At 43.6% G+C, this 71,038-nt stretch overlaps 2 protein-coding genes across 6 annotated transcripts; one reads left to right on the forward strand and one right to left on the reverse strand.

Annotated features, from left to right (window-relative positions):
* The first annotated feature begins 5,579 nt into the window (after window positions 1-5,579).
* Ube2n (ubiquitin conjugating enzyme E2 N) lies at window positions 5,580-38,176 on the forward strand. 4 transcript variants are annotated; one of them, XM_085843109.1, is made up of 4 exons: window positions 5,580-6,137; window positions 33,724-33,970; window positions 34,164-34,304; window positions 34,800-38,176. In XM_085843109.1, exons 1-4 carry the CDS (start codon window positions 5,898-5,900, stop codon window positions 34,838-34,840), a joined length of 669 nt encoding a protein of 222 aa, XP_085699235.1. In that variant the 5' UTR covers window positions 5,580-5,897; the 3' UTR covers window positions 34,841-38,176. The 4 variants fall into 4 exon arrangements, with proteins under 4 accessions (XP_085699235.1, XP_085699237.1, XP_085699236.1 ...); XM_085843111.1 differs by having other exon boundaries at window positions 5,585-5,927; XM_085843110.1 differs by lacking the exon at window positions 5,580-6,137 and adding an exon at window positions 6,363-6,464.
* Window positions 38,177-39,567: 1,391 nt separating this feature from the next.
* On the reverse strand, window positions 39,568-56,582 carry Nudt4 (nudix hydrolase 4). 2 transcript variants are annotated; one of them, XM_085843113.1, is made up of 5 exons: window positions 56,312-56,582; window positions 45,025-45,135; window positions 44,001-44,045; window positions 42,327-42,411; window positions 39,568-42,029 (listed from the first exon to the last, which is right to left on the reverse strand). In XM_085843113.1, the coding sequence occupies exons 1-5, from the start codon at window positions 56,405-56,407 to the stop codon at window positions 41,827-41,829; spliced, it is 540 nt and encodes a 179-aa protein (XP_085699239.1). In that variant the 5' UTR covers window positions 56,408-56,582; the 3' UTR covers window positions 39,568-41,826. The 2 variants fall into 2 exon arrangements, with proteins under 2 accessions (XP_085699239.1, XP_021030149.2); XM_021174490.3 differs by having other exon boundaries at window positions 42,327-42,414.
* Window positions 56,583-71,038: the final 14,456 nt, after the last annotated feature.

Here is a 71,038-nt window from a genome sequence, read left to right on the forward strand (position 1 = left end):
CCGATCCTCTCCCCTTTGGGTACTGGTTCTAATGCTTTGTTTTATTTCAGCTCCCAAAAGCCATACTTCCAAACCCGAGGGTCCCTGCCCCCAACTGGCTTAGATTGATAATAAAAAATTGCCAGACAGCCATACAGAGAGAGGTGAAGAGAGATGGAGAATCTTCATGACAGTGAAACAGAAAGATGAAATTTAAAGGCCCACCAGCATGTAAGAATCCGGAGCCTAGTCCTCCTAGAGCCACTTCCCCTATTGGGTCTGGGATAGCAGAGATGAAGTATAGATCTTTAAAAATGTTAACTCAGGAATACTGGAGGCGAGTGTTTGCTAGCCTCTGGGAGATTTAGAAGTGCGCAGCCATTGAGCTAGTCCAGGCATATCAAAATTAGCATACGTGTGTCTTTCATTCTCTGCTCCAGAGAGCTTTTGGACCTGAGCAGCATTTGTGACCCGCCAGGAGCCAAAGCCTCCTCCTCTCCCCTTTTACCTCAGAGAAGGGAGAGGTCCCCCCTTGTCAGCTATTAAAAACAAGGACATCATGAAATTTGCAGGCAAATGGATGGAGCTAGAAACTATCATCTTGAGTGAGGTAACCCAGACCCAAAAGGACATGCATGGTGTGCACTCACTTGTGAGTGGACGTTAGCTCTTCTCTTCTATGATTGTTGGAGATTTCGACCCAGGTCTCCTTGCTTCCACAGCAGGTGCACTCACACACTGAGCCATCTGCCCAGACCCTCTGTCTAAGAAAGGTCTTTGACCAGTGTGCACCTTCGAGGAGAACACTGAGATTCCAGCTTCTTGTCATCTTTAATTGCTTTTCCAGCTGCACAGTAAATGGTTTTCTCTGTCACATGTTCCCTCCATGATGCTATTTCTCCAGAGGTCCCCAAACAGCAGAACAACAATCCATGGACTGAACCTTCCCCCTTTCCTCCCCTGCTTTTGGTTTTTTTGAGACAGGATCCTATGATGTACACACTGACCACGCAGTCCAAGTTCGCCTGGGATTCCTTCTGTCTCAGCTTCCTGTTTTGGAGTTAATATGAATACCACCACATCTGGCAACCTTTTCCCACTTTAAATTACATCAGACATTTTGTAATAGAACCTGAAAACTAACACAAGAGTCCAAAGTTCCCCTTTTATTCTGTGTTCTCTATGTGAGAACTCCTTTTCCCTGAAGGAATGAGTGTGTTCCATTGGTTTTATAATTGTCACATTCATTCCTATTTTGTGGATATAAATAGTATTACTTATTTTTATTTGATTTTTTTGACACAGGGTCTTATGCATCTGAAGCTGGCCTCCAAATCATTATGTAGCTGAGGATGGTTTTGAACTTCTTTAAAAATATCATTAATATCAAAATATCATTAACTTAGCTAATGTATTTTGTGTAAAGTATTTAATTGAGGGGCTTGCTTACAGCTACAGGGGGCTAGTCCATTTCTATTATGGCAGAAAGCATGGCAACTGTTGCTAAGGTATGGTGCTGGAGTAGTCAAGGCCATGCCTCCTAGTCCTTCCTAAGCAGTTCCACCAACTGGACAACAAACATTCAAGCATATAAGCCTACAGGTGTTAGCATTTAGTCTAGGCTCCGCCCCAGTTACCTGGCAACATCCAGGTGTGCCTGACTCAGTATAAAAGGGGCTGCTTGCCCCCTCCACTCTCTCTTGTCTTCTTGCTTCTGCTTTATCCTCTCACCCCTTACCCTCTCTCCCCCCACTGTTCTCCCCCCTTTCCCTCCATGTGCTCATGGTTGGGCTCAACTCCTCTTCTCTCTCTCTCTCTCTCTCTCTCTCTGTCTCTCTCTCTCTTTCTCTGTCTCTACTACCCTCTCAACTACCCTCCCCATGCCCTGAATAAACTCTATTCTATACTATACTGTCGTGTGGCTGGTCCTTCAGGGGAAGGGATGCCTCAGCATGGGCCCACAGAGGCACCCCTTACCCCACACCTGACCACACCTCCACCAAACATATTCCCTCTCTCCTTATCTTTTTATAAAACACAACAACAAGCCCGGCATGGTGGCGCACGCCTTTAATCCCAGCACTCGGGAGGCAGAGGCAGAGGCAGGTGGATTTCTGAGTTCGAGGCCAGCCTGGTCTACAGAGTGAGTTCCAGGATCAGCCAGGGCGACACAGAGAAACCCTGTCTCGAAAAACCAAAGAAAAAAAACAAACACAAACAAAAAAAAACCACAACAGGGGCTACTCTCATTCAAAACACCCGTGTGTGTGTGTGTGTGTGTGTGTGTGTGTGTGTTTTACAAACAGCATGAAGGTCAGAAAAGAACTTTTTGTTTTTGCTTCAGTTTTTTGTTTGTTTTGAGACTGCAGGCACCAGCACACTCTACTAATATATTTTTTTAACTCTGTTTTGAATATAGTAAATAGGGTTCTAGACTAGCTTTTCTGTATTTGTATGTTTCTGTGGGTGCATGTGGAGGCCAGAGGCCAGCTCAGGACATAGTTCCCCCAGGTACTGTTAATTTTTCTTTCCCCATTTGCCTGGGACCCTCTAACTGCCCAGCACTACTTGTAATCCCAGAGCCAGCCATTCCAGATTTCTGGTTACTTGAAATGCTCCTTTTCAAGTTCTCATTACTACTCCTTAGTCTTCATTTCTAATCTAAAAGGAGCTGGGTGGTGGTGGTGGTGGCTGGAGCAGTGGCTCAGTAGTTAAGAGCTTTGGCTGCTCTTCCAGAGGACCTGGGTTTGGTTCTCAGTACCCACAGGTAGCTCACAAGTGTTTGTAACTCCAATCCCAGGGGATCTTATGTGATCTAACTTCTGTGAGCACTGGGCTTTCACTGTGATGCACATACATAAATAAACCACACACACACACACACAAATAAAACAACAGGAGAGCTGGAAACAGTACCTCCCTCATATGCATATCAGTTATTTCATGTGATCTTTTATTATCACACCCAGCACAAAACCATTTCTCAGCCCGGCGTGGTGGCGCACGCTTTTAATCCCAGCACTCGGGAGGCAGAGGCAGGCGGATTTCTGAGTTCGAGGCCAGCCTGGTCTACAAAGTGAGTTCCAGAACAGCCAGGGCTACACAGAGAAACCCTGTCTCGAAAAACCAAAAAAAAAAAAAAAAAAAAAAACCATTTCTCATATCTTTATTAGGATTTCTGCAATCACATTTTTCCTTAATGTATTTTCCCTCCCTTCTCATACCACAGGGCTGGTTCGCAGGCTGTTTCATATCCCATAGACTCTAACTCATCTTGGAGAATATCGCTTTTTCAGCTTGTGGGTTGCGGTTGCGGTGCCTTTGGGGATGGTCAAACGATCCTTTCACAGGGGTTGCCTAAAACCATTGGAAAACACAGGTATTTACACTACAATCCATAGCAGTAGCAAAATTCCAGCTATGAAGTAGCAACAAAAATCATTTTATGCTGGCAGTGCTGGGAGCCATTGTTAGGTAATGTTAGTTCAAACCTGGGACAAAAGGCTGAGGTGCCTATTTAACATATCAAAGCAGACCTAGCCTGGCATCCCAAAGCCCCTACCTGTTTACCTACAGGGCTCTCCTGGCCAGCTAGCATACCCAGCATCCTACCCTAAACTTCTCCATCCTGGCGGCTGGGCTGCCCTCCCCTGTATAATCCAACCGTTTTGGTTACATGGCCTTTTACTCTTCTGTGGGCTTCCGGGCTGCTGCACCTGGTTCTCCTGTCTCCTTTCCCCTCCCCCTCTCCTCATGTAGCCCAACTCAAGTCTGGTCATGTCCACTCTGGACTCTCCCAGACCTCAGTCGGTTATGCTCTCCCTTTTACCTATAGTAACCTTTCTCACCCACCGTACCTAGGACCAGTGATGTTCCTTCCCCTTTTCCTTTTTTTCATTCAGGTGAGGCTCGTGGTTTGACAGACGTGCCTGGGAAAGGAGCTGAACTATTTTGCTAAGTCTATCTAAACAGCAGTCTCGTGAACAGAGCTATGGAGATATGGCTCTGCAGTAATGGGTACTTGTTGCTCTGGCAGAGGACTCACTAGGTGGCTCACAACCTTCCTTAGCTCCAATTCCAGTGGATCTGACTCCTGAAGGCACCAGCCATAGGTTAGTGTTATCAACTTGATAAGATCTAGAAACACCTCTGGGCCCGTCTGTGGAGATTGTCTTAATTGATGGATACCCATCTTACTTCTAAACAGTATAAATGAAGAAAGCTGAACACTAACATGTAAGGTTCATTGCTCTCTGTTTTTCTTTTTCTTTTTTTTTCCGAGACAGGGTTTCTCTGTGTAGCCCTGGTTGTCCTGGAACTCACTCTGTAGACCAGGCTGCCCTCGAACTCAGAAATCCGCCTCCCTCTGCCTCCCAACTCTGTTTCTGATTATGAATTTGATGTGACCAGCTGGGATTGTCTCCCTGTGATGCAACTTGGGGCTAAAATTAACCCTTTTCCTTTAAGTTGCTTTTGGAGGGTGTTTTACCACAGCAACACGAAAAGAAATGGAAACACCCAGCGATCCTTGTGAGACACCTCCACTTTTAGGGCCCTCATTCTATGAGTAATCCAACGCCTTTGGGGATTACTGAGTTTTCTATCCCCTTGAGAAGGCTAGGCTCACTCCTTGACTTCAAATTGGCAATTCAGAAGATGAGGCCTAAATCCCTGTTTCTAAGAACTAGGCAAGTCCAGGCCTCAGAAGCTGCCCCACCACCTGGCCTGAAGCAAGGACAGTGGGTCAGCAGTAGTTTCCAGACTTCCTCAGCAACAAGTTTTTAGCCACTCATGCCCCACCACACCCCCTAACGTGCTTTAAATCTGAACTGTGAGCTCACTTCCAGGTCTCCATCTTGGAATGAGAGACACCAGCAAGCTGGACTTCTGCAGAATAAAGCCCTCTCTGCGTTTACATACCATTTGGGTCTGGGGTATCATTCTTCAGAGAATCATGCATGGACCCTTACACTCTAATCAGATCCTTCTTCTAGTTAGCACGATTGCCAGGCTCAACCCTAAGTGGTGGCACAAGCCTAGCTCTACTCAGGGGGCAGAGGCAAGAGAATCACGAGTTCCAAGCCAGCTCGGTCGGTGCGTACAGAATAGAGAGCACCAGGCCAGGCTTGGTTACACAGGGAGCCCTTTCTCAGGAAACCCAACAACCACAAAGATTAAAACTCCTGCAGGATCCAGGCGTTTAGAGGCTGTGCCTTTTGCCTCCTCCCTTGTTCCAAACTCTCTTTTGGGGAGCGCCAGAGAGGCCCCCTTTTTTATGTGAAATTTAAACGTTTAGAAATTTTTTTTTGTCGCGGGGGGGAGGGGTGGTCCTTGGCAAGCAGCGAGATTCCCAGTTAGAAGCTTTGGCATTGACTTCCGGCCTGTTCGCCACCGAGGAGGAGGAGGAGCGCGCGACTCGCCCGCCCGGTCCGCAGGGAACCGCTGCAGCGCCAGCCCGCCACGCGCACTGCGGGCACGCTGAATGAACAAACGGAAGGAATGAATGAATGGGCTGCGTCGGGGGCCGGGCCTTTGTTACGTCGCCCCCCGACGCAGGCGTGGTCGCACGTACAGCGCTCGCTCCTGGACGCCGGCCGCCCAGTGTTGCCGATTCTGCCACGGGCCAAGAAGCTCGGCGCCGCCTCCCCCCAGGTCCCTGCCCCGCCGCGGAGCGTCACTTCCGCCACCCCCGGCTGGGGTTGGGGCGGGGAGCGCGGGGGAGGGGGTCACCAGGTCGGAGGGAAGGCCGTCGGAAGCCCGCGTCCTAGCAGGGACTACATTTCCCGAGGGGCCTCGGCGGAGGCAGCGACAGGCGGGCGCGGCGACGTTCCCCGGAAGTGGAGCCCGGGACTTCCACTCGTGCGTGAGGCGAGCGGAGCCGGAGACAAGAGCAGAGGCCGAACTCGGGATCTGACAAGATGGCCGGGCTGCCCCGCAGGATCATCAAGGTAACCGCCCAGGCAGGCTTCGGGCCCCTGGCTCTGCTCTCCGGCGCGCGGGGCCGCGCGGCTGTCCGCTTCCCTCGGCAGCCTCCGAGAGGCCTCTCCGAGGCATCGCGGAGAAGGGTCCGGCCTCGGCGGCGAGGAAGTCGGGCGCTGAGGAGGGGGCGCCGGGGAGACTTCCGGCCGCCTCTGAACGCCGGACAAGCGGGATGCCCGGTGAGGCCGCGGCCGGGGAGGCCTTGGCTGCTGCCCGGGAGAGGGCGGGGCTGCGGGCTTCGGGCTCTGGCGCGGGACCGGTGCGGGCCTCGGCGGCTTCTGTTCCCCGCGGGGCGGGAATCGCGGCGTGGCCTGGACTCTGGGCGCGGGTGGTGGCCCGGGGCCGGCCGCTCTGCCCCGGAGCTCCCTTCTCTTCCTCCGCACGGGCTCGGGGCTGCGGCAGTCCCGGGTGCGGAATGAATGGACCGACCCCGAGAGCCGGGCGGGGCCGCGGGCCGGGAGAGGCGGCTCCGGGAGGGCCACGGGGTTCTGCGGGCGACGGTACAGGTTGGTCCTGGCTGCCCCGCACCACCTAGCGACGTCCGGGGCTGGCCGCCCGGTTGCCCTGGCTTCCGCGTTCGCTTCCCCGTGTTTCTGCTGGGTAGCACTGCGAAGTGATTGTACCCCGGCTGGCTAACTCTTTGGTGACTGTTCTCTTTTCCGAGGCAAGGGCCTGCAAGGGCCTCGGTTATGGGGATGATCTGTGAAATAGTTTGCCTCTCAGCTTTTGTGCGCCTTATTTGAGCGACCCTGGGGCTCTTTAGGGATACTGAATTTTGATAAATACATAAGGAACCACGGGGATATCTTGATTTCTAAAGTCTTTACATAACACCATTAAGTCTTCATAGTGTTATAACCCAAGAAAACTAAATTTTTAACATTTTTTGGCATGTTTTTTTTTTTTTAATGTAGGAAGTTGGTTAAAAAAATCTTGCACTGCTCAGTATGCCAGCTAAGTGCCCAAATTGAAGCTTCACTTTGCTTGCTGTAATCTACTGAACATGTATTTATAGCATTGTTCCACTCTTCCAAAGTTTTAGGGGAGATTTGTACAAAGTAAATGGAGGGCCTCTTTGAAGGGCGTGAGACACTGTAGTTCATCAGGCAGTCACAAATGTCTGTGAAGCTGGGGTGTCATTGACAGAAAGGTGCTTGAATTAGAAAAACAAGCCCTTTCATAGGATAAAAACTCTTACAAAGGAAGAATACATTTTCCATGAGCACTGGAATCTTCTTTTTAAATTTGTTTTTATTTATTTGTTTGTTTTTCTCTGTGTAGCCCTGGCTGTCCTGGAACTCACTTTGTAGACCAGGCTGGCCTGGAACTCAGAAATCCGCCTGCCTCTGCCTCCCAAGTGCTGGGACTAAAAGCGTGCATGCGCCACCACTGCCCGGCCAGCACTGGAATCCTAAAACAAATGTTTATTGCTGTGTTATGAATCTCAGAATCTTTCCAAGTAGGTTTTTGAGCATTGGAAGATCCCGAACGTAGTTTAGTTCTGATATATGCATATAGCCACTAGTGATCATGGAAACCAAGATTCCATTTGATAAATGGCTGCTTCGCATCACAGGTCATCAAGTGTTTATCTGTTACTTTGGTTATTGACTAGACATAGCAGAGATTGATAACGAATACAGTTCTGTAAAATGCTCAGTAAACTGAACAGTTGATATTGATACTCTGCAGAATATGAAGGCCTTGAATGAGAAAATAAACTCTGGAATATATTTGTTATAAGCTTACGGAAATGGTTTAAAGCAGAAAATTCAAGTGCTCTTACTTCAATTCATTTGGCACCCAATGCTTAAGTATACATTTCCTTTTGCTTATTTAAAACAAGATAGTGGTAAACCCATGCTGTAATATATAATCTTCACTTTATAGTACTTTATTATACTTATTTAATACTAATTGACTTTAATACTTTTAGCTTTAAGGGACTATTTTTTTCAAACCACTAGGGCAGATTAAGAGATTAGGGTTTTGGTTTTTTGGTTTTTGGTATTCATTTTTTGTATTACCAGTTAAAAAAAAATTTCTTTTTCTAGTTTTGGGGATTGAGTCAAAAATAAGAGCTTTTGCCAGGCAGTGGTGGCACACACTTTTATAGTCCCAGCACTTGGAAGGCAGAGACAGGCAGATTTCTGAGTTTGAGGCCAGCCTAGTCTACAAGAGTGAGTTCCAGGACAGCCAGGGCTATACAGAGAAACCCTGTCTTGAAAAAAAAAACAAAAAAAAACAAAAAAAAAGAAAAGAAAAGAAGAGCTTTTATATGTGCTATTCAACAGAGTAACACCCCAAGCAGAAAACATATTTACATTAAAACTTATTTTGAAAAGTAACTTTAGGTCTGGAGATGTAGTTTGGTAGTGTTTGCCTAGTGTGCCTGAAGCCTTGCTGAGTCCATCCTCAACACTGCACGTAAACCAGCCACAGTGGTTGTTTATGTACGTATTTATTGTTTTTTGAGACTGTTTCTCTGTTGCCTTGGCTGCGGTGGAGCTCACTCTGTAGACCTAGCTGGCCTGGAACTCAGAAACTACCTGTCTTTGCTTCTCAGGGATTAAAGGTTTACCTTACCACACCCATCTCAGTCATATAATCCCAGTGTGATAGAGGCAAGAGGGTTTAGAAGTTAAGCATCCAAGGCTGTTTAGTTGAGGCCAGCATGGGAATGTGAGACCTTGTTTCAAATAGGTTCCGGCTAAGCAGGGGGTCTGTGTTACTAGAACAGTGGGTCGAGGTAGCTTGGGTCACAGAGACATACTCTCTCTTATTGGTAGCCTTTGGCTTTCAAAGGATGAACTTTACTGTTGATTATATTAATATTAGGGTTTTTTTGTTGTTGTTGTTGTTTGTTTGTTTTAATGAGACAAGACCTCACTGTGTAACTCAGTTGTCTATGCATCTGCCTCTGAGTTTGGGTGTATTCCACCATACTTGGCAGTATTTTGCAAATACTACATAGTTTGAGTTGGATGGTTTGGTTTGGGCATTTATTAAAATGGTGCTTCCTGCCTCATGGTCCTGTTGGCATTAGCCTATTTGTGAGCAGTAGGTAATGTTATATTTTAAAGATACAGATCATGTTACTGTACTGCTAAAAACTACAGTGGTTATCCATCACATAATAAAATTTACAACATTTTGACAGCCCACCCCAAAGCCCTACACATTTGGAATCAGCTCATCTTTTATATTTGATGTTATTTTCCTATAGTTACAAGTGTTGGCTTTGCTGTCCCTTGGACAATGAATGGTTAAGCTTATTCCAGTCATGGGGCTTCACTGGTATTTTGTTGTATTGCTCACTTTGCTATTGTATTCTTTTCTCACAAGTCCTGGCCTTCTAGAGGTCTACCTTAATTTTAATTGCCTTGTGTCTGTGTCCCCATAATTCCCTCCTTTTCATTGTATAGCACTTAACACTGATTAAAGATGGAATATGGCTTTGGGTGATCCTGGCATCGCTCATTAAGGCCAAGAGAATCTTTGGTACATATACAATAGACACTGAAATATTAATTGACATGAGATTTATTTAGAAGAAGTCCTCCCCCCCCCCCCCCCCCCCCCACACACACACACACAGGGTTTCTCTGTGTAGCCCTGGCTGTCCTGGAACTCTCTTTGTAGACCAGGCTGGCCTCGAACTCAGAAATCCGCCTGCCTCTGCCTCCCAAGTTCTGAGACTAAAGGTGTGTGTCACCACAACCCCGCTGGAAGAAGTTTTACAGGAGCTGTGATTTTATATTATAATTTGGCGTTGTTGCTGTGTTTAGTAGCATTCATTTGAACCAGCACTGTGTGAAAAGAAATACTTCTTTCTTTGGACTCAGGATTTTATGTAAACCAGACTGACATCACACTTCATTTGTAGCTGAGAATGGCCTTGGTCTTTCTGCCTCCAAGTGTGCCATGGGACCTAGCTTTCTGTGGTGCTAAGGATTGAACCCAGGACTTTCATTGCTAGGCAAGGACTCTGCCAGCTGCTCTGTCTCCAGCCGTGAAACATCCTTCTTGTTTTCCTCCTCTAAGATCATCAAACAACACAGACTAGGACCAAACTGGTCAAAGGCTCTAAAGGGGACATATAGAAGGTAAAGGGCACACATGTGCCGTCAGCATACCATTTCTCCACTACAAACAACCAGTGTTTTATTGTGTGTACTTTCAGAAAGACAAGACCACAGGACTTGTTCGTGTGTGTTCTGCTTCTTCCCCTACTCATGCAAATAATTGCTATCCTCTCCACCCACCTGGTCAGCAGTCAACAGCTTACCTTCAGGATGATTCACTTTGTAGAGCTGCCTTGTAGGATTTTAACTAATTGCTTATTGATAGCTTTTAAATTGTGCAGATTGTGTTATCCAATAGTAACAGTTTTGATAGATTTGTTTATATGGCAATTTTTGTGTGTGTGCTGGTGACACTGAGGTGTTTTTAGCTATTACCCCACCCCCATCCTTTGCTGCCCTCCTATAAGTTTTTGCTAAGTACCCCAGACTGGCTTCAAACTAAGACCTCACTTCTGTCTCCTGAATGCTAGGATGACAGGGTATGACCCACCACATTCGACATTTGAATTTTTCTTAGTTTAAAGCTAACAAAGGCTACGCAAAAGTAGCCCCAAGTGAGAGATTTCTTTTATCCATTTTTATCATAAAGAAGAAGTGGTTTGGGAACAGTTTACTTATTTCAGTTTTATGTTACATTGATATAATACTCATTTTTAGCAGGGTGTGGTGGTGCATGTCTTTGAACCCAGTACTTAGGAGGCAAAGGCCTGGGGACCTTTTCACTTTGAGCCCACCTTGGATTATAGAGCAAGTTCCAAGATAGACACAGAGAACCCCTGTCTTAAAATACACACAGCCTCCCCCATTTTTTTAAGCATCCACTTGCTTGATCACTTGTGCACATATGGGCTGTGGCATGCTTGGGGAGTTCTCTTTGTACGTGAGTGTTGGGGTAGAGCTAAGATTGCCGGGTTCATGTTTACTCACTGAGCTATCTCTGATCCTATTTGATTGTTTTGAGACTAGGGTGGTCTTGGACTTGACAGCTTGTGTTAGCTTCCAGTGCGGTGGGATCACAGGCATACCAACAAACTCAAAGTGTCATTCTCTTGTGTTTTTAAAATTAGTCACGGACAATAAAGTAGTCTGATAAAATAGTAGCTGACTTACTCAAGGAGATAGTTGACTTACTTGATTAAAATCTAGCAAGCTAAGGGGGAGTGATGTAGCTTACCCAATAGAATGTTTGTCTAGAGTTTTTAAAAGCCCTGGGTTTGGTGGCCCATGGGCTATATAGTTTAAGTACTTGTGAAGTAGATGCAGGAAAATCTTGAACTTCAAGGTTATCCTTTTCTGTTGAGTTCCATCCAGCCTGGAATGCATTTTAAAACCAACCAAACAGCCAACCTACTGACTTAGCTTGGACATCCTTTTTACCAATTTTCCTTTCCTATATGGTGAGGGTTTCTGCTTCTCTCCCCTTTCCTCTTCTTTATCTTTTATTTCTTTTTGAGTCAGGGCCTTGCTGTGCAAGATGGGTTCTTGCTTGTGTTCCTCCTGTTCTGTTTCAGCCTCCTAAATGCTGAGATTATGGAAGTGTGTCCTCTCAGCCACATTCTTAATTCTTTTCTGCTCTGCAACTACGTAGTTTAGGCTTGCTCTGCACATTTTAAGCATGAGCTCCTGCTAAGCTATAGCCAGCCCATAAAGTACTTTGAAGTGTTGACTCTAGCATCTAATTCTAATTGTTCATACATCTTGCTTTAAAAAGAAAATTGGCTGTTCATATCTGCAAGGTCTTTAATTTCAGTACCATCATTTGTCTCTCTGGTTGGTTAATTTTAGATAAATCAATTTGTATTTTCAAAGTATTTACCGATTTAGGAATTATAACTATTGTAGCTAAGAAAACAAACACGTCACTAATCTAGTAAGACTCTCCAGGATGAGTATCATTCTTCCATAACTGATTTGTCTGCCTTTCTGTCTTCTACTCAAAAGCTGCGCTATGCAGAGGGAATAGTCAGTATAAAGTGTAGAATAAAGTGGAGAGAAAGTACTGAAATATTAAGTCCAGTAACTGTGATGTTAACACCTTAAAAGTTTTAGGGTTGTTGAAAATCATAACTGTTAGTTGCTGTGTTCAGAGAGTTGGCAGTAAGAACTGTTGACTAGCCAGAAATGGTGGCATGTCACTGCAGTCTTCTCTCAGGAGGTTGAAGCAGGAGGATAGTTGAGTTTGAGTGTCACCTGCACTACATAAGGGGTATATGGAAAAGTGGCTCAAAAAAGAAAATTAGACTTTAGTGGTGGTGGCCTATGCCTTTAAACCCAGCAGATCTCTTGTGTTCCGAGGCCAGTCTGGTCTACGGATAAAGCCAGGGCTACTCAGAGAAGCCCTGTCTCAAAAACAAAACAAACATAAACAGACTCTTGATAAAAACAACTTAAAGGAAGAAAGGACTTTTTATTTTAAAAGTAGTTTATTTGTATGCGTATTTTGCCTGCACGTGTGTCTGTGTACCCGGTACGCACCTGGTGTTCTGAGAAGCTGGAAAGGGCCTCACATCCTCTGGATCTGAAGTTGAGCACTGTTGTGAGCTGTTGTGTGGGTGCTGAGAACTGAACCCAGGTCCTCTGAAAGAGTAGCCAGTAATTTTACTCACTGAAATATTTCTCCAGCTGAAGAAAGGGTTTATAGTTCATGAGTATGGTCCATCCTGGTGAGGAAGTTCTAAAGGCAGTTTGAGGCGGCTGGTTAAGTTGTATCTGCACAGGAAGCTGAGAACAGTGAATGTCCATGTTTAGTTAACATTCTCCTTTTTCATACAGTTCAGAAACCAAACCCAGGAATGGAATGGGGTTGCCCTCCTTTAGGATAGGTCTTCCCACCTTAATTAAACAAATCAAGGTAATGCCTTACTTATGGAGGTGCTCGTGTTCTAACTTAATTCAGATAACCCCTCATAGGTATACCTAGAGGTTTGTCTTCTAGGTGATACCAGATACTGTCAGAATGGTCATCAGTATCTAATTGTAATGCTCAGGCTGTCCTGGGGAACTTAATATGTAGTCTGCAGCCCTCTAGTGTAGGCCTCTTAGATAATGATATTCTAGGCATACAAGGCACCATGCTAAGTTTTACGGCAATGATTCTTTTTTCTTTTAACATTTATGTATGTGAGTACATTGTTGCTGTCTTCATACACACCAGAAGAGAGCATCAGAATCCATACAGAAGGTTGTTAGCCACCATGTGGTTGCTGAGAATTGAACTCAGGACCTTGGGAAGAGCAGCCAGTGCTCTTAACCATTGAGCCATCTCTCCAGCCCTGGCAGTGAGTCTTTAAATGAGGTTTTGGTCATACAGTTTTTGTCATACAGCCCTTTTTTTGTTTTCTTTTTTTAATTCTCTATAATAATAATTTACAACGAGCTAGACTCTGTTCTAAGCATGTTGCATGCATTAATTCCAGTAGCAGTCCTGTTGGTGGATTATCCCCTTTTTATAGGTCAGCCATCCTGCGAAGGGACCCAGTGCTTTGTGGAGCAGTGATTTGAACCCAAGTGGTTTGGTTCCCTGGGCTAAGAACTACACGTAGCAATGCCTGCATTTTTATGTCTTGTGGACCAATGGATTAAAAATGTGTCCAAATTGCAGGATCTAGGTGCTTTAGAGAGAGGGTGGGAGAGTGTTTAGTCTGTATGTGTACCATGTTTGTTCCTGGTCTCTGGAGGCCAGACGAGGATGCTATATTCCCTGGGACTAGAGTTAAGGACAGTTATAAGTTGCCATGTAGGTGCTGAGCACCAGGCTTTGTTTTCTTGGTTTTTATCAGAACTCTTTACTGTTTAACCACAGGTTTTTGTCTAATGTAGTATTGAAGTTTGTTGTAGGTTTGGTCAAGGTCCCTGAATTCAGAGAACTTTGTGGTATTAAGAATGGACTAGAAAGCAGTTACCACTACCACACCACTAGCTATTTCCTGTATTCCCTTTGTCTCTCTTCTTCCCTTGCCCTATGAAGTCTTGCTGTGTGGACAGCATTCTCAAACAAGCAGTCCTTGCCTCAGCACTTCTGGATGCTAGCTAGGATGTGATACTATCTATGTCCATGCTTACTAGGAAGAGACATAAGACATTCAAGGTGTGTCATCACATCATAATGAAACCATGTTAATGTTAACTATAAAAAAACCCTAAAAGTAGATTCTGACTTTTTTTTGCACCCATTATGTTTTCAACCGAGAGAAGGTGTTTATTTGTACCTGACTCCTGTTTCGAGAGAATAAGAAAACCTACCTTCCTCATGCAGCTTTCTTTCTTTCTTTTGCCTGCAAATATAAATTATTATATATGTGTGTATATAATATATATTACATGCTATGTATATTATATACATATATATAATTTATATAACTGCAAATATATAATTTGGGCATTGAATTAGGGGAAAATATTGATTAATTTATTTTTCCAGTTGGAAACTGGTTTACAGTGGTAAAACTTAACTTTTTTTTTTTTGGTTTTTTGAGTCAGGGTTTCTCTGTATACTCCTGGCTATCCTGGAACTCACTTTGTAGACCAGGCTGGCCTCTAACTCAGAAATCCGCCTGCCTCTGCCTTCCAAGTGCTGGGATTAAAGGCGTGCGCCACTGCTGCCCGGCAAAACTTAACTTTTAACGTTGGCAGCTTGTTTCTGTTTTGTTGTTTTTTTCTTTGTTTTGTTATGCTGGAATTGCAGCTAGGACCCTATGTATGTATTCTATTGTTGAATTATGTATCACCACGCCACTTGAGACAAGGTCTGAAGTAAAATTGCCCAGGCTGCCCTTGAATTTGAGCTATTCTTCAGCATCCAGCCAACCTGCTCTACCAGGTCCAGCTGGTTTTTTGTTATTTTGATTTTTAAGATTGGATCTCATGTGTTCCAGATTAGCCTAGAACTTACTGTGGAGATGACCTTATATTTCTGATCTTCCTGCCTTTAATTTTCAAATTGAAATCCCATTCAGATTTTAATTTGAAAAGTTCTTTCCTTTTAGAAGTTTGTCAATCCAGTTATTGTACCAAGTGTTAAACACTAAAAGTAGTAATAGAAGAAAGTCTTTCTTCCTTTTTTTTTGCTAGTCCAGTCTCTAATGCTGCCTTCTCACTGAGTATTGAAGGAATAACTAATTTATTCATTTGTTTTTTCTTTTCTTTTTTTTTTTGTTTTGTTTTGTTTTTCGAGACAGGGTTTCTCTGTGTAGCCCTGGCTGTCCTGGAACTCACTTTGTAGATCAGGCTGACCTCAAACTCAGAAATCCGCCTGCCTCTGCCTCCCGAGTGCTGCCATTAAAAGTGTGCGCCACCATGCCCGGCTTCATTTGTTTAATTTTAAGGTATACTTTATTAACAAAGTTCAGTACTTTGAAAATTTGAAATTTAGTGATTTTTAATATATTCAGAGCCATGTTACCAACACCACCAATTCCAGAAGAAACGTTTTCTTTTCTCTCTTTCTCTCTTTCTCTCTTTCTTTCTTTCTTTCTTTCTTTCTTTCTTTCTTTCTTTCTTTCTTTCTTTCTTTCTTTCATTTTAAGATTTATTTATTTTATTTATATGAGTATACTGTTGTTGTCTTCAGACACACCAGAAGAGGGCATCAGATCCCATTACAGATGGTTGTGAGCCACCATGTGGTTGCTGGGAATTGAACTCAGGACCTCTGGAAGAGCAGTCAGTGCTCTTAACCACTGAGCCATCTCACCAGCCCAAGAAACGTTTTCTTAAACCATGAAAGAATCCTCTACAAACGTGTATTGCTGTAGGGCATCTTTGTAGCTCAGTTGTTAAAGTGTTTGCCTAGCCTGCACAAGGCCATGGATTCAACAGTACCTCATATCCTTGGTGTGACGGTGTATTCATATAGTGTCAGCACTGAAGAAATTCCAGGCGTGTGACTGCCTGAACAAAACACAGAACAAACTGTGTTTTAGGCTTAGCATTTCATTGTTTTTGTCTCCACTTACAAGTCTTTTACATTTCATCCAACTTAGTTTAACACAGAAAGAGTTAAGTTTTCTGGCCTGCTCTCTTGAGATGTGTATGAGCACTGCTAGTGATTCTTCACCAGTATCCACTTAGTGGTCTGAGAGCCATTCCTCTTCCTCCAGATTGTTTTTTTTTTTTTTTTTTTTTTTTTTTTTTGGGGGGGGGTGCTTTTGTCTTCTTCTGGATTTATTTTTAAAACAATCTGTGAATTGTCATCTTTTCACAACAAAATGTGTAAAGATAATCTTGAAGGGTCTAGGGGTCTCTTGTGGGTAGAATTGGGTTCCAACTCCATCTGCTACATAAAACCTGGTGAGATGGCTCAGTGAGCAAAAATGCTTGCTGCCTAGCCTGACAACCTGAGTTCATTCTGGGACCACTATTGTAAAGAGAGAACAGACTTGTGCAAGTTGTCTTCTGACCTCCACACCCATGTACAATGCACACACATGCATACACAGAAAGCAAATTAGCCTTCCCCTTCATCTTATTTCATTGACAGTTCCTTTCTGTGCTTTCTTCCCTATGCAGTTTCTATGTTATTGATCACTGGTGGATTTTCCTGCTCCCAAGTTAAATCATGCCTGGGTTGTCTAGTGAGAAGTGATGATTAACTTGCTTCTCATATTGGATACATTGCAAGTTAGATGAATGTTGGGTGATACTCAATAGGAAAAGAATCCTCGAACAAGTTTTCTGTTTCCTTTGACTGTTTCTTTGCTTAGAGTTTAGCAGTTGTAGGAGGTTAACTAAGAGGCGTTGACTTCATAGTGGACACTGATTTTTTTTCAAGTGTAGACGTTTTTAAAGGCAGAAAAGTGGCTGACATGGCTCTGCCTAAAGATAGGAGTAAGACATTCTTGTAAGGTTTTAGTATTTGGCTTGGCTTCAGTCCTGCAGATTTGTAGGCTGTTGGTTAAGCTTAGAAGGACTGCATACTCTAGTATAACTTTAATCATTTCATATTAGATAGAAATAAAACCAAGCCGGGCAGTGGTGGTGCACGCACGCTTTTAGTCCCAGCACTTGGGAGGCAGAGGCAGGCGGATTTCTGAGTTCCAGGCCAGCCAGGGCTACACAGAGAAACCCTGTCTCCAAAAACGGAAAAAAAAAAAAAGAAAGAAAAGAAAAGAAAAAAGAAAACAAATGAAAAGAAATAAATCTAACATGATCCATAGTCTACCATTGTAGTTGTTTTTGTCTGTTTCTATAAGTTTTTTTTAAAAGTTTTATTTATTTTATATATGTAAGTACACTGTAGCTGAACAGATGGTCTCATCCCGCTTGCTCTGGTCAACTCCGCTTGCTCAGGCCCAAAGATTTATTATAGATTACACTGTAGCTGACTTCAGACACAACAGAAGAGGGCGTCAGATCTCATTGCGGGTGGTTGTGAGCCACCATGTGGTTGCTGGGATTTGAACTCAGGACCTTCGAAAGAGCAGTCAGTGCTCTTACCCACTGAGCCATCTCGCCAGTCCTGTAAGATGTTTTTAGAGAAGGTTCTGAGGATTAAATAGTTTATGTGAAGATACAAATTAGTTTCAAGGATTAATCTTCACATGAGCCTCTTTACATACATATTCTTGCTAAAACTATCTAGCTTTCTTGTATTGTTTTATTTCTTATTTAGTTTTGAGACAAGATCTCGCTATGTAGCCATGGCTGCCCTGGAACTCAAAGTGATCTTTCTGTCTCTGTATCCTGAGTGCTAGGATTAAAGGTATGAACTACCATGCCCAACCTTATCTAAGCTTTTACAAAAGTGTTTGTTTGTTTTTGTTTTTTGTTTTTTGCTTTTTGTTTTTTCTTCGAGACAGGGTTTCTCTGTATAGCCCTGGCTGTCCTGGAACTCACTTTGTAGACCAGGCTGGCCTCGAACTCAGAAATCCGCCTGCCTCTGCCTCCCGAGTGCTGGGATTAAAGGCGTGCATCATCACGCCCGGCTACAAAAGTTTTTTATTGGCCTTAAATATGTGTCAAGTGCATATGAGAATGTGCACCCGAATGCAGCTGCTTGTGGAGCCCAGAGGTGTTGGATCCCCTTGAAGCTGAAACAGTCACCAGCTCTTTCCAGTAAATTTAACAATTCATTGCCTGAAATCCCAGAGCTTTAAGGTTTGGCTGTTTCCCAAGTAGTTTAGCTAGGATCTTGAGGATTCTTTTTGTGGTTTTAGGTTACATGCTGTTAATGTAGGTGTTTTGTTCAGTCCTTTCAACAGAAGAGTCCACTTCCTCCAAACATGCAGTGCAGCAACTGACCATAAGCCACCCACTGACTCTTGGTGTGCTTTCTTCCTGCTTTCCTCTCAGGCTGCTCCATTGCTCAAGTCTGAACAGAATACTTGTTCAAACAGTGGGGCTGGCTATGTCCCCAGATTAAACATGTCTTTTACCAAAGTAAGACTCATTTCCTTTTTCAGTAAGCTCAGCATGTATGTATATAATCTCTTTTAAGTTAACTTTTTATAATGTGTAAGGTTTTTTGTTTTCCAGGGTTTTTTGTTTGTTTAAACCAGAGTAGCCCAGATTCTTTTCAAACTTTAAAATTCTTGCCTCCACTTCTCAGGTTTTTGAGAGGGAAATGCCACCATAACTAGCTATTTGAGTGATTTTTGTTTGAGACAGGGTCTCAGCCCATACCATGCTTGAATTGGAGGCTGAAAGGCTGGCTTTCAAATTCTGATCCTCCTGTCTCAAACTTCCAAGTGCTAGAGTAAGAGCTATATGCCACCAGTCCCAGAAGAGTGCTAAGAAATGTATACAATTGTGAAAACATATTCCTTCACTGAAGCCTAACACTTAGAATTGCACTGTTTTAAAGTGTGCTGCACCGCAGAGTGAATACCTTGCCTTAGTGCTAACATTACGGGTATAGTGTCTTTTCTTAGGGGTTTTACTGTGCTCACGATTTCTGGAGGTATACTTGAATGTTTCTTAGATAAGTTCTAAACAGTCGATTTGTTAAAAGATGAGGGCATTTTTGCAATCCCACTGGCCTTAACATTAAATGTTAGTGTTGCTTTTTTTCTTATTTTAAAATTCTACATATTGTCAATTCCCATGGTAATAAGGCCATGTCATTTTCAGAATAGGATTACTTACAAGGTTCTTCTTCTGTTTTTCTACTTGATTTTATCTAGCTTTGTAGAATTAGTATTAAGATACACATTTTATATGTATATTAATAGTATTTAATATGTATTAAATAGTATTAGATACAAAACTCAACAGAAAAGTAACTCATTGAAAGATGTCTTCCATCTCTTGTTTCAGGACATCAGTCACCCGAAAACCTTGTAGAATGCTTGCCTGGCATGCACAAGATCTTGGGTTTGAGTGCCAGCACTGTTTATAGTTTATATTTATATAGTTTATGATGTTAATATATAACACTATATGTTAGTTTATAGTTGTATAAATCAGTTATTTTAAGGTTTTTTTTTAATGATTGTTGTGACCCAAACTGGTAACATGAGGTGAATTCACATTTATACTTTTAATTTTTTACATTTATTTTATTTATTGATGTTGTGTATGTATCTGTATGAAGATACACATGCCATAGTTTGCATATGGATAGCAGAAAACAGTTTTTGAGAGTCAGTTCTCTCCTACCCGGTGGGTTCAGGAGATTGAAGATAGGTCCTCACGTTTAGTAGCAAGCACCTTTTATCCATTGAGCAATCTTACTGGCCCCTAATTTTAAATAAATCATTAATTGTTATGTGAATATGAGTGTAGGCATCTGTGTGCAATCGTATGCATGAGGAAGTCAGAGTTGGTGCTTTTCTGCCTCTGAGTTTTAGGGATCCAGCGGTGCTTTTGCCTGCTGAGCCATCTCACCAGCCCCCCCTCCCCCATTCATCTTTTTAAAATAATTTCAGAGAATATTTTTAGGTTATCCACATGAAGTGATTTGACTTGATACTTAATTGTGTGTGTGGTGTACCCTGTGTACTTGTGGGTGGGTTTTAGGGGTAGTTAAGGTTGGTGGGCAGCCTTTGCTTTTACCAATTAAACCATTTCACTTGCCCCACCCTTACCTCCTTACGGGAGTCAAGATTTCACTTGGTTGCTCTGGCTGGCTTCCTTCGCATCCTCCTCCTGTCTTAGCTTCCTGGGTAGTTGGAATAGAGCAGATAGCACTGTGTTCCAAGTTTTGTTTCTTAAGCTGTTTAATTTCTAATTCTATTACTTAATATTTATTTTGTGGGCATGAATGCTTTGGATGCATGTGTATGCACCACATGAATATGGGATCCTTTGGGGCTAGAAGAGGGGTATTGGGATCCCCCTAGGAACTAGAATTAAAGACAGTTGTGATCTGCCATGTGAATACTGGGAACCAAACCTGGGTCCTCTACAAGAGAACCTGAGTTATCTCTCCAATCCTTCAAATTCCTTTAAAAAACAACAACAACGCCCTACCTCCCACCACCACCACCCCCCCAAAAAAAAGAAATTGCATGTCTTACCAAAAAATCGAGCAGCTCTACTTCCTTTTCTTTTGTTTGTTGTTAGAAGCACAGATGTTAGGGACATCTGTAGGCACTGCATTGTGTTGTGGCTGTTGCATTTGAGATCTGAATTCAGCTGAAAGGAACACTGCTTGCTTTTGGTAGCACACAGGCTGAAACTCCAACAGTACAGAGATACTTACAGTTGAGTTGTCCCAACTCTGCTGTCCCTGTAAAAGTGTGATCACTAGCTTCTAGGGTGCGATTATTTGCAGTGCAATTTGTGAACAGTGATGAAGCCAACAATGCAGCTGTCGGTAACAAGTGTGTACCTTACACAGTTTTAGGGCTGCTTTTTGGTTTTTTGTTTTGTTTTTGTTTGTTTGGTTTTTGGTTTTGGTTGTTTGAGACAGGGTTTCTCTATATAACAGCCCTGGCTGTCTTGGAGGAACTTGATACGACCTAAAGGCATTCGCCATCACGCCCAACTTCGTTTTATTTAGGGCTTTTGTCTGTATAAGATAACATTCTTGAATGTGACTTGGGATTTTGGTTGCTAGGAGTATAACTAATTTCATGTATATTAATTTCATATTTTATGAACAAGTTAAAACCAAAAACCTGGATATTGGGTATGGTGATACATGCCTGTAATTCACTCTACTGAAGCAGGGTCAAGATTTAGAGGTCAGCCTGGGCAAAACAGCTATGCCTTCCCTCAAAAACCAAACAGCAACCACAAACACCAAAACTAGATTTCATTGGTAACAAATTTCTTCCTTGTTTAGAGAATGTACTAGGACACAATGTGTGTGTGTATGTATATGTGTGTGTGTGTATATATAATATATATATATATATGTGTGTGTGTGTGTGTGTGTGTATATATATATATATATATATATATATATATATATATATATATATGACTATCCCCTAGGCCAAAAGATTATCGAACAGTACTTACAATTACAAGTCTCAGAGATACTCAGGGGAAACTTCTAGTAACAATAAGATTTAACTTATTCTAATAAAGTGCCTGTAAGTTTAGTGCCAGAGTTTTTGGTGTTCAGGGCAGGCCTCAATTTTAAGCATATCATATAATTTTTTTTCCTTTGTAAGGTAAAACTCTCCAGGCTACATAGCTGATTTTCAGCTCTGTAGTATGAATTTAATACTATCTTAAAATGATTTTAAACTATGTAGAAAGCCCTTGATAAGATATTATAATTGTCTTATTTTTTTTCTTCCCCACTTAGTTTCACAGGAATCCACCCCATTCTCAGTCTGTTAATTTCCTGTCCTGCCCTGGGTTTCCATTGCTGTGCTGAGCATCACAACCAAAAGTAACTGGAGGAGGAAAGGGCTTAGGGCTTGTCTTACACGTTGGCCTGATGGAGGCCAAGGCGGGAACTGAGCAGAGACCTCGAAGGAACAGTCTTCATGGGTTTTTCCCATTACTTGCTCTGCTTACTTTCTCACACAACCCAGGACCACCTGCCTGGGGTGGTATTTAATCCCTCTCCCAAAGTGAGCTGGGCTTTCACACCAGTAATTAATCAGAGGCAATCGGATGGAGGCATTTTCTCAATTGAGGTTCCTCTTCTCAGATAATTCATTTGTGTCAAGTTGACACAAAACTAGCCAGCATGTCCCCTTTTCACTTCTCTAATTTTAGAGACTATATAGTTACCAAGCAACCAAGGCAGCTTTAGGTAATTCGAGCAGGAACAGCATCTATTAGGCATCTCAATCTTCAAGAGAGCCAAGAGCTAGCTAGTCAGAGGTTTAGAGTTGGACAGTGGTGATTTCACTGCATTGTTGTATTTGGTACACTCCGTGCGATGTGTGCAGTCTTGGTTACTCGTGTCCAGTACAGGATGCTGCTGTTCCACTCTTGTTCCCTTGGCGCTAACTACTGATATTCTTTCTAGAATGGACTCTTCTAATTGTTTATTCTGGCACACAGGGTTTTTGTTTTTGTTTGTTTGTTTTAAACAGAGTTTTGCATAGCCTGGGTTAGCTTAAATTTGATGTGTAGCTGAGGATAACTTTGAATTCCTGATCCTTTTGCTTCTGACACTCAAGTATTTGATATAAATGCCTGTATCAAAAATTGAGGAATTAATATTGAGGTGGCAAGGAGAGATCCATAAAAGTTTGTAGGTGGGTGTGTTTATGTGTGTCTAGGGGTGTGTGCTGATTACCAAATCAAGGGTGTTTACTTGTGAAGCAGCCAAAGGAATGATGGGTGGAACAGTGGATATCTACAAGTCTGATTTTGCTATTACTTTACTGTGCAGTGTGCAGTCTTACACTCTGGCTATCATTTAGTTACCTCACATTTCCATAGTTTTCTATGGCTCCAGCTCCAACATAATAGGAAGAATAAGGAAAGGAAATATGTGTGTGAACAAAGGAAAATATGGGAAATTTTTTTAATCAAAATTCAAATTCAGTTTCACTAATGCATTACATGGGATGTTAAGTTTACCATATAAAACTAACATCTAACAAGCAGCTCCTCTGATGAAGCCAGACCCCTTTTTCTTCCACTATTAAGTTACTATTCTAGGATATAAAATATGCAAGCTAAAAAAACCTCACCAATGACAGAGCACATGGGCTGGACCTACCCCTCCGCCTCCCCCGCCCCCATTTGTAACAGAAGTGCAGCTTGGTCTTCATGCAGATCCCTCAACAACTGGAACAGGTTTGTCCCTGAGTCAGTTGTGTGGCTCTCGTTCCTCTCACCGGGAAACCTCACTGGAAGCAGATGACTCTAGTTCTGTAGAGACTTAATGTTCTGGGACAAGGGTGGGTGGTCATACCCAGAAAGGGCGTCCCCTTTTCAGAGGAGAAGGGGAGGGGGAGGACCTGGGAGGAGAGGGGGTCTGATATTGAATGTTAAGTGAACAGATAAATAATTTTTAAAAGCCAGCTTGTCAAATTTATTAGTGTTTTAGAAGCTTGGCCTAACAAGAGTCCCAGTGGAGTGTTATTAAATTAGATCCTTTTCTTTTAGTGAGCAGTGAAAATTCCTTTTTGAAATAACAAGCACAGAATACTCAATAGCAGGAGTGAAGTAGTTTGTGACCTTGCAAGTGTGGGTGCCCTGATTGAAAGCAGAGAACTTTTATGACCCTAAACAGAAGTCTCTCCCTCCTTCTCTTCATTGGCTGAGTAATGGAGGATTACAGTCTTTTAAAAAAAGATTTATTTTTATCTTATGAGTGTTTGGTTTGTGCGCCACAATTACAGATGGTTGTTAGCTGCCATGTGGGAGGTTGGGAATAGAACCTGGGTTCTCTGGAAGAGCAAGAAGTGGGTGCTGTGCTCCTAGTTGTTGAGCCATCTCTCCAGACCCAGGGTTACTCCCTTATATACATTGTCACTTTCCCAACAAGTACACCTGCATTGGTTTAGCATCATTTACATCTCGTTGGCTAAAAAACATTGCAGAAATGTTATTTAGGCAGTGGTGGTGCACATGTTTAATCCCAGTGCTTGGGAGGCAGAGGCAGAGGCAGGTGGATCTCTTGAGTTTAAGGCCAGCCTGGTCTTCCACAGAAATCTCAACTAAGCTAGTACTTTTCCACTAAGGCCGAAACTTTGTAAGCAAGCACTTATGGCTGACAAGGCAGTTAACATTCAAACAGGGTCGCTCCCAACACAGGGCTACACAGAAACCTTGTCTTGAAATGTTGTGGGAAATACTGAAAAAGAATGGCAAGTTCCCATGCTACACCCAGCTACTCTCTGCCAAGGTGGTCTGTGCACTAGTGGGCAATGGCCGACCTGTTCTTATCTTGTGGAGACTCTCTGACTCAGCTCCAAAATCTCTCCACCCAACTCACTAAGTTCCCACTGGCTGGTTGTTACCACACCAGCCCCATGCTTCAAAACTCCCATGGCCTTCTGTGGTACATATCAGGCATACCCACGCTTTGCCGTACCTTTCTCTCTGGAACCCAGTTGAACCGCTGTGTGAAGGGAAACACCACACAAACTTAGTTCAAAAACAATGATAACTCAATTCCTGGGTGCAACAACTAGAATCCTAATCTTGTAAGCCATATTAAGTCTAAATCCCCCAGTGGTGAATCCTGACAGATCTGCCATTGAAACTGGAAGACACTAGTAGCTACATCTTGTAGTTGGATGGAGGAAGAGACGAAGCAGGAGAGAGTTAGGGGCTTTTTGGGTGGGGATAGGAGAGGACAAGCATGGGGCTGGCGGGGTAGCAACCGGGCAGTGGGAACTGAGTGAAGCTGGGTGGAGAGAGTCTGGAGCTCTGGGTCAGAGAGTCTCCAGGAGTTAAGAACATTGCCCGCTAGAGCCGGCCAGCCCGCTGGAAGAGAGAGAAGCTGGATGTAGCTCTGGAACTTGCGTTTTTTTTTTTTTTTTTTTAATATTTCCTGAAACATCGAAAAACAAAAACAGCAGAAAAAAAAATGTTGACCTTGTCCTGTTTGCCTGCAGTTTAGGCAGCTTGGCAGTTAATTATTTTAACTCTAAATGTCTAGGTTCAGTGGGGATAGCTAGAGTATAAGATTAACAGCCCAGGTCTGTTCATCTGTAGCTGGGCCTAAGCTTCTGTTTTGAAAAAAAAAAAAGAGTATTGTATTTTGTTTCTTAAACTTTCATTAGGCTTCTGGGCTACCAGCACTGGTAAAATTATTCCTGTGACACAGTTTATTAAAAGTAGAAAGAATGCAAATTACTGAGGTCTTCTTTGTTTTTTGACACAGGATTTCTCTGCATGGTTATACTAGAACTCACTGTACTCTCCAGGCTGGCCTAGAGAAATCCAACTGCCTCTCTCTCCTTAGCACTGGGATTAAAGGCGTGTGTATCCAGCTAAAGTCTTATTGTTTTATGTTTTGAGTTTGTGATATAATAAAAATAATTTCAGCTGGGTGTGGTAGTGCTTACTTTACTCTCAGCACTGGGGAGGCAGAAGCCAGTGTGGTCTTTATCTAGGGCTACACAGTTAGACCCTATTTCCAAAAATAAAAAATAAAAGGAATGTTACCTCACTCACCCAATTAGGAAGAGAAAATGAAAATCGTCATATAGCTGCCTTGAATTTAATTTCCAAGCTGGATATATCTGAAGGACAGTTTTACCATCAAGAGTTTTGTGAGTGTTTTATGAATGAGCAGGGGATGCATCTTTAACTGTGCTGTTAGTATTTGGAAGCCTTTCAGAAAACATAAAAAGATGGAGGTTTACAGTACTTATTTGCTATAAAGCTTAATATATCTTTAGAAATCAATCAGCAAGAGTCCTAATCTGGTCATAGGTTGTTAGAACTTCTGTGAAGACCGTGATACTCAAGTCTGAAATGAACCTTTCAGAGACTGACAAATCTAATTCAGGGAGTAGTGATATATTTTATATGGGTGCTGGAGAGACACTCTCAGGTCTTCACACTTGTGCAGCAATATAGTTACACTTAGCCTCCAAACTGAGCAAAAATCAACCTACCCTTCCTAGAGAAGGGACGGAAGGAAGATAGGGAGAGAAAAGTGTTTTACTTTCCACTCTCTGAAATCAGAGCATGACAGTTCACACCTGTAATCGCAAAGCTGAAAGGAAGGAGGATTGCCTGTGACTCTGAGATCAGTGTGGACACAATGTTGAGTTATAGGAAAGAGTGACCCGGTCTTTTGTTTTGTTTTGTTTTCGAGACAGGGTTTCTCTGTATAGCCCAGGCTGTCCTGGAACTCACTTTGTAGACCAGGCTGTCCTCGAACTCAGAAATCCGTCTGCCTCTGCCTCCCAAGTGCTGGGATTAAAGGTGTGTGCCACCACACCCGGCGAGAGTGACCCAGTCTTATGGGCACTCAAGGAAGCATTGGCAGAGGCAGGTGGATCTCCAAATTCCATGCTAGCCAGGTTTACATAGTTCTATAGGTCCTCCATAGGGTGAGACCAGGCCTCAAAAAACCAAAAAGTCAATACTTCATTATATAGTATAAAGCGATGGGTTCATGGAATATCAAAGATGGGCAAGTGGTTTGCTGTTCTTAAATTATAGATAATTCCAAGTCAGTATGATTAATATAGCAGATTTCAACCAAAGATTCTTTTCCTATCTTTTGTGTTAATGAAACTATACCTTCTCAGTAAAAATGGAGGAAAAGTGAGATTATTGCTTAAATGTACTTCTTTCATGAACTGGTGATTACTAAGGTCTAAAAATAGTCCTCTCTTAACTAAGGTCTAAAAATAGTCCTCTCTTAACTCCTGTGCTCTTTATTGCCCTATCAGACCAGTTGGACCTTTATAGTTCACTGTCAATTAATTGCCTGTCTGTACCATAGAGATTAAGAAACCAGGTGGACTAGAGCCCAACGCCTGTATTCAGTCTTGGCTCTGCTGTTTCCTAGCTTCGTTCTTTTCTAACTGGTTACCTTTTCTTCCTCGTTTATTAAATGAGTATGAGGATTGAGTGATATCACTTTTTTGCCTTGCATTTGAAGTCTGGATCAGAATGGGCCCCTTTAAGGACATTTACATTAATGCCAACCTTAGCTTAGAAAAGTGACATATGGTACTTTGAAGAGAAGAAAAAAAGACTTCACCTATTGGAGTGAAATAACGAACTTTTTTTAAAGAGTATTTTATGTTTTTGTTTAATCTGTTGATGTCTTATGTCCACTAGAGGGTGGTGTTCACGGAAAGAGTTAAAGTGGTTTCTTGGTGATTAACCAGTATTTCATCATGTTGTTAGTTGCCTTGCTTTCCCCCCCCCCCCCCCCCCCCCCCCAGCCATCATTTTTTGACTGCATCAGACAGCAACTCTGATCTAAAGGGACTGGCAGAGAGCCTTCATGACGTATACCAGTTAGTGATTCCATAGCTTCCTATATTACTTAGAGATTATTTTTGAGTGGAAAACAAGACAGTTTAAAGTTGCTCTACAAAAATTTACCCACATATATGAAGTTCATTTGTTCTTAATGACCTGTCAGTAATAAACTTACCTTGTTTTTTTTTACTCTGTAGGTGCTAGCTTCTAGTGGCTATGGAGCAGTTGAAATGTGGCTAGTTTGAATTGATACATGTGCTTAGTGTAGATTAAAACCTGGACTTGTGAAGGCTCAGTGTGAAAAAAGATTAAAATAATCTGTTAGCCATTATATATTGATAACATGTTCAGATAACTTTTTTTTTTTTTTTTGGTTTTTCGAGACAGGGTTTCTCTGTGTACCCCTGGCTGTCCTGGACCTCACTTTGTAGACCAGGCTGGCCTCAAACTCAGAAATCCGCCTGCCTCTGCCTCCCGAGTGCTGGGATTATCAGATAACATTTTTAACATATTGGGTTAAATGAAAAATATTATGAAATAATTTACCATTTTCACAAAAATTACTATTCTAAGGAAAGAGAGGGAGAGGAAGAGGGAGAATAAAACTATGTTAACTTAGTTGGTAGAGGCATGTTTAAAAATACTATTTCTGCCATTTGTCATGGTACACAATTTTAATTCCAGCACTTGTCCTGGAACTCACTCTGTAAACCAGGCTGGTCTCAAATTTAAGAGTTCTGCCTTCTTTTTAGGGCATTAAAGGTGTGACTGCAGTTTCAAATATGTCTTAAATAAGTATTGCAGTTTCTCTACTTACACAATTTGAAGCTTCACAGGCAGATTTTTCTTTTTCTTTTTTTTTTTTTTTTTAAGATTTATTTATTATATGTAAGTACACTGTAGCTCCAGAAGAGGGAGTCAGATCTCGTTATGGATGGTTGTGAGCCACCACGTGGTTGCTGGGATTTGAACTCCGGACCTTCGGAAGAGCAGTCGGGTGCTTTTACCCACTGAGCCATCTCACCAGCCCCCTCTTTTTTTTCTTTTTTAAAGATTTATTTATTTATTATATGTAAGTACACTGTAGCTGACTCCAGACACCCCAGAAAGAGGGCATCAGATCTCATTACGGATGGTTGTGAGCCACCATGTGGTTGCTGGGATTTGAACTCAGGACCTCTGGAAGAGCAGTCAGTGCTCTTAACTGCTGAGCCATCTCTTCAGCCCCCAGATTTCTTTTTCTTGAACAACTTTATTTATAGGTTAAATTTTCTTGTTTTAGCTGGGCAGTGGTGATACATGCTTTTAATCCCAGCACTCAGGGAGCAGAGGCAGGCAGGCAGATCTCTGTAAATTCAAGGCCAGCATGGTCTACAGAGTGAGTACTAGGGCAGCCAGGACTTTTAAGTACACAGCTTAATTTTTTGTTGGTTTTTTTTTTTGTTTGTTTGTTTGGTTGGTTTTTGGTTTTTGGTTTTTGAGACAGGGTTTCTCTGTATAGCCCTGGCTGTCCTGGCTGGCCAGGCTGGCCTTGAACTCAGAAATCCGCCTGCCTCTGCCTCCCAAGTGCTGGGATTAAAGGCGTGCGCCACTACCGGCCAGCAGGACACAGTTTGCTTGTTTGTTTTTTAAAAAACCAACCAACCAAACAAACCCTAAAAGTTGCTGAAATTAAGACCTTTCCCTGCCAGTGCTTTCTCTCCCCCTCTACATTTCTAGTTTGGAACAAAGATAGTTCTGGATTATAGGCTAGTGCTACCATGCCGAGTTAGGTTAGGTGGTGCTAGGGACCAAAGGTTTCCTACAAGTCATAAAGACAATCTCAGCTCCACTCTGTAGCATAGCCTTTACCTTTTCATTAAAGGGAAACATGCTTTTTATCTTTTTTAAAGGATTTATTTATCATTTTGCATGCACTAGAGTCCCACAAAGTCTAGAAGAGGGAGTTGGATCCCCTGGAAATAGAGATAAGAGATGGTTGTGAGACACCTAGTATGGGTGCTGGTAGTCAAAGCAATGCAAGGAGACTCTCTAACCCCGAGGGAAACATCTTATTGTTTCTCTTTAGCAGTCATCACTTTAGTGCTATCACTAACCCTAAGCAAAATGTGGATTATTTGAACACACGTTGTCAGTCTGAGAGCCGAGACTGGTGACTAATGGACCAGTAGAGTATTTTTGTTGGATATGCTGGACATCCAGGTGTGCGGCAGTGTGAAATTTTATCATGCTATAGCTAGATGGAAAGATCATGGTGGGGGGGAGGTCTTGCTGAAGGGATGAAAAGTGCATAAAACTTAAATCAAGCCCGCCAGTGGTAGTGCACATCTTTAATCCCAGCACTTGGGGGAAAGAGGCAGGCGGATTTCTGAGTTCGAGGCCAGCCTGGTCTACAGAGTGAGTTCCAGGACAGCCAGGAACATATACAGAGAAACCCTGTCTCAAAAAACAAAAAACTTAAACCAGGAGTGGTGGTGCCTGCCTTTGATCCTAGTACTCTAGTGACAGGACAATCTCTTGCATTTGAGGCCAGCCTGGTCTACATAATGAATTCCAGGAGTTACACGTTGAGACCCTAACTAAAACAAAACAAAGCAAAGCCCCAACAAACAAAAGCCTTATAAATCAATTACTTATGAAAGTTACCATTTACTCTTTTAGCAATTATTACTTGTTTTATATATGAAAGAGAGGGTGGGAGGAGAGAGAACACCCACACCTTAGCACCTGTGTGGAGGAGGTCAGAGGGCTTTGATGATAGAACTCAGGCTGTCAGGGTTGTGTGCCAAGTTGTACCTGCCATACTGTCTCACTGGCCCATCAACTAATATTTCTTTTTCTTTTTAAATATTTATTTATTTATTATATGTAAGTACAGTGTAGCTGTCTTCAGACACTCCAAAAGATGGCATCAGGTTTCGTTACGGATGGTTGTGAGCCACTATGTGGTTGCTGGGATCTGAACTCAGGATCTTCGGAAGAGCAGTCGGCGCTCTTAACCGTTGAGCCATCTCACCAGCCCCTCAACAAATATTTCTTGATTGGGGTTGACCAAGGATAACTGCAGCTTTGGGAAGACAAATTGTGTGCAAGGGGAAAGTACCACAACTATGAAATATAAAAAAGCGGCTCGCTCAGAAAGTTAAACAAGTGAAGCAATAGGAACTTCATCTTTGTCACTTAAAGAAACCACACTGCACTTACTGTCCTTACGACGAAGCACTGTAAGACCTGAAGGTTCCTCATGGTTAACCTTATGTTTGGTAGGAGGGAGGGAGAGAGATTATATCCACTAGTGTTTCCTTCCCTTCTTCCTACTGTGGGTACGGATTTTAGACACTGGTGTCAGGTTTTTCTATTCTCACAACCTATGCTAAGTTTGGGAAATGGAGAGTGTTTCATCGGATAAAATGGTCTGTTTATTGTGTGGTGACATGGGAGGGATGCTTATACCTCTAAAACCTAAACTGCAGTGTACGTGCAGTGAGATCTTAGGATCAGGAAGGTCACAGTGGTGCTTTGTACTTACTTTCTGGTTTCTGAGACAGGGTCTTGCTGTGTAGCTGGCCTGGAACCCAGACTAGCTGCTCTCTGGCTGTAGCCACCCAAGCACCAGGACTACAGGTGTACACCCCACACCCCACTAAGAGTAGGTAAACGGATGACAGGGGTGTGAATGTGGAATTTGACAACGCACAGTGATTTTTGAGCTATTTTAGGATCTGATCTTGGAGGTACTTTGGGTAGCTTGTTAGACCTTTAAATAGCTGCTACTATGTATAATCTGGGAGTGGTGGTTACTTAGAATCTTGGACACCCCCCTCCCTTTTCAGCCTTTCTTTCTTTTCATGGAGACTTGGGATAAAACAAAGTTGAGAAAGGGCCAAAATTGAAAATTTGCCATCTAGTTTATTTATTTTACTTCTCTGCCCCTCTGCTGATCTTTAACATTTTTTTTTCCCCTTAAAATAAAGGCTAGGGTCCCTTTTTGGCTTTATCCTGAGGGAAAAGGACAAGTAATGTCTAAGTAGGTTGAGGAACTTTCAGGAGATTAAATGGGCTTGAACAAAAAAGTCAGGGTGTGGGGATAAATGAAGGTGAATTGAAAGGTAGGCAGAACACAGGAGTCCTTTGCCAGGCTTTGACATTTAAATAACTGGAGAGGGTAGAACCAGGAAGTAAGATGGCATGGTCCAGGTTGGAAGCCAGGCAGAGTACTAGGAGGTTGTTTATTTAGTCTGCCAGGTAGAGCTGCGGAGGGAAGCTTGACCAGAGCAGTAGGAGTGGTGAGACACAGTATACTCATGGGTACACGTCTGTAACCTTTTTTGTCTTTGCTGGGGCACCAACCTAGGGGCGTACACATAGTCTTCTTGCCTCTGACCTATACTCCAGTAAGTCTTGGAGGTTTTTCAAGCAGTTCTTTTAAAAAAAAATTAGGCTAGATACATAACCTGTGGGAGAAGATGGATCAGTGATGGATCAACTGTCACAGGGGTGGGGGGTAGTCAGAAAGTTAAGTTTAAATTAGGTTAAATTGGGTTGCTGTTAGTCTGTTTTCTTTCATTGTACTAAAATGTTAAAGCTGGGTGCTCAGAAAGAAAAGAATTGTAGAGGCTGAAAGTACAAGATTGGGCAGCTCAGTCCTTTTGCTTCTGCTATATCCTGACATGACTGGAAGGGAAATGGTCATGTGCAGAAAGAAGATGGCAAGTGGTTAGAGTGGCTTCATTTTATAGCAATCTGTCAGGAGAGCCAGCTTCGTTAGTCCAGGCCTTGTTCCCTCTTATTAGGAAAAATAAAAGAAAATGTGTATGATTTGGGAAAGGTCAAAAAAGGCAAGGACTGACTCTGGAGAGGTTGGAGGGATGTTCTTGGGAAGGCGAGGAGATCTGGGCCTACAGGGAAAGAGCCTTAGCTTAGTAAATGCTCTGGGAGTTGAGAGGAACAGGTTTGAGAAGCCCAGAAGAGCATGGGTACAGAGGCAGGTACATATGCAGATGCCATTGCGGATGTTTGCCTTCTCGTGAAATTGGAAGCAGGGCTTCAGTCAAAAGCAGGGGTGAAGATAGACGTTTACAGGTTTCAGGAGAGTTGTGGAAAACAGAATGTGGTATAATTACTGGAGAACATTAAAGGCCCTTCAGAGATGGTCAGTTTTAGTCTTCCAGCATGTGCCAGGTCACACTGCCTTCTTTTCTTCCATCTCTTACGTCTCTTGCCCCATTTAAGCAATCCTAGAGGTGTTAACTCTCCTCCAAAGACATAATCTTAGCTATATAGCTATGGCTGACCTTGAACTCAGAGATGTGCTTGCCTCTACCTAAGCCCTGGGATCCAAGAGTATGAGAGCTGTTGTTGCCACACCCAGTTTCCTAGGCTTGTTCTTTTCTCCGGTACCTCTGTTGTAGCACTCTGCATCCATGGTTCCACCAGATGAAGTTGGAAAATCCTATGGCAAAGTGGTCTCTTTGTTGAACAAGAATTTTGTCATTCTTCCCTATTTTGTGTATTGTTACTTACATAACATTCCTACTGTTTTAAGCACTATAAGTCATGTAGAGATGGTTTGATATATGAAGATTTTTGTAGTTTAAATACAAATACTGTACAACTTTATGTAAGTCTTGAACATCCAGAGCCTTTTGAGGATTCTAGACCTCGACTGCCTTGACTACAAAGAATGACCAAATTTTAGAAGAGCTCAATGGCCTATTTTTCTTGCTTTTTTTTTTTTTTTGAGATCTATTTATTTTATGTGTATAACTTTAGATACATCAGAAATGGGCATCAGATCCCATTACAGATGGTTGTGAGCCACCATGTGGTTGCTGGGAATTGAATTCAGGACCTTTGGAAGACTAGTCAGTGTTCTTAATCACTGAGCCATCTCTCCTGCCCAGTAACTTGGTTTTAAATATAATTTAGAGCAGGTTGCTTTACTCATTGTAGCCACCCTGGTGTCATTTTTCTTTTCCTTTTATGTGAGCATAAAAATTGGTTTTATTAATCCAATCTAGAATGTGATAATGTCCTGCAGTTATATTCAGTTGGTTGTTGTTACATGAATGGTCTGGTGTTGGTTGGTTGGCTGGTTGGTTGGAAACAGGGTTTTCCTCTATAGCCCTGGCTGCTTGACTCTCCTGGAACTCACTATGTAGGCCGCTGCTGGGATTAAAGGTGTATCCCATCAAACCTGCCATAAAGCCTTTTGTTACTGTTTTGGGTGTGTGTATTATTATGGCATGATGCAGAGGTCAAAGAAATTCATAAAAGAACTCAAAGAAGAGTTTCACATTTTATGTGAAAATTATGCCATTGGGAGATTGTGTTATATCTAATTTCAAAAGACGAACTTCCTAATTTTAATTTTGGTGTCTAGTGAAATGGCATTTGTTTCACAGGTGTGCTTGTTTTTCTGTTGTAGGAAACCCAGCGTTTGCTGGCAGAACCAGTTCCTGGCATTAAAGCAGAACCAGATGAGAGCAACGCCCGTTATTTTCATGTGGTCATTGCTGGCCCCCAGGATTCCCCCTTTGAGGGAGGGACTTTTAAACTTGAACTATTCCTTCCAGAAGAATACCCAATGGCAGCACCTAAAGTACGTTTCATGACCAAAATTTATCATCCTAATGTAGACAAGTTGGGAAGAATATGTTTAGATATTTTGAAAGGTAAGTGTTGTTTGTCACCCTGTGCTTTATTAGCGTGTCCTTTTTGTCCTGAGCATTGTACATTTAGAATGTAACTAAGCACTGTAATCTCACTGTATGCTCACAGCAGCAGCAGAGTGTGTGGGAGGGAAGTGCAGCAGTTCTGGGCCTGCTGTCCATGCTTTATCATATTCCGGGCCTGTTACCTTCATAGATAAGTGGTCCCCAGCACTGCAGATCCGCACAGTTCTGCTATCAATCCAGGCTTTGTTAAGTGCTCCTAATCCAGACGATCCATTAGCAAATGATGTAGCCGAGCAATGGAAGACCAACGAAGCCCAAGCCATAGAAACAGGTACTTAATATCTATTCTCTTTCACCTGCTCTGCTTTTCAAGCTAGGTCCCTTACCATTTGATGTTTTATTTATAAGCTCACATTTAAAAATAATGTATAAAGGAGATTTTGCAGTGTTTAACCACATGTATATACTATAATGACTACTGTATTGGCAGTATGTGAAGATACTAGAAAACTTGGCAACTGTTCTTTTTTTATGGTCCACTTAAAGAATATAGCCATTTATGTAATCAACAAACTTCTTCCTGCTATAAACATATCATCTATTCAAAAATGAAAGGACTTTTTCTATCTGTTGAATTTTATGAAAGGTTTGAAGCTAGTCTAGTCTATATAGTGAGACTCTTAGAAAACAAAACCCCTTTCTAATTAATTGCACTGTTTTGTAATTGTAAGGTATTCAGAAAACTGGTCTGATCCAGTTTATAGGAGATGGTATCTATCTTGTTTGGAAAGAAACTAACAGCTGCATATTTGTTTTTTGTCTACAGCGAGAGCATGGACTAGGCTATATGCCATGAACAATATTTAAGTCGATCAGATCATCAAGTGTACACCACTTCTCCTGTTCTGCCAAGACTTCTTCCTTTTTTTGTTTGCATTTAATGGACACAGTCTTAGAAACATTACAGAATAAAAGCCCAGGCATCTTCATCTTTGGTGATTACATGCACATTAGCAAATCTGTCTTGTCCTGATTCACTGTTGTAAAGCATGAGCAGAGGCTAGAAGTACCATCTGGGTTGCTGAGAGATGCTGAGAAGCAGGACTCTCTGCTTTGACTCCTTCCCCATCATGGTTAAAGTACAAGGCACTGTGAATGAAGGTAGTTGTCAGGGTTAGCTGCCAGGGGTATGGGTGTTATTTTATTTTTTAGGGGGAAAGTAGTTTAATTTTATGGCCTCCTTTCCCCTCCCCCCTCTTAAAGGATCTAATTGCAGTGGTTAAATGCAGCTAACCAGTTTTTTTAGAATATGCTCTCTAGCCAAGTCTAACTTTAGACGCTGTAGATGGACAAGCTTGATTGTCTGAACCAAAATGGGAACATTAAATAAACATCACAGCCCTCACTAATAACATTGTGACTTTGCTGTCAAGTGTAGATTCTCCATCCCCCACCCCCACCCCGAAAAGAAAAAGCTTGTGACCATTTTGTATGGCTTGTCTGGAAACTTCTGTAAATCTTATGTTTTAGTAAAATATTTTTTGTTATTCTACTTTGCCTTTGTACAGTTTATTTTACTGTGTTTATTTCGCTTTCCCGATGTGACAATCGTATTTAAAATTAAAATAGATGGAACATTCTGTTTTAGTCCTCTCCATCTGACAAATTGGCAAGAGGAGAATTTTACCAGTTTGTTTCATTGATGCAGATCTGTGTTAGGATTCTACTGAGTGAGTATTTATAAACTGCCTCTGAGCATGCATGGAGCATCAATATCTGACTTTTTTTCTTAAACCTCCTAGAAATTTGAAATAAATATTACCTGATTCAATTAGGTGATCCTTGGTGTCCTTGCCATGTTTGAAAGTTGACCATACTCAGCAGTCACAGCGAAGAGGACAGTTGCATGTCACATATGGCGTTTGAGCTTCAGATATAGGTTAAGACTTTTCTCTTGGTTCTTGTCTGAAAACTATATGGCCATTGGTTTGTGCTATTAGGAAAACCCTAGTTATTTGATTTTGCTGAGGCAGTTTTGAGTCCTCCTGCAGGCCTAATGAACCCAGGCAAGTGGTGTCATTGGCTCTTCAGTTCCTGTACATTTGCTATGTAGCCCTGGCTATCCTGGAACTCACTATTACAGACCAGGCTGGCCTTCAACCCAGAGATCTGGCTGCCTCTTCTAGTATCAAAGGCCACTGTGCCCAGCTATTCCTTTTATCCTTTAATTTGCTGTTAGTAGTTGTTTTTTTCCTGTGTAAAACAATCCCTTTCAATATTTTCTACATTGAATTTCTGATTCTTGCTATTTTAAAGTCATATACATGTAAATGCTAACCTTATGGTCAGAAATCTTCATCTCCATAATCTTCATGTAAGGTTATGGATTTCTTCATAACTTAAATTTTTTGTTTTCTCTTTTGAATGCAGACTATTTTATTGTGTTAGAATAGAATTTAATAGAATTATCTATTAAAATTATATTTTCAACGTATAAGAGCTTTTGACAACTGATAACTGGATCCTTCCAAATAAATGCATTTTGTTAACAAATGTAAAGTTTAGAATAAAATTGCTAATGGCCCTACCTGATACTGTGAAATTTTAAACTTTCTAACAGCAGTTGTTACAATTCTTGGCCTGAGTACATCTTTGTCCATGGCTAAGACAGTTCTCACTTTAAAAAGCAGACTTGACAGGACTTGAAGTTAACCATTCACCACTCAGCATTCCATCCTGAAAGCCAGAGCTGCTCCTAGTCATAGCTGATGCCTTACACATTACCCACGGTGGCCTGGTGTGCAGAGGTTTCAGTTTTCCCAGTTTACATTAGGACTCCTAATTTCCTGGCATCACATTTTCTTTGGAGGTTTTGATGAGTCCCATTGTTTGAAATTTGCTCTCTTAGCCAGTTGGAAGAAGCAAGAATTGTTACTTATGCCTGGACTTTTCCTAAAAGAAACAACAGGTTGAACTCTGGTAATTACACCTGGCCTATGGACCTGTTTTCGTTGGCCAGGAAAATGGTTGGTTCAGAGCAGTTAAATGATAGTATTGCAGAAACTTGGGATAGTGAATAAATGTAGCACTAATTAGACTGATGATCATTGTGTGGACATCTCCTGGCAGGGGCTGAGTAGCAGTCACCACTAGATGACATGTCATTCTCTTTTTCTGTTTAAAGTAGGTTGGAATCATTCCCAGCCTTACCTGTTTCTGTACGTGTGGTTCTGTTTTCTTACAAAGTTTTGTCTTTGTAGTCCCAGCAAAAGAAAGACATTCACTTAACAAAAGCATATTAACATTTACCTGCTGCTTGCTGGTTTGAGGATGTAGATGTGAATGAATAGTTTGGGCCTTTCCTTTGAAGGGACAGCATAGGCGTGGGAACAACACAATAGTTGCAGCTCCTCTTGGAAAGGCTAATCTTCTGGACTCAAATCAGACAAATGCCTCCAACCTCCAGAAATCTGCGCATGCAGAGCTCAGAGAGAAAACCAACTTCTTCCAAATTGGCATCTTGAAGTCAGTTCTGAAGCCCTAGGGTGTAAATGTGGGCTTTGTGGTTTGAAGTTTTTGTTCTGTTTTGTTGTCTATTTTGCTGTGATTCACTTCTACTGTGAGATTAGTTAGCCTTGGTTCGCTCAGATCATAGGCATTCTGTATATAATACTGAATACTCACACTAGACCAGGAATGTACTTGTAAGGTAAAGTTCAGTGTAAATTGATATATTAAAGCCACAGGGGTGCTGTGCTCAGCATTTCTCCGGAGGGTGGGGAAGACCATCTGGTGTTCTGTAAGAGTACTCCCAGTCAGCCAAGTAGACCTCAGTGGTGTCATGTGGACAGTAGGCTGGCTTTGTTTCCCTGGTGGTTTCGGTATTGTTCTCTTGACTAATCTAATAACGACATCAGTTTTTATTACTGCAGAAGCGGAAGTTTTAAAGCTACAACATAGGAAAGGTATCCACATACAAATTACAAAGTGAGATGAGAAATTGGGTACCTAACCCACTATTCCGTAAGAAATATGTAATATTTCATTGGAATGTATTCTGGGGCTGGGAGCAACATTTCATTTTAGCTATGAAGCATGCCGCCTTTTAAGGAGCTATATCAGGGTTTATATTTTAAGTAAAAGGAAAACATGTTGAATGTAATTTCAAAGAAGTATAAACAATAAAAACGTATACCGATTGGATGTGATGATTTGACTTGTCTGTTTCCTGCACTGCTCACTCACCTCCACACTCATTTCATTACCACTAAGGCTGGGCATCTTTGCTCTCAGGGTTAATTAGAATTTCCCTCTACACATTTCTGTTACTAGGGATTGAATCTTTTCTTGTGTGAGTTGACAGTCATCTATCTCACTGCTGGAATCGTCCAGGAAGGTATTAAAAACCAGGGAGAAGCTGGGTTAGGGGGCAAAATGACTTTAAATCCCAGTATTAAAGGCTAAGTAATGAGTTCAAGGCCAGCACAGAATACTTAGTTCCAGGACAGCTGGGGCTTTTTAGGGAAGGCACAGGGTGTTTGTGGTACTAATCTCAGAGGCTAAACTAGTATGATGAAGCTTGATTTTGGAGGATCTTTGTTTTTGAGACAGGGTTTCTCTGTGTATCTCTGGCTGGCCTGGAACTCACTCTGTAGACCAGGCTGGCCTGGAACTCAGAAATCCACCTGCCTCTGCCTCCCAAGTGCTGGGACCAAAGGCATGCGCCACCACACCCAACTTTTTTTTTTTTTTTACAAACTATAGAACAACAAAAAAGCTATAATGGAAGACTTTAGGAACTATTTAGATGCTATGCATAAACAGATATTTAGTGAAGCAGCTGGGAATTCTATCCAGTGTGATAGAAAATCCTGGTTTTTCTCTGTAGTCCTGGCTGCCCTGGAATTTCTCTATAGCCCAGGCTGACCTTGAACTGAGATCTGCCTGCCCCTGCTAACTATGCCTGGCTTCAGACTTGGAAATTGAGACCAAGAGACCAGGCTGGCTTTGAACCTGTGATTGATTAGCATAGCAGTGCTGCTCTCCTCGCCTCCCAGAGCTGGGATTAAAGGCATGTGTTATTACTACTTACCCAGCCCAAACTACTACATTTAATCACTGCTCTTAAACTTCTAGTTCTTTTATATGTTTGAGTGGAAATTATAGTAAGGAATGTTCTGTTATTTTTCTAGTTTTGGTTATTAACCTATTATGAAACTTCATTGCCATGAAACTTCATGGCGTTAAGCCACCAATCCAAGTTAGTCACAAATGAAGTGCACAAGAAAGAGCTTTGTATATATATGAAGTCTGATGAATAGTGAGTTTTACTGTAGAATGCCACATGGAAGTATAGAATATGCACATGATATAAACCTAGCTGAGGGAACAGATTCTATACAGCAAAGGCATAGCTCTGATGCCTGTGTGGTTGTGTTGCTGTGAAACCTCTATGTGGGTGCTGGAACCAAAGTCAGATCATTTCAAAGAACAGCAAACACTCTTATTAACCCAAGCCATTTCTCTAGCCCCCTGGTAAAGGCATGTACCTTAAAGATGAAAACAGGCTCTTAAAGTAAAAATAAACATACAGAGATTGTTTCCATTTTTATTTGATGTTTCCAAACGTAAAAAAAAGTCAAGATTCTTACAATTCTTACAACAGTTCGAATGCAACCATCTCAGATGAGACCATGCAAAGCAATTCTTGTGCACATACCCTTCTCTCCTTCACCTTTGCTGCTTCATCCCGTGTGACGACAACTGGATGGCTTGTCCTTGGTGGGAAAATGCCATTTCTTTACACCACCACCCAACAGTTCCTGCTTTTCTGCAAGTCAGTTTCTAACAGGTTACTTTGCTTTTTTCTTTTAAACATTAGGAGGCACATGGAACTGGAGAATTTAGCTGCCCCGTTTTATTCAGCGCCCACACAAATAAGCACACACAGCAGTCTCCCCGCTGCAGGCGGCTGGGCTGGTAGACATGAGCTCTACTAGATTCAATTCCTTTATATCTTGCAAGTTCTGGGTTCCAGAAGAATAATGAGGAACCCTCAGGTGAAATTTTAACAGTGAAGCTGCATTCAGTTGCATTCTGTAAATCTTTGCTATTTGCATAGACTAAAGACAGTTTGCTAAATGGCACTGAAAGAAATCCTGACCCAGGTGACATGACTTAGTCCAAATGTTTCTGACCAAAGAAATTATACAACAATATTTATAGGCTAACTTTTAAAGAGATGGTTGACATGAATACTGTACATATTTTACATATAAAATAGGTTCATGCATTATTACCTCTGAGAGTATACATACAAACCCCCAAGCACTTGTGATGGTTTATTTGCTGGAAGCAGTACTCTATACAAAACAGTCCAGTTTCTCTGTTGTGTTTAGTACAGGGAGGACTTGCAGAGAATTGTGAGAAAACAAGATAGAGAATGGCAATCTGTGGGTTTCTTTAAAATATTTCTTTTGAAACACCCAGAGTACATGACCTGTACAAAGAAAAATATAAAAGGTCTGGACGATCACGCTTGGTTACACTACATAATTTAGAATGAGTACTACTGGCTGAGTTCTGCTTTGGAACCTAATGTTTTTAGTTCTGCTGCATCGGTAGCCCAAGATCTCATTATGAAAACTGTGCCAGTTTTCCTTACAGGCAAGGACCCTTGTCAGCAGCAGCATTACAGTTCAAAGGTTAACAAGTGACAGAACAAATGTCTTCACTGTCTTAAGCTTGCCAGTTAAGAGTATTTACAAAAGGTTAATAATGGCTAAAGATCTTTTCCTCTTCTCCCCCTTCACTTCCTCCATGAAGTCATGGTACTTTTTCATGGGATGGCCAATTTTGAGTGAGCACAAAGATGGAGGTACAATAATTCTTGGCTCGAATCTTCTAGTTCCCCCACAGTTAACTCACCTGACACGTCACTTACTGACACTCAAGACAGTGTCTTAGGCCTAGAACAGCTGAACAGAACAGCCATTTAGTGTGAAAGTTGTCACTGACCGGCATCCAAGGTTAGTCTAGTCCAGTGGTGAACAATGTCTCTAAATCAGAAACTGAAAATATAAAGAGCACTCGCCCTTGAGGGAAATGTGGCCCCTAACAGTCTATGTCAAAGAAGGGAAATAGCAGCTGAGCGTGCTAAATAGATTTCTATAACCACAGTTTCAGGATGAGCTATGCCGAGCCACATGTAGCTGACAGTTTTCCCAAAAAACGGCACACTTTCTTATATCATCACTATGGCAGAGGGGAACGGGCCCTAGTACATGGACTGTGACATAATTCTGCCTGTGAACAAATTCTCAAATAGGGAGCTGAAGTGCTTTGTCAAAGGCTACTGGCCCATACAAACACAGCCCAAATCGGCAGTTTACAAAGGGAGAATACGACTCTCTTTAAGTTTTGGGGTGGATAGATTTCTTTACCAAGAATTTTTCATTAATTCCCAACAAAGATTTGGTGTCTATTTTGATACTGTAAGAAAAAAAATTAGGGCAAAAAATATACCCAATAACCAGTTGATCTGTCAAACCATAGAATGTTAAGTGGACAAAAGTGAAAATGTTAAAAAGGTTATAAAAATGAAAACCAAAGGAATGGGGTACAATGAAGGCTTTAAAAAAAAATTCCACATGGCTTTGGCATCTTAAAATATTTTTGCTATTTTGTTATTTATTTTAAAAGACTTGAAAGCAGATGAAATACATGCAAATTATTTGAAATCCCTGCATAGCAAATACAGAGTTTGCCAGCAGCAGTCAGATGTGTTAGAAGAAAGTGAAAGAGCCTCTCCTTGTGACATGTGCATCACATGATGGGGGAGGGGCCCCAACCCTCTATCTTATACTGGAGGGCACCCCAGAGGGCGGTGCAGCAGTCACAAACAAGGCGTTGTTATCTGGGAGGGAAGGGACTGAGGAATTTCCATTGGTCGGAGAGCACCCCAGCTTTAGTTTTTCCAGGTACTCTGCATGGACAGGCTTATGACACTGAAGAACCTTGATTGCATCTTCTACTTTGAACCACTCTCTCTTCCTTCCTAGAGAACAGTACAGCAGCAGTCACTGTCAGGTCAGTTTAAGAAGGCATACCCTACTAATATACAAGATTCCCTTTCTTTCCCCCCAAACAATGAGTTTTTTTACTTCCTAAATGACTTAATTTAATAATATGGTAGGGAAAAATCATAAGGTAATTCAAAAGTAGAACTACATATTCACCTTCCCCTCTCAAAACAGTAACCAAAAAATCAGTTAAGAAGGAATGACAGAAGGTGGGAGGGACCAGAAGGAGTGACAGACGGTAGGAGGGACCGAGTAAAGGAACAGAAACTCACCTATATTTACGGAGTCTTCCCAGTCTTCCAATATTTCAGTGACGGTCAGAACATAAACATATGTTCTGTGCTTCCGGTCTTGATTCTGCTTGAATAGAGAAAAAAAGCATTTTAATTCAGGGCTCTGGCCCAGTGACCAGCACGGCTATTTCCAGTGTGACGGTGCATACATAGTGTAGCAATGCAGACAGAAGTGTGTATATATAAAACAAACATCTCAAAATTGGCATTGGCAGGATGGCTCAGCACAGAAAAGCTGAGTTGGATCTGAGTTGGATCTTGGGAACCTACAGTGGAGGAAAATCATTCCCAAAAGCTGTTTTCTAGCCTCTACACGTGTGCATACATGAGCACAGGCATGCGCGCGCACGCGCACACACACACACACACACACACACACACACACACACACACACAATTTTGCACTGAAGATGGTAGGCATAGTAGTTCACAGCTGAAATCAGAACCTGGAGGACCAAGGCAGGAAAGATTCAGTTTCAAGGCTGTCCGGACTACCTACCTAGCAAGTTCTAAGCCAGCTGAGGTCAGATTTACGATCCTTGTCTCAAGACCAAAGACACTAGTCTGGGTATGCTGGTGCACCCCAGAAACCTCAGCATTTAGAAGCTGAGACATCCTGCATTACAATGATGTATCTCAAAATCTGAAACGGGAGGTCCAACACTGCCAAATGGGAAATTGCTAAAAACATGTCACGTGCTGTGATACTCTAAAGGGAAAAACTACTGGCTGCCATTTCCTGTCAAATAGTGTGTTGTCTCCTTAACCAGTTAAGTTTTAGTTATGATATTTCTTTACACACTGACCATAGTGACAAAGGTGTAATTATTACACATTATCACAGAAAAATTGGCATTTCTCACTTTAACCAGAAGATGGTGCTATGTAACCACAGATAGGCATTTTGTGTAATATTTTAAGAACTATATTTCTAAATTTTTTATCTTATGTGCCTGCATATGCCTGAGTTGAGGGTCAGGTCCCCCGGAACTGGAATTACAGTTGTGGACATGGGTGCTGGGAGTTCTTCCTCTGGAAGAACAACCTGCACTCTTTGAATACTCTTACCACTGAGCCGTCATCTCCAACCACAGGAACTGGGGACTCATCAACTCCCAAGTAACACATACTTGAATTCCTAAAGGCTTAGCTCCTGGTTCTATCACGAAAGACTGAGCTAACACTTGCATTTTGATAAGGGAAGACCCCATACTTCTGCACACCACACTGACTAGAGATTCACTGACGTCTGAACCCAGCCTCTCTCTTTCCACCATCCCCTTGCTGAGAATTCCATCCTGCCTCGTTAGTGAGAGATCACACAAATGAGGTTTATTTTAGCATTTATTCCTTGTACCTGAGTTTTCCATGGTCCTTCAAGTTTGTTGTTCAGTGTCACATGCTGAACTGGACAGAATCCAGTCGCCCCCAGATCTTAAGACCTAGATCTCAGACTGCTGAAGATGCTGCCGATGCCTATGTGGCCAATCTTTGTGTCAGCTCTACTCTACGGTCAGACATGGGTAACTACCCAACCTCCCCCAGTGCTCACCACGACCTGCCTGCTGGTCGTTTTAGAGGAACCTGGTTCAGGCTGCTGTTAGGAAAGAATCAGGAATCAGGAATCCAAGTGAGGGCTATTTTGTAACTCACCTCAAATATTCCCAGGAGTCTGCCTAATTTTCCTTTGACTCCAGCCTATTAAAAAAAAGTCGGTAAGTAAAATACTTATCTTCATAATGATTCATTATAAGCTATGTTTTGTTTCAACTTTTGAATCTAAATAGTTCAGGCTTTCCCTAGCAAGTTAGCTGCCTAATTGTACAGTTTCTTGGCCATACCAAGACTCACCGTGGCCTATGAATAGAATAATGGCTCAATTCACACACAAATCCTAATTACCTGGATTGATTAGATGACTTTCATTTAAAAAGAAATGACATGGGTGATAAAAAATGTTCTTATCAAAATGAAGGAAAACAATTTTCTGTATGAACTAACAGAGCCCCCCCCTTTGTCAATTTTTATGAGCACTTTGCTGCATAGACATCCTTAGGCCAGAAGAGGGCATCAGATCCCCTTATAGATGGTTGTGAATCACCATGGGGCGGCTGGGAATTAAAACTCAGAACCTCTGGAGAACAGCTGAGCCATCTCTCCAGCCTAACCCTCCCCCTTCTTGCAAACCTGCCTTCTTTTCCAGGCAAGAGCTACAGTTCTCTAGCCACCATTCAAAGGGTCCTGATTCCTCACCCCGTTACTATAGCAACAGCAGTAAAGGCAGTGCTTCCTGTAGGTGAAGCTGGGAAGCATTTCCCCCAGGAAGCCCATCTCCCAAGACTGAAACCTTCCCGAATGTACCCCGAAGCCCAGTGACAGAGTATATCATATACTACACACTTCTACCTTACATGGTCTCGCCTGAGTGTAAAGCCAAGTTCCAATCCTTGAGGGAAGGGACAAGCAGGCCACTTGAGATTTTGTGCATGAATGAAGGTGTGACACCTTTTATTATTGAATTTTAAGGCAGTTTGAATGTAATCTAGACAATCCTTATAAACATTGCAGAAGATAACAGAACACTTCTGTCAACTGCCTGCTTGCATTTTCTCAGGATTACCTGGCAAAAAGCCAGAAGACCCTCGTGTAAAACCCCTCAAGACAGCCTTCATCTCACCTCTTCATACACCTCCCTCACAGCAGCACCGCCAGGCTCCTCCTCCGGCTCCATCCCTCCTCCTGGGACAATCCATTGGTCTGGGTACCGACTGCTACTCACCAGCAGCACCTGTAAGACCCACAATAGCCACGGACTTAGGCACTAAGACATAGATAGCATTTTCATGGCTGTTGCTGGACTCTGGATTAATCCACTCTGAAATCTCACTGAAATTATTAAGGGCACACATCAACAAGATACAGACTCACATCACTAAACCATCCTACCTCCGCAGACTCATTTATATTGGGGTGTGGGTCAGTGAGACAGTGTCTCACTGTGTGACTTTGGCTAGCCTGGAACTCTGGCCCCTCTGGGATTATTTAAACTACCAGATTGAAGAAGTGCAGTTTTCGATGGGCAGTGGTGGCGCATGCCTTTAATCCCAGCACTTGGGAGGTAGAGGCAGGCAGATTTCTGAGTTCCAGGACAGCCAGGGCTTCAGTTACTCTTGAGCTATATATAGAATCTTTTCTCTTCAAATTAAAGACACAAGGCCACAGGCAGGCCACCCTGTTCACCCATGATCTAAGAGTTCGTGAAGACCAGTGCTGTGAGAAAGAAGTAGGGAAATGTGCGAACAAACCCTAGCTGAGCAGAGTGTGAAGCTCACAGTTAGGTGGGAAGAGGTGCCTGCATATTCCAAAACCATTTGATTGAGCCAGTCAGATAAGCAGCTGCTAACTTGTGTCTAGAACAAGGGCAAACTACAGCGCACTAGTTTTGAACAGCCCAAGCTAAAAAGGAAAACAACAAAACAAAACAAAACAAAAAAAAGGTTCTTTTTTCTCGTCCTTTGTTTTTGGAAATGGGATCTTGCTGTATAGCCTAGGCTATGGAATTTGAGATGTAGCTAGCACAGGCTATGCATGCTTGAACATACTCCTCTGGTTCTTAAAAGCCAGGGATTCTATAGAAGATACCAGGTGGTTTTTATGTTTTAAATTATATAATATTCAGAGCTCATAAATAAAACTTTATTAAGAAGTAGACACCATCACTCACTTTTGCATTTTGTCTGGTGCTTTTATGGGGCTGTGACAGAATTACTGAAAATAGATCAGATGAGCTGCAAAGCCTGAAATAGTCACCTGACCTTTCACAGGAGAAACTTATAGACCCATGATCAAGAAGAGCATTAAGCCCAAAGTATTAAAAACCAAAACAAACACCACCATCACCACCACCACCACCAAGCCCACTCTCACCATAAACATGGATCCAACATGCTAACCTAATAGCACTGAGGTACCACTGTAGTCACTGTTCAAGTGAGAAACTGAAATGCATTCAATTCAAGTATTAGAAAGGCTGAAACAAACCAAACACTCACGAAGGTAGCACATGTCTTACTTAACTATACTGAACAGAACTGCTGCAGAATTACTGCAGCATGCTGCCTTCGAATACATGTCAACAGTCTTCCCGTGGACTGGGAACACACCACATTTATAGCTTATTTGATGGTACTTGGGATCAAACCCAAGGCCTTGGACATGCTAGGTATCCTAGTCGGCTTCCCATTGCTCTGATAAAACACTGGTCCAAACCAACGTGGGGTAGGGAGCAAAGGGTTTATTTATTTGGTTTATACTTCCAAGTCACCATCCATTACTGAGAGAAGTCAGGGCAGACACTGAGGAGGACAGCATGGAGCACTGTGACTCACTGGCTTATGCTCACCGAGCTTATATAACCCAGACCCACTTGCCTAGGGATAGTGCCACCCACAGTGGGCTGAGCCTGCCCTCCCACTTCACTCGGTCAAGACAATCTCTTACAAATATAGCCTCAGACCAATCTGATCTACAGTTACTCAACGGAGGTTCCCTCTTCTCAGGGAAATCTGTTGTGTCAAGGTGACAACATAAACTTATCAAGCAGCACAGCAGGCAACCACTCTAAAATTGAGCTACATCCTCATCTCCCCTCCCCACAAGGGGGTGGGGAGAGATTAATCCCCAATGTGGATACTACATCTTTTTGACAATGATAGTACCAATTCTGTTTTTCCCCCTTCTGCTAGAAACACAGGGAAAAGGATGTTGTGTTTGTGTGTCTACATGCATGAGTGTGCATGGGTAGATGTCTTGTGTCTTCTATGACTCCCTACAGCTCTCACTGAACCTGGTCCTCACCGTTTTGGCTAGGTTGACCCACAAGCTCCTGGGACCTGCCTGTTCTGCACCACTTTACATACTCCTGAGTGTTATGTGTCACCATGTCTAGCTTTTCATGCGGCTGCTAAGGATTCAACCTTCTCCAGATGGGAAGCTTCAGTCGACCAAAGTGATTCAACAGTTCCTCTAATCTGCTGTCCTTGCCGTCCTGGGCCTAACTGAAAACTACGGTGCTGCCCACATCACTGCTTTAAGCATGGCGAGACAGTGGCCAATCCAGGGAAACACTGAGCCAGCATAATGGTTGGCAGGGCATTAGCTGAAGCACCTGTGGCTGCTTTGAGGGCAACAGCATCATGTCCAAATAGAGCTGTAAATAAAAAGCTTAATATCTGCAAATAGGGTCTACGTTCATAATTAGAAATGAAGGAGCAGGCATTAGGCAGAGCTAACAATGTTAGCAGACATGAGTCTGAACTTGAAGCACACAGACTGGAGAATATCGTTCCTTGTTCGTGCTAAGATCTTCTCTGTGAGGAAACCACTTATCTGGCAGGCCTAATATTTGATGGCCACTGGGGACTCCATGCTCTCCTGCATGCGGAGTTGAGTCAGCTCAGTACCAACTACTGCTGGCTTTCTAACTCTGAGAATGAAAATAGGATGGCAGAAAATATTTGTTTATTTAATTGTTGCTGTCTTCAGACACACCGGAAGAGGGAGTCAGATCTCGTTACGGATGGTTGTGAGCCACCATGTGGTTGCTGGGATTTGAACTCAGGACCTTCTGAAGAGCAGTCGGGTGCTCTTATCTGCTGAGCCATCTCTCCAGCCCGAAAATATTTTTAAGAAACCGTAAACACTAAAAGTAGGCTATTCATTGGTGTGCAATATAGTATTGAGAAGTTGGATACAATTTAAATCCAGAATTCTGAAGAGTAGGACTCTTTTATGTTCCAATTCTACCTTAAAGAAAGCGAGGTTGCGCCAGGCAGTGGTGGTGCACGCCTTCGATCCCAGCACTCGGGAGGCAGAGGCAGGGAGATCTGAGTTCGAGGCCAGCCTGGAGAAAGAGAGAGAGAGAGAGAGAGAGAGAGAGAAAGAGAGAGAGAGAGAGACAAGAAGAAGAAGAAGGAGGAGGAGGAGAGGAGAGGTTGCAAACCCCACTTCAATAACACTGTTGTTACCCAAAAGGAGGCTCACTGGGACACGTAACTCATACCCAGACTGGCAAATGGACTTATAAATGGCTTTAAAGCACACCCCATATGCCCTGCAGTGTAAGCAACAACCCCTGGCTCTGACCTGGTTACTAGCCTCTTGTTCTAGTCAGTTAAGAGGTGACCTGGTATTATTGGCTAGATAAAACTTTTACTCCAAGCCAGGCGTGGTGGCGCACGCCTTTAATCCCAGCACTTGGGAGGCAGAGGCAGGCGGATTTCTGAGTTCGAGGCCAGCCTGGTCTACAAAGTGAGTTCCAGGACAGCCAGGGCTACACAGAGAAACCCTGTCTCGAAAAACAAAAAAACAAAAAAAAACCTTTTACTCCATAATCCTGTGCTAAGTGACTTCCTTGTGCTTTCATAATGGGTTAGGACAGTGCTCACAGATGGCCAGCGACTCATTTAGTGACGTCGTCTCAAAACCATTGGTATTCAGCACTAAAAACTAAAATCGGCATCAGGAATCTAGGATGATGAGCGTTCATTCCCCGGATTCTCACTCATATTCATCCCGACCCCAGACTCAGTCCCTTCTTCTCTGCACCCCGTTTCAGCTGAGACAGGCTCTCCTGTAGAACTGGCTGGCCTCAAACCCATTATCTCGCTAAGGATGACCTTGAACTGCAGGTCCTCCTGCTTCGGCCTCAAGAGCTGGGATCACAGGTGTGCTCCACGGCACGGCGCCCACCTTTGGGAAGGCAGATCTGCAATCTAGTACATGCCATGCAATGCTTCCTCATCCACAACTCTACGCCCTTGGTCTGCCGCTTCCACGCTGTGCTGAACCCTGGGACTAACTAACTTTCTGACCTTTCCAGGTTTACTGAGCACCAGGGACGAACATGTGAACAGCTGCCTCTGGTGGTGCGCAGCTACTTAGGAAACAAATTCAAAACCCTGTACCTCAAGTCCAGTCATATTTTAGGTGCTCATTTCAAGTGCCACAGAGCAGACTACCGAGATCTACAGCACTTCAGAGGAGGTGAAAGGTGTAACTTGGTTATCCAAGTACTCCACACAAAAGGTCACCGCTCAGACTAAGCCCATGCAGCCCCGCTTTCCAACTCCCCACCCTCAGGGGGTTAGAGCATAATCCTCCATCTCCTGTCATGGCAATAAAATCTAATGTGAGGAGGAACGCTGTGGAGGAAGGATCGCTAAGCTCACCCTTACTCTCATTCTCTTACAGGTGCAGGCAACTACGGCAAACCACCAGCCTCGCCAGGCTAAGAGATGACGTGAACCCCATGGCGGAGACAGACACTAGTTAAACTATTATTAAGCTCTCATCTACTCACCCTGAATATTCCATCAAGTTGGAATGAGGACACAGCCACCTTTTAGAGGGAAGGGCAAGGGTGACTAAAGAGCAAGAGGCCTGTGTAGTGACACATACTTACAGTCCCAGCACTTAGGAGGTAGAGGCAGTTTCAAGATTTTTGAAGTCAACATGGACTGGGTGAAGCCCTATGTCAAAAGAATCAAACACCAAAAATACTGGTGTAGAGGGCTGGAGAGACGGCTCAGTGGTGAAGGGTGCTGAATGCTCTTCCAGAGGACCCGGGTTCAAATCCCCAGGCCCACATGGTACCTCACAACTTGTCTACAATGCCAGTTTAAGGTGACCCAAACCCTCTTCTGGCCTCCCTGGGTAACAGGGATAGACATGGCACACAAACTTTTTTTTTTCCAGACAGGGTTTCTCTGTGTAGCTCTGGCTGTTCTGGAACTCACTCTGTAGAGCAGGCTGGCCTTGAACTCAGAAATCTGCTTGCCTCTGCCTCCCGAGTGCCGGTATTAAAGGCGTGTGCCACCACAACTGGTACTCACAAACACTTAAAAAAAAATTTTTTTTTTGGGTAAAGCCTACTGAGTGCTGTTCTTCCAAACAAAAAATTACTAAGGTATATTTATAAAGGAGTCATTTATCTTTTTCCAGTTAAGAGTTCAAGCCAAGAAAGAGGGGAGTGGTGGCCCAGGTTACAATCACAGATACTCTGGAGGGAGGCAGAAGGCCACAAAGTCAAGGCCTGTCTAAGTTACAGAGTTAGTACAAGGCCACCTTGGGCAATTTTTAGTGAGGGTTCTGTTGTTTTGTTCCTTGTTTCTGCTTGTTTTTGAGATTTACCTATTATGTACAGTGTCCTGCCTGCAGGTATGCCTGCAGGCCAGAAGAGGGCACCAGATCACATTATAGATGGTCATGAGCCACCATGTGTTGTTGAATTGAACTCAGGACCTCTTTAAAAATACCTAGTGCTCTTAACCTCGAAGGCACCTTAACCTCTGAATCACTGAGGCCTTAGTGAGATCTTGAATCACAAAGGCAATGTGTGAAGTATAACTCCTGCCTGGCCTTCCCAAGACCTGAGTTCAAGCCCCAGCATGAGGGCCGTGGTAACAGTAGGACTCCAACCTGCAGTCTTTTTCACTGAAGTGAGTGCACTGCCGGGAGCCACAGGTGGTGCAGCACTGAATTCATTTTCTGAGATAAGGTCTCAGGGTGTAGACCAAACTAGCCTGGAGCCTTATTTAGACCAAGCTGGCCTTGAACTTATGACCTTATGCACAACCGTAAAAGTTAGGTAAACCAGGGTCTTACGCCTTTAATCCCAGCACTTGGGAGGCAGAGGCAGGCGGATTTCTGAGTTCAAGGCCAGCCTGCTCTACAGAGTGAGTTCCAGGACAGCCAGGGCTACACAGAGAAACCGTGTCTCAGAAAAAGCGAAAACAAGTTAAGCCAGGGGAAGGTTAATATAATTCAGTGTACCCTTCAAATATGAACTCAGAGCCCAGCTTCTACCTTCCCTTCTTCCATTACGAGTGAGAGTCTTTCACAAATCCCGCTTTCCCAGTGCTGGGCTTACACATGCTAAGTAAGGACTGCTGGGCTATATACATCCCCACCTTTAAAACAAACTAAGATTGATGCCAGACTTGATGGCTCCTGAGTGTAATCCCAGCACTGCAGAAAACAGGCGGCCTGGGCTATGGGGAGATGCTATCAACAAGCAAGAAAAGGGGGCTGGAGAGATGGCTCAGTTAAGAGCACTGACTGCTCTTCCAGAGGTCCTGAGTTCAATTCCCAGCAACTGCATGGTGGTTTACAACCATCTGTAATGGGATCTAGTGTCCTCTTCTGGTGTGTCTGAAGAGTGTGACAGTGTACTCATATAAATAATCTTAAAAAAAAAAGAGAAAGAAAAGAAAGAAAAAGAAAAAACCCCACCCGACTTTGGGTCATTGAAATGGCTCAGCTGGACAGGTCACTTGCTGACAAGCCTGAGTACCCGAGGCTGGTACCCACGTGGTAGAAGGAAAGAAAGGGATTCTACAAGTTGTCCGCTGACCTCCATAGCATCTTCTCCTGTCCATATACATATATGCAAGTAAGAATTTTAAAGTGGGGACTTGATTCAGTTGGGTGAGAGAGCAGGTGTCACTGTTTCCATGGGAACCTTGGGATACTGGTACTCACCAGGTGGGAGTTCATCTTGTTTCATTATGCCTTTGTTTTAAACTCTAGGTTGGTAGGTAAATTAGACTATGAATAACTTCTGCACATGCAGAATCTAAAATCAAGTCAACACAATTTATTTTGTGTGTGTGTGTGTGTGTGTGTGTGTGTGTGTGTGGTGAGGTGAGGAGGGATGGGGGTTTGGGGAGGTGGCTGGGTGGCGGGGATGAAGCCATTTACCTAGTCACAACAGCAAACACTTCCTTGCAATTATACTGCCTTCAGAAACTGGACAGCTGACCCCAAGCTCCCTCCATGAACACTAAAGACTCTCCCCAGAGAAACCTATTAAACACCCCAAAGCAGACAAATAGGATCTACTGGGTGTACAACACAGTCAACATGCTAGCTGATACACACATGGGATTACTGAAGCTACGAAGCAGCACCATCACAGAACTCTTCCAGTCGCAAGAGGCTGACAGAAAGAAAGCCAAGTAGGCATTCAATCTTCCAGGTAGGCCCTGGCTGACTCCAACGCTGGAGAATTATCCCGAAATCACCCTCTGACAAAGCATACAAAGGCTAGCTAGACACGTGCTCTTCCTAGAAGAAGCTGGCTGCTTCAATGGCCTGAGAGGTTCTCCTTCAGGTCTGGGGGAGCCACAGTCACAGGTGAAGTGGCTCATCTCATCTCATTTAGGCTCAATGTTCCTAAAAGGTGTGCCTTGAGCTGGGGGGCGCCGCTCAGCGGTAGAGCGCCTGCTTGCCTAACACACACAAGCTCTGACACAGGAAAGAAAACCCATGTGGTTATTGTAAGTGGTCTCCATTTGAATGCCTGCCTCATCTGTTCAGTGACTTAAATCTCTTGGTCAAACATGTCAATACCTATGGACCGGGCGACTGCCGGAGGTTAAATGACAACTGACCCCCACCCCCTGTAAATAACGGCAGGGTTTTTTTTTTTTTTTTTTATTGCACTAGAATCCCTGACTGGGGCTGATACTCTTCCCGGCTCTGGTTTTAGTTTTGCCTTTTGAGGAGCCTTCATTTTCACCAGGCCTTACTTTTGCTGGATTTGGACTTTCTCAAGCTATCAAGCTCTACAGCAGGCTAGCCCGGAGGGAGGCTAGACGCTTCATTAGAACCACCGATCCAGACAGAACTGGTGTTACTCTCAGATTTTTCGAGACAGGGTTTCTCTGTGTAGCCCTGGCTGGCCTCGAACTCAGAGATCTGCCTGCCTCTGCCTCCGCCTCTCAAGTGCTGGGATTGAAGGTGCGCACCTGGATTCAACCCAGGATGGAGTTGCTTGATTCTATGTCCCACTTTGCTCTCAAATCCCCCTCAAAAATCTAAAATTGAAATGTCCTTCCTGTCTTGCCTGGTGTGTGACCTCTGAGGTGCTGTTTTCCCTGGAGGCTTTGTGTGTGGTAGGCAAGCAAGCATTCCACCACCGAGCTATTCTCTACCCAAGGTTCTCATGTTTTAAAAAAAAGAAAAAAAATGAATTCCCTTTTCTCTGCCATCCCAAGCTGCTCTTTTCTTGCAGACCACAGGGTGCTTGGTGCCTCCTTTCCCATTTACTGAAGTTCCAAGTGACACACACTGGGCTCCTAAACCAAAGCACACAGAAGAAAGCACTCCAGGCCTCCGTTATTTCCTCCTGTTTCATCTAATCTTCCATACTACAGAGTATGTTCCTTGCCAGCTCAAACTATCTTTACATCCACTATTCAAATACGTATGCAAATATATTCAACGGAAGCCATTTCTGGCTACCTACTCACCACGTCACCGTCTTTCCTTTGCCTATGGAAGCAGTGTACCAGCTACTCTTGGACATAAACCAGTGGGCTGGTCTGGAGGCTCAAAGCCACACTGAAGGTGACGGGCCTCCACAGGAAAAAGCTGGGGAGGCTGCTCAGATACACTGAAGACTTAAAAACAAGAGAAGTCCAGTCCTGCGTGTTCTGTGACCTTGAGACAAGTTACTTCTGTACCCTAATTTACATGCCCTGTCACTCTGTAGACCAGGCTGGCCTTGAACTCAGAGATCAGACCCCCATTGCCTCCCACATGCTGGCATTCAAGGCGTGCACCAGTATGAACCACTACTATGAGAAAAACCTGTTCTCAGTGGGCATCAAGGCTCACGCCTATAATCCCGGCACTCAGGTGAGCCAACCAATGGGGGCTCTCTGTAGCCTTTTAGGATCAGACAGTAATTAACTCTTTATTTGAAGTTACCCTCATCCTTAAAACATACATTTAAATGTTCTAACCAGGACCTACAACTCCTTAACCCAATAGATAAGCACTTTTTACCCATTAGCTGGAAGGGTGGGACAAGCAGCTTTGGTCTATCCTTGGATGGCTCGTAATATCATTTCAACAGGGAAAGCCCATCTGTAGCTTTCCTAGACATCTTACTGTGTTGCTAAGAGTCTATTCTGTAATTATCACATAATAGAAAGAGCCTCAACTGTACACAACCACAGAAGTAAAATTTCCGAAGAGCCAAACCAGATGCTGAAAGTTGGCTGTGTGCTGGGGAGAATTCCAGCGTCTTCCCTCTGAGCATATCCCCTAACAAGTTGATTCACCGGGTTCCCCCAGCCTACAGGCTCCAAGAGCCAGCACTTTATATAATGGGTTTCTCTAATACTCTCCAAGCCTTGCTCATCTCACTGTATTTAAAAATACTGGTCTCATTTTGAAAACAGGCTGTAGCAATTATTTTACAGCAACTTCCTGGAGAGAGAGGAGCCCAGGATTGAACCCAGGCTCCCCTGTTGGAGGCAAGCTCTCGGCCATGGTGCTATCTCCTTTAGCACCGCTTCCAGCAGAAACAATTTCCAAGCACTCACACACACACCAATCCACCTATCTGCTTAAAGTCATTTATGTGGAGCTTTTTTTGTCAAGACTGCCTTGCCAGACACACAATTTAGATCACTTTGATTTCTCCTATCCCCATAGCTTCACCTAGGGACACACACAGATACATCCCACCCCCAAACAACCCCCTCCCGCCAACACACACACAAAATGGGGCCTGAATTTCCAACTGTGTATTATGGTACAATCTCAAAGGTAACTTAAAAGGCTTTGAAGTTTAGCCTCACAAAACACGGAGCATCCAACTGCTGAGCAGAGGCCCTTTACCAAGAGGCCGGCTTTCTGGGGTAGGAACTACATCCCTAACTATGACTGCTACCTAATTCTGTCATCTGGACAAAGCATTTCTGCTCAAAGCCGTCTTCTCACCTATAAAACAGGGCCGACCAGTACTACCTCCAAGTGCTAAAAGGATTAAATGTAACACTCCCCGGGCTGCACCTAACTCATTGTAAACGCTCAGTTAAAAATCCGATAGAGCAGTGAACAGGTCAGACTGGATCCTGGGTCACTATTCGCTATTATATGTTTTTATATTTAGTTTGCCTTGCCCTAGCACGGCACCTCCTTCAAAGACTCCCCCCACCCCATGATAGACTGCATTTAAGGCTTGTTGGCCTTTTTTGTCCTTTGTGCATTTTTAAAAAGTCCTTATATTCCGTTCTCTTCTAAGTAGACCCAGCTCAAAGACCTTTCTCTAGAAGTTCCTTCGGGATTTGGGTTTAACACTTAAAAGCTTTCAAGTCAACCTTTAAAATAAGTAAATAAAAAGCAAAAGCGGTTTAAAGATCCTAACTTTCAAGCACGCGGCTATCTGTTAATCACCACTGAGTGTATGCTGTCATGCTTATCATAACTTCAGGGGCTAGCAATAAGGAAGCCATTAGATCCCATCTCCAGTTTTATGCTTGGTGCCTTCCTGGACGCGGCTACAGAAGCAGAACTCAGAACGCTAACTTTTTTCCTCTTATCAGTTCATTTTAGGCGTGGCAGCGCTACAAGATTTCCCCCAGCTACCAAGTGACTGAACTATCCAGAGCGAGACGAAAACGGAATCATTTTAAAACCGAATAGAACTGAAGTGAAATAAAATAGGCTCTCCCAGAGATTACTCCAAAGGTCCCTATCAGTCCAAAGCGGGGCGAAGGGTTGGGTAAAATCACACGCCGCTCCTTCCAGATGTCAAGTCACACCGCAGAACAGCCTTGAAAAACCAGAAGAGCGAGAGATGGCCGGGCTGAAAAGGGCAACTTTGCCTCTTCCTGGCCTATCTTGTCCCTTCTGGCGTCATTCCACTTCTCTCGCTGGCCATCTTTCGGTCGTCAGAAAAACTTTAAAAGCGGAGGCCGCTTTGCAAAAGGAGGTATCTACGTAATGAAGTCAACAGCTTGCGACCTAATGGGAGGTCTAAAAGGCAGGCTGGCGAACCCCGGAGGCCGATCTCCAGCTCCGGGCGTGGGGGTTGCCGGTGACCCGCAGGCCCGGGCGGTGCAGGGGGTGCGGGATGAAGCCCGGTCGCCAGCCTTTGTCCCCGCGCTTACCTCGTCCTCCTGCTCGCTGCGGAAGCACAGGCAGGCCGCCCTCTTCTTGAAGCCCTCGCGGTCGTACGTCCGCGTCTGGTTGGGCTTGAACTTCATCCTAGAGCCGGGCTCCTGCAGCCGCTGCTCCGGCCGCCACCGTGGGGACCCGGCCGCCGCCACCCCGCCGGGGAGTCGGGCCGAAGGAAGTCGCGATGCTCGGGCGCCGGTGGGACGGGCGGCGGCGGCGGCACGGACACGGACGGCGAGGCCGGGCGGCCGCCGGGACACGGGGCGGAACGCGGGTCACTGCAGTCCGGGCGCAGCGGTGGAAGCGCCGCCTCTGCTCCGGCGCCCGCCGCTCTCCATGGAGCCCGCCGCCGCTCGCAGCCACTCCTTGCTTGCACCCGCCGCCGCCGCCGCCGGGGGGAAGAGCGCGGCTCGTGGCTCGTGCCACGCGGAGACAGTTGGAAGCGACGGTGCAGACCGGGCAGAGACGCCGAGGATGCGCGCCGCCCCCTTCGCCCGCATTTAAGCGGGGATCCCGCGCGCGCGCGCCGGCGCGCTCCCTCCTTTGGGCGCGCTAGTGCGCCTGCGCGCCAGGACCGTTGCCGGGCGGGGGTAGGGTGGGGAGCTGGGGGCGCGGCTTCGACCAGCCGGGGGGCGGGGCTCGAGGCCTAAGTCTAGGGCTCCGCCAGCTCTGCCCTGCCCGCGGGCGAGTGCTCCAGAGGCCTTTTTTGGGGGGTGGGGTGCGCTTTGTACAAGGCCAGGGAAGGGAAGCGAGCAGAGACCTCCTCGCTCTCCGTTTTAGTGGTCTGATAGAGTTCCCTTTAGGGGCGGACCCCAGTACTGGGTCCTGGAGCCAAGGTGTCCAGAGCCATGGCAGGACTACGGAAGCATCGCTGTTAGCGTTGCTTGTGAAGGCTAAGAAGGTTAAGTTCATTGAGTTCTCTCTCTCCTCTCCCTTTCCTTCTCCCTCTCCCCCATTTCCTCTGTTTCGATGAGGGTGCTTTTATGTGCCCTTGAAGAGTCAGCTCAGGCTTTGAAGTGGACTATAGCCAGTTGTCTGTGTTGTGGCATCCCCACCTCCGCCGACCCTCCAGAGTGCATTCATGAACACTGGTTATGGCTGTTATTCTGTGTGTATCTCATTCTAAGTAAGGCCATAGCAGTAAATCAATGGGATTTTTGTTGTCTGGAAGCTTACAGTTTTAGGCACTTGGAACAACTCCCCATATTTCAGAGCTATTGAAGAGCCAAGATAGAAAGTAGGAGACCGGCGAGCAGTGGTGGTGCACGCCTTTAATCCCAGCACTTGGGAGACAGAGGCAGGCGGATTTCTGAGTTCAAGGCCAACCTGGTCTACAGAGTGAGTTCCAGGACAGCCAGGGCTATACAGAGGAAACTCTGTCTCGAAAAACCTAAAACCATAAACCAAAAAAAAAAAAAAAAAAAAAAAAGTAGGAGACCTGACATCACTGGAATTCAAGAAAACCCCTAATCCAAATCAGGTGTGGAATCCCAGGTATGTAATCCCAGCATTTGAGAGCCCAAAACAGAAGGATTCAGAATTCAAGGCCATTCCCCACCATTTAGAACTGGTGAGACCAGACTGGTCCACATGAGACCCTATTTCAAAACCCGAACTCCTAACCGACTGGAGCTTCACTTCCCACAGAACTGTTTAGACAGCCACATCCGTTTTGTTTTTCATTCCTGGAAGGCCTCTGGTGTGCCAGGCTCTGGCATCTTACAAAACCGGTCAGACCCTGCCCCTCCAGTAGAATAAGAACCTAAGAACAGAGAATTAGTGACCAATCACGGGGCGGAATATTAAATTGATTTGGGAGTAGTGGGTCCCGCAGATCTTTGACCAGAGGGGAAAGAAGCAAGCATTGAAGGCAGCTAAGGCAGCGAGGGAGGAGGAGCTGAGAAGACAAAAGAGTCAAATTCTCAGGAGCCGAGAACTGGAGTTTATGTAAAGGTCAGGGAGGGGGCAGAGCTCTTAGAAATGAAAGAAGCCAATGTGGCTGTAGAAAGGACCGGAAGCTTTATACCGCAAGCAGGGTTGTAAGGCTTCACTGAGACGCATGGTGAACACTCCTTTGATATGAGACTGTTGTGCCTGTCTTTCCCCAGAGCCTAGCAGACGCAAGTTTGGAGAATGAGTTCATGTTGAATAGGTGGTTTAAGGAATGAAGCTTCACCACAATTAGAAATCAAGTCTGTACAGAGACATTTTTCCAGGCTGTTCTTACTGAAGCCACTTGAAGTTCAGGGTTTACAAACACATTTATTAATCTAGGGATTCCAGTAGGACTGATACCAGGTGCTATTTTTAGATGAGTGCTGTTGATAAAGTGGCCTTTTTATTGTGTTTTATTTGGAGCTAGGGTCTCATGTAGCCTAGGCTGGCCCAGAATTCCTGATCCTATCTTTCAAATGCTGGACTGCAGGCATGTTCCCACATGTCTGGCTTTATGGTAATCCTTTTGAATGGATGAAGAAGAGTCAAGTCCTGCCTGCACAAATTCTTCAATGATCTGGCTTTAGACAGCTGAACCATATAGTGATTTACTTGTCTCATTTTTTTTAATATTTATTTTATGTGTATGGATTTTTGCTTACATGTTTGCATACATACCTGCACCATACATGTGTCTAGAGTACCTTGGAGGACAGGCAAGGACATCAGATCCTCCTGAAACTGGAGTTAAGAATGGTTGTCAGCCACTGTGTGATTGCTAGGATCTGAAACTGGGGTCCCCTGAAAGAGTAGCAGGTGCTCCTAACCACTGAGCCATCTCTCCATCCCCTTTCTCACTTATTCGTTCCAGAAGATGTAGTGTGGGCTAGAATTAAGGAAAGGGAAAAGGAAAGATGTTTGGAACCAAGTTGCTGAAGGGAAAAAGCCAGGCAGAATGTCAGCAGGGGACACCGTTTTTTCAGCTTCCAGGCACTGAAAAGAAATATATATATATATATATATATATATATATATATATATATATATTGGCTTCAGCTCCTACAAGTACCAATGAGTACATGTTTGGGTGTCTGAGCCTAAGCGGTTCCCAGCTCTCAAATGGGTAGACTGATTTGTTACATTCTTGCACAAAGCTGGGAGACTGAAAGTGCTTTGAAGCTGTAAAGACTCTGAAGAAACAAGCTATCAACAAAGCACTTTTTGTTTGCTTTTGTTGTCTTTCGAGACAGGGTTTCTCTCTGCAGCCCTGGCTGTCCTGGAACTCACTGTGTAGACTGAGTTGACCTCAGACACAGAGATCTGCCTGCCTCTGTCTCCTGAGTGCTTGCGCCACCACCGCCCAGCTCAATGAGGATTATAATTGTTGCTTCAAGAAGGAGTCTTTCTTGGGACTCAGGCTGACCTTGAACTCTCTGGCTTCTGGCTCAGTCTCCCTGGCATTACAGGCCTGTATTTTAGGTTTTACTGCAGGGAAATTCTTATCAGAGAACTCTCTTAAGTTCCCTCTACCTTCCCCTACTCAAAGGCTCGAAGAGAATTAAAGAGATATTTGCAGAAAACTTGGAGTTTAACATGGGATGGAGGGGGTTTACATATTGTAATAAGTTATTTAAACTGAAGATGTTGTTGTTGTTGTTTATCGAGACAAAGTTCTCAGTGTAACAGAGCCCTGGCTGCCCTGGACTGGATTTGTAGAGCAGGCTGGCTTTGAACTCACAGAAATCCACCTGCTTCTACCTCGCAAGTACTGGGATTAAAAGCATGCGCCAGCACACACGGCTAAATTGAAGACTCTGAATAGTATAAATCAGCCCCTCCTTCCACACTCATGCATTCTTATTTATTTACTTGCAATTGTTTGTGAGAGGCCCAACAAAAAAAAAGGAAGCTCGTCTGACTAAGATGGGGCTAAAGGCCAGCCACAAAGCCAGGTCTTCATGTGCCCTTGTCCATTCTTGGGAATCAGGGAGCTCAAATCTCCTAGCTTAGTACTGTTTAACGAGTATTACTGCATCTGAAATGAGCTTAGGCACTGTTCAAAGCTTAGATCCTATCCACTCGGATCAAGGTTGAGATAGAAAGGCTGTTTTGCCGCTGCAGAACCAGTAAGGGCTGAGCTATACCGGTCAGTTCCCTAGGGGACCGGAGTCTAGTTTCAGATTAATGTCTGTTTAGTTCATTGACCACACAGTATTGTGTTACTTGGAATTTAGCACCCACAGTGCCATTTCATACCTTATTTCCATTTTTTTTCTGAACCTTCAGAGAAGGAAATGGTTTAACATGTGCTATAGACCACTCCTCCACCCTCTCCCACCCCCAACCCCCAGCCCCCAACCCCCCAACCTTGAGGCTTTGAACAAAGTAGCAGAGAGAGATTTCTCAGAGTGTGACACCCTTGGCACAGAAGGGTCTGCCTTGTCCTGGATCCCAGTGTTGCTTCAAACTGAATTCTTTCTCTGGATGCAACTGTGATCATGAAATGCGTTCTTTCCATGCCTTTTTACTGATGACGGAAGCTCTTCGTTCTGGTGTGAGCCAGTGCTGACTTGGTTGCATGATCTCATTTGATGATCCCAGCTGCAGCACTCTGGGACAGCTGTTGGGGCTTTTGTTATTTCTGTTTTGCTTTTGTTTGCTCCATCCCGGTAAATCCCAAGCCTGCCTCAAACTCACCCCCTATCCCTAGGCCTACCTGGACCACTTCCTCCTGTCTCAGCCTCAGGAGTTCTGGGATTACAGCCCTGTTCTACCACACCTGTCAGGTTTTTATTCGCATTTTACAGACTGTGGGATCCTGGGCAGTGCCTGCCTGGTTTCTGTGAGCAGGTCCTGGTGTTTCTCTTACATAGTAACTATTGGTTCATATGTGTTACATCCTAACACAGAGTATTGGTTCATATGTGTTACACCCTAACACAGAATGTGTTACATCCTAACACAGAGTTTCCTTATCTTTTAAAATGAAGAGGAGCTTAGTGAGGCTTGACTTTCTTGAAGTACGAAATGGAAGTGGGAATCCAGATTACAACTCCATTTACTCTCATGTTTTTGTTTTGTTTTGTTTACAGAGGCACTGATGATTAAAGGCATAAGCCTTTAACCAGTGGTTCTCAAACTGAGGGTCACAACCCAAGGAGGGGTTGAAGGACCCTTTCACAAGGGTCACATACCAGATCAAAATTACAGTTATGGAGTAGCAACGAAAATAACTGTATGGATCAGGGTCTCTGCATTAGAAAGGATTGAGAACCACTGCCTGAAACCCTTCTGCTCTGGAGGATCATAAATTCAAGGCCAGCCTGGGCAACAGAGTAAGACCTTGTCTTAAATTAAAAGAAAGAAAGAAAGAAAGAAAGAAAGAAAGAAAGAGGAAGAATGAAAAAGAAAGAAAGAAAAAAAAGGAGGAGGAGGGGAGGAGGTGGTCTGGACATAGACTTCCATGGTAAAGCACTTACCTAGTTTGTAGTTAAGGCCCCAGGTTCAACCCTTAGCTCTGCAAACAACGAGACAAAATATAACAAAAGTACACGTGAGCAAGGGTTAAACCTAAAGAAGTTCTTTAAGTGACTCCTTATTGACCCAACTGTCATTTAAACTTCAGATGCAGACTCTTTTTTTTTAGTTTCACTGTTTGTAAACCACGAGTTTATGAGAATACTGGAGTTTCACATTTGCAACTGAATTCCCATTTTCTCTCTCTCTCTCTCTCTCTCTCTCTCTCTCTTCTTCTTCTTCTTCTTCTTCTTCTTCTTCTTCTTCTTCTTCTTCTTCTTCTTCTTCTTCTTCTTCTTCTCCTCCAGCCCTTGTTTGAAAACCTCCTGTTTATAAGCAGTCCTCCAGCTGATGAAGATGTGTACTGAGAAAAAAGGTTCTTCCATCCTTATCGGTCAGGGAAAGGCACATGTCAAGGACTTATCTCCTTGCAAAGACATGACTTGCCGATCTCAGAGACTTTGGGGCAGCTTCTGGCTCTGGCCCCACCCTCAGAAGCTCTGCCTTTTCAAGAATAAAAGTAATAACAACCAAGAGCCATGCTAAGTAGTTACAATACATGGAACTTGTCTTACTCTAGTATTTATTTATTTATTTACTATATGGATTGATGTTTTGCCTGCATTTATGTCTGTATGAGGGTATCAGATTCCCCGGAACTGGAGTTACAGACAGTTGTAAACTACTATATGGATGCTGGGGATTGAACCAGGGTCCCCTGGAAGAGCAGTCAGTGCTCTCAACCAATGAGCCATCCTTAATCTACTTTTGAACAAATGAAAAAAATGTTGTGGAAGGATAGTTATTTGGTTCTAGATATCTGGAGTCACAGACTAAATATTTCATATTAAGTAACTCCTGCACTGGGAGTGATCTTTAAAAGGGAGAATCCTTATTCTTCATATATGTATATATATATATATATATATATATATATATATATATATATGTGTGTGTGTGTGTGTATAATATATATATATATATATTATATTATATATATGCGCTCTAAGTGTATTATAGCATATATAGCATGGTGTTTTGAGTTCCTTCAGAATAATCTAGGTTGTTGAGGGCAGGGAAAAATGATGAATGTAGAATAAGCAAGATTATTGATTGTTACTGAAGCTGAGACTTAGGTATGTAGGGATGAACTACATTCTTTTCATAACTTTGAAATAGATATGTGATTTATTTATTTATATATTTATTTATTTGAGCAGGGTAAGAGATTAGGTCTATGGCCATAGGAAATTAGCACCTATTTTCTTTTTCCTTCTTTCTCTCTGCCTTTTTTTTAAAAAATAGCTTGCAACTTACATTTTTAAAAGATTTTTATTGTTAGGCATGAGGTTGCATGCCTTTATAACCCCAGCACTTGGGAGGCATAGGCAGATGGATCTTTGTGAGCAAGAGACCAGCCCAGCCTGGTCTTTATAGCAAGTTCTAGGCCAGCTAGGACGATATAGCAAGACCCTATATGAGGTGAATTCAGAGTTTTCACAGTTTCAAGGGAGTCTTCAAAGAGATTAAGAACCTATGTCAACAGGAACCTCACTTGTAAAATTTAGATGACAACCGACCTCTGGATCAGACTGTCAGAATTCAGAGTTAGTTAGAAACAGACAAAACTTCTCAACAATAACAGGTATGCAGGTACACACACACACACACACACACACACACACCCCTAAGAAAAGTACCTTTCAATATTACCTTTTCTTTCCATGTTAAAAAGAGAGTCATGTTGTGAGATCATGTTTCCTAGTAATGTCAGAAGCTACACTTGTAAAAAATCTCACTAACATGACTGCCCAACTTGAGTTAAACAAGGACAATAACAATAGACGTGACAAAGTGGATGGGGAAAAGCCCGTGATGCCTCCACCATACACAAAGAACGACAGGTAGCTGAGGAATGCTGAGAGTGGGAGACATGTTACTCCACAGGTAAGAGCACTCCACTAGATACCCAATACCAAGTTGTCAGCCCTGACAACATAGGGATGAGCAATATACAGACTGAGCAGGTTTTATTTAGAAATATACACGCATATGCATATATACAAGTAATATCAACTAATGAAAAAGAGGCCATGAATTTGGAAGAGAACAGGAGGGGTATATGGGAGGGTTTGGAGGGAAGAAAGGGGAGAGGGGAATTTCTGTAAATATCTAAAAATAAAAAAGAGGGCATGAAGCCGGTTGTGGCGCACGCCTTTAATCCCAGCACTTGGGAGGCAGAGGCAGGCGGATGGATTTCTGAGTTTGAGGCCATCCTGGTCTACAAAGTGAGTTCCAGGACAGCCAGGGCTATACAGAGAAACCCTGTCTCGAAAAACAAAACAAACAAACAAACAAACAAAAAACAACAAAAGAGGGAATGAATGGTGTATATGTGTGTGTGTGTGTGTGTGTATGTGTGTGTGTGTGTGGAGGGGGTGGGGGTGGGGAGTAGACATGGGGATTAGGGGATGGGAGGGAAAGTGGACTTGAGGATGGAAGGGGGAGTGGACTAGGAGATGGTAGGGGGAGTGGACTAGGGGATAGGAGGGGGAGTGGACTAGGGGATGGGAGGGGGAGTGGACTGGGGGATAGGAGGGGGAGTGGACTAGGGGATGGGGGGGGAATGGACTAGGGGATGGAAGGGGGACCTGAGAATATTGGGGAGGAATAGAAGTGAATATGACCAAATGCCCTGTATGCCTGTCTGAAGCTTTTGAAGAATTAATTTAAAATATTACTTATTTTGAAAATTAGTTAAAAATCACTAATACATTAAACTATACTAGAAAGTAGATACATATATTCTCCAAGAGTCTTCAATATTCCAGTTTGACAAGTGAATCAGAAGAAGGAAAAGATGGAAAGAAAGAACAGGAAAATATCAGTACACAGGGGCATTTTTAACATTTCTCTTTGTTTTTGAGACAGTCTCACGTAGCCCAGACTGGCCTCACCTTGCTATGTAGGCAAGGATGCTCTGAGCTTTTCATCGTCCTGCTTCCACCTCCTGAGTGCTGGGATCACGGATGTGTGTTTCCGGGAGTGGTTTCCGTGGAGCAGGCTAGGCAAGCACGGTACCAACTGAGCCCCAGCCCCAGCTGTCTTCAGGCTATGACTGCTGTGATGCCAGGGCATGGCCAACAGCAGCTTGGCGGGGAGAGGGTTGATTCGGCTTACATGACCACACTGTACTCTATCACTGAAGGAAGTCAGGACCAGAACTCAGACAGGGCAGGAACCTGGAGGCGGGAGCTGATGCAGAGGCCATGAAGGGGCTGGGGAAGGGGCTGCTGCTTCATGACTTGCTCATGATAGCTCCGCCAGCTGCTCTCTCATAGAACCCAGAACCACCAGTCCAGGGATGGCACCGGCCACCTGCCCCCCATCAATCACTAATTAAGAAAATTCCCTACAACTGGATCTAATGGAGGCATTTTCTCAATTGAGGTTCCCTCCTTTCCTAGTGTGTGTCAAGTTGACATAAAACTAGCCAGCACACCAGCTGTATGGATGCACTTTAAAAAAAAAAAAGATTTCAGGCTCAGCTTTTGTACAGCTAGTCACTTAAAAAAGCAAAAACCAGGTTTGGAGAGATGGCTCAGGGATAAAGAACACTTGCAGACTGGTATGGTAGCGCACGCCAGCACTTGGGAGGCAGAGGCAGGCGGATTTCTGAGTTCGAGGCCAGCCTGGTCTACAGAGTGAGTTCCAGGACAGCCAGGGCTACACAGAGAAACCCTGTCTTGAAAAACCAAAAAAAAAAAAAAAAAAAAAAGAGGACTGGGGTTCAGTTCCTGTTATCCATGTCAGACAGCTACAGCTGCCTGTAACTAGTTCCACAGGATAGAGTACTACACTCTACTAGCCTCCATGGGCACCCATACTTATGCGAATGCATGCTTGTCCTTGTCTACATACATGTACACACACACACAAATAATCATTTTTAAAAATTGTTTTTTAAAAAGGTTTACTTATTTATTTTGAGTACACTGTAGCTGTCTTCATGCACAGCAGAAGAGGGTATTAGATCCCACTGCAGATGGTTGTGAGCCACCATGTGGTTGCTGGGAATCGAACTGAGGACCTCTGGAAGAGCAGTCAGTGCTCCTAACTGCTGAGCCATCTCTTCAGCCCTTAAAAAAAAAAAACAAAAAACAAACAAAACCAAAAAACCCTGCATGTGTTGGTCTATGCCTGTAATCCTCATTCATACTTTTGGAAGCTGTGACCAGAAGATTGTGAGGCAAGTCTGGACTACATCTTGAGATCTTGTATTAAGCAAATTAATTAAAAAATGAAAGAGGTATCGTTCTACCTTATTGAACACAGTTTGGTAATGTTAAAAAGATTATTAACTTATTTAATGTAAACCACACCAGAGTGTAGCGTTTTCCACATTGAAGGGATGTTGGCATGCCCTAGATTAGTTTGCCATGTAAATCAGGTGCAAAGGTTCTCATGTTCAATTAATTAATTTTGAGACAATCTCTTTATGTAGCCATAGCTGTCGTGGGACTTGATATGTAGACTAGGCTGCCCTCAAACTAATGGAGATTTGCCTGCCTCTGCCTCCTGGGTACCAGGATTAAAGGTGTGTGCCACCAGGCCTAGCCTCAAGGTTTTTGTTTTTTGTTTTTTTTTTTTTTTTTTTTTTTTTGGTTTTTTGAGACAGGGTTTCTCTGTGTAGCCCTGGCTGTCCTGGAACTAACTTTGTAGACCAGGCTGGCCTTGAACTCAGAAATCTGCCTGCCTCTGCCTCCCGAGTGCTGGGATTAAAGGCGTGTGCCACCACCCCCTGGCGTGAAGGTTCATCTTTAAGTATTTAGAAAAATGAATCCCAAAACTACTTTTGGTTCTTATATCTATATGTGTGTCTTAGATAAGAAATTTTAAAAAGAGACATCTAGAGATATCTGGAAATTGTTTTGTTTTGTTTGATTTGAGGCAGAGCCTCACTCTGTATTCCAGATTGGCCATGGTTTTATTATATAGCTCAGACTTGCAAAATACTTGGAACCATCCTCCTGTCTCAGCCTCCCAAGCGCCAACATTGCAGGCTCAAGCCACAGTGGTTGGCTTGAGGATGCTTTGAGGATGATCGTTCATTTATATCTAACATAGACGCTCAGGGTTTATGTGCCAGGTTTGAAATTGAAGAACACACTTGTTTTCAGATATTTGATCTCAGAAGCTCCAGTCATGTGACAATGGCCCCTCTAGCTGTGCCATCTGTTAGAGCCACCATGGGAACAGGAAGGTAATACACACTGGGCCAAAAAACAAGACACCTAGCAACTGGCCCCAGTGCCTTCATTGCTTTCGTGGTTTCTTCTCTCTGAGTTTATGAAGACAAACTTGGATGCTTGGAAGCCCTCTGGGGAAAACAAATTGAGTGGATTAAAACTCTTAATTCTAACTCAAGTTCTGACCAAAACAATTTTAAATGAAAATCAAATGGAAGAATGATGATCTAGCCTTTAGTTTCCCCCCCAGCCTGATGCAAAAGTCCAGGCAAATGGGGTTTAAGATAGGCTCTCATTCCTATGTGACTTCAAAGGGTTCCTCCTGGGTTCCACTCCTGGCTACCCACTCTTTCATCTGTGAAGTCTGGACAGAACAGACAAACACACGGGCTTGCTGAAAGGCTCGAAGGGTGGCTGGGAGGTACCTCTCAGGAAACGTTTGTTTCAGTTATCTCTGGGTTAAAAAGTGTCCCCCCTAAGGCTGGTCAAGTTGGCCCATATCTGTCTGTGATACAGTACTCTAGAGACAGAGGCAGAAGTGCTGTGAGCATGAGGCCAGCCTGGGCTACGGACTAAAAGAAACCTGTGCATTCATTCTCCTTATTCAAGACATCGCTTCCCCAAGCCTTCGATCTTCAAGGAGATACGGCTTAAGGAATGCCTTTTGAGGGAAGTGCAGTATTTCCCACTTTTGGCTATAATTCAGTAACATTCCTTCTGTTTTTCTTGCCTTTAATCGTAGCTCTAGGGAGGCAGAGTCGGGCAGATCTCTGTGAGTTCAAGGCCAGCCTGATTTACAGTTTCAGGACAGACAGGACTACACAGTAATACACTGTTTCTAAGAGCCAGGAGAACAAACAGACTAACTAACAAACAAAATGGTGAGGAAAAGTCTTCCCAATTACTGTTGGCCATACCTTTCAGGAATTCACATTTACTCCAGGATGGTATTGGGAACTTTCTAAAAGGTTGAGATGCCTATTTTAAGGTGGTTGGCTAGAGAAACTAAATGCCTAGTTGCAAAATTGCTACATTAACTACAAACACTATCAATTTTAAAGAGTACTAGGTAGCTATAGAAAAGTACGCCTAATTTCTAGAAACAAGTCAAAGTTTGTTCCAAAGCTTTTGGAGAAGTTCTGTGTGTCTTTGAGCATGAGTACCTACGCAGTGTCGCTGGGGGCCCGGGAGGAATTGGCTCGTCTGGAGCTGCAGTTCCAGGCAGCTATGAGCTGGAGGACATGGGTGCTGGGAACAGAACAAACACAGGTCCTCTGCAAGAGCTGTGGCTGTGCCCTTAACCCCGGAGCCACCTCTCCAGCTTCCTTGTTACAAAGACTTTTAAGTATAAAACTGAATAGGCAGTGGAAGGCAGCATGATTGTGTGTTTGCAGACCAGCCTCTACACAGGGAAACCAGGTCTCAAAAAGAGTGAAGCAAATCAAAACAGATTCTGAGCGTAATACAACGTGAAAACGGAACAAAGAGGCCTCAGGCTGCAGCTCAGGCACTTGCTTAGCATGTGCAAGCATGGATCTCATTCCCAGCACTGCAAGAAAACTAAGCAAAGCAAAGCAAAGCAAAGCAAAGCAAAGCAAAGCAAAGCAAAGCAAACCAAACCAAACCAAACCAAACCAAACCAAACCAAACCAAACCAAAAAAGCCAAAATCCAAAAACCCGAAAGCAGCCAGGATGGGCCAGGCATTGTGGTCTTTGCCTTTCCTCCTTGTACTTGGGAAGTTAAACCATCAAGACTGCTGTGCATCCAAGACCAGCCTGTCTAAAAAAAAAATCCAATTCTTTTTCCTTTGGGTGGAGTACAGGTGACCTTCCTTCCTTCCTTTCTTTCTTTCTTTCTTTCTTTCTTTCTTTCTTTCTTTCTTTCTTTCTTTCTTTCTTTTTTTCATTTTCTTGTATTTTTAAAATGTTTTATCATGAGCATAACTCATTTCATTAGGTTTTAATGTTATTTGTGTGATTTCCCTGCATTAAGTTAACATTAATTGATAAGGATAAAAACACTCTTAATCCCACGAAAGATAACAATATAACATTCTGGGAGCAACTGGTATGTAATGAATGCATTCGCTCCAGACCACTGGCATTCGGCCCATTAGCAAACCAAGCATCAAGTCCCGGGCTTTCTGGTTCACTTTGTTTAACCTCTTCCATGACAGGCACAGACCATTCCAAAGCCCTCAGCTTCAGTTTCCATTAGCTCTTCCCGGCCCAACTTGCTGTTTGATTGCTTTCCCGTGGAACCAGTGAGCAAGAAGGAAGGAACAAAGGGGGCAGGTCAAACGTGAAGGTGCAGGAGGGCTTCTTTTTTCCTTACTTCCCTCTCTGCAGGTAGGATAGTCTCAGGGACAAGTTCTGAACTGCCATGCAGTTTCACATAGCTCAGACGCACTGACTGGAGCCAGTAGAGCTGATGACCACCATCTGTCGGAGTAGAGATGAACCTTTTTGGAGAGAGAGACAGAGAGACAGACAGAGAGAGAGACAGAGAGACAGAGAGAGAGAGAGAGAGAGAGACAGAGAGAGAGAGAGAGAGACAGGGAGAGACAGAGACAGAGAGAGAGAGAGACAGAGACAGAGAGAGGTGTTGGAACATGTAACGCTGTCTGTCTCCCCCAGTCCTTTCAGAATGATTAATATTGCCTCATTAACATTTTGTGAACTCAATCAAGGCCGCAGCTTCTCTGGCAGGACAATGCCCAGCAGCCATTTAAACAGCAAAGCTTAACTGAGAACACAGGGTAACCTATCTGAAGCCCATTTTTTACTTTCTCTTTGCTCCCAAGAACACCTACATTTCTCTTTAAGTAAAAATTATAAATTTCATTCGGTATTACAAAACAATGATTTCTCCGTCTCATTTAAAACACTGGGCAGGAAAACTGTCTCTAGGAAAAAATTGCCTTTGCTGTTGATTTCATAACATACAATTTGTGCAATTATAAGACAAGCCGCCTAAGTACTACTTGTATGGAAGAAAAATAAATATTTGCAGGCTGGGAAAGAACAATGACCGAAGCAAGTCCAGAGCTCAGCTTTCCCTGGGGCTCCACGGAGCCTGGCAGACAAGCCTTGAAATGAAGGTTTCCAAACAAGGCAGGGAGAAGAGAGAGACCCAGGCAACGAAGGTCACGTTCACAAGCAGTCTCCTGTGAAGTGGGGGTGGGGTGGAGTTCAGGCAAAAGAAAACTGCTGGTGGTGAATAACTGAGGGGTCAGAGACACAGGCCTTGGGTACAGCACAGATGTTCAGACAGGAGGATAAAGAGTCATTCTAAACAGATGTTTAGACCTTGAATCAATGTGGACCCAAGGGCTGGAAAGATGGCTCAGTGGTTAAGAGCACTGGTTGCTCTTCCAGAGGACCCAGGGGTTTGTTGTTGTTATTGTTGTTGATGATGATGTTGATGTTGTTGTGGTTTTTTTGGTTGGTTGTTTTGAGACAGGGTTTCTCTATACAGCCTTGGCTGTCCTGGAGCTCACTCTGTAGACCAGGCAGGCCTTGAATTCACAGAGATCCCAACCTCCCGAGTGCTGGGGTTAAAGGCATGGGCCACCACCGCCTGGCTAGGACCCAGGTTCGATTCCCTACATTTCTGTGACTCTAGTTTCAGGGGGTCTGACAACTTTTCCTGGCCTCTTCAGGTAACACACATGCAAGTGGCGTGCATGCAGGCCAAACATCCATGCATATAAAATAATTTAAAACTACAAAAACAAACAAACAAACGGAAAGTATGGACTCTGAGTCTGAGTCAGTCAGCGCAGTACTTTTGAAGTCAGAGAAGTAGATTCTTTCAGGTGAGCCAGGCTTTCTGTGTACATAACACACCTACTTGGGTGTATTGAACTCCCTGACTTTGAACCCTTACCTGCATCTGTGTGCTTGCCACAAGACCTGTAGCCCAGGCTGGTTTTGAACTCATGCTCCTTCCTCGGCTTCCAAGTGCTGGGCTTTCAGGCCCGTGGCATTATGACCAAGTATCTATGTAGATACTTAGA

This window comes from Mus caroli, unplaced genomic scaffold (assembly GCF_978045245.1).
Source record: "Mus caroli unplaced genomic scaffold, Mus_caroli_1 scaffold_9, whole genome shotgun sequence".
In the NCBI taxonomy this organism is placed as follows: domain Eukaryota; kingdom Metazoa; phylum Chordata; class Mammalia; order Rodentia; family Muridae; genus Mus; species Mus caroli.

What these genes read in the sequence shown, in the direction of transcription:
- Nudt4 (XM_021174490.3), bottom strand. Translation starts at nt 56,407, where the DNA reads ATGAAGTTCAAGCCCAACCAGACGCGGACGTACGACCGCGAGGGCTTC. An exon ending in GACTCCTGGGAATATTTGAG is followed by an intron (nt 42,415 to 44,000) that starts GTGAGTTACAAA and finishes TCTCTATTCAAG; the next exon opens with CAGAATCAAGACCGGAAGCA. An exon ending in GGAAGACTCCGTAAATATAG is followed by an intron (nt 42,030 to 42,326) that starts GTGAGTTTCTGT and finishes ACTGTTCTCTAG; the next exon opens with GAAGGAAGAGAGAGTGGTTC.
- Ube2n (XM_085843109.1), top strand. Translation starts at nt 5,898, where the DNA reads ATGGCCGGGCTGCCCCGCAGGATCATCAAGGTAACCGCCCAGGCAGGC. An exon ending in ATGTTTAGATATTTTGAAAG is followed by an intron (nt 33,971 to 34,163) that starts GTAAGTGTTGTT and finishes TTACCTTCATAG; the next exon opens with ATAAGTGGTCCCCAGCACTG. An exon ending in AGCCCAAGCCATAGAAACAG is followed by an intron (nt 34,305 to 34,799) that starts GTACTTAATATC and finishes TTTTGTCTACAG; the next exon opens with CGAGAGCATGGACTAGGCTA.